We start from the raw sequence: 72,089 nt of genomic DNA on the forward strand, positions 1-72,089 counted from the left end.
CCGTTTTACGCAACGGGAAACTTCTATAGAAGCGTTGGTGGCGACCGCACCATTGACCGCCACCAGTCGACCGTCAACCAGTGTGTGCGCAATACGATCAGTGGTGACGTGTTTCCAAGACCTCGCCTTTCTTTTCGATAATTTGGCGGACATGGCTTCCGCAGGTTACAACCGCGCGTCTATCCGTCTGCAGCCGGAGCGTGCGCTTCCGTTATCGTCTGCTCGCAAAACAGCTTCGAACGAAGCGTTGCATGAGTGTGCGTTTTGTTTATCATCAGCGCGGCAGACAGACTCCCTCGAGGGGTTGCGTGGCGCGCATTTCTTGTGAGAAGGTTACTGCAGGACAGCTTATACGTATTAAATATAGCCGGTATTCAATGGCGCGGAATGCATGCAGGCAACGAAGTGTGCGCCGCCATATCTGTGGCCAAGCGTCTGTTGCTAGGCGATGTTGTGCACACGGCCCGCAGATCAGGCACCCCTCTTCTCCTCCATGCAACCGTGTGAGTGCGCCCACGGCCGGGCTAGAGCAGCGGCGTGCGCGCGTTGGTGGTGGAACTTTACGCCGAGACTGGGCTGCATTGTTCTCGCCGCCGCCGCCGCTGCGAAGGCCGTATAAACACAGCGCGCACCGCCGCTCTAGCCCAGCCGGGGTGTGCCGTCACTCGTTACGTCGGTCTCCGCGGGATTGCGGTACTTGTCCATGCTAAGCACGACTGTGAAACACATGACTGTTTCACGTTACAAACTCTACCTCACCGAACGCAAAGTATTCCCTCGAGTTAAATGTGAGTGCGATTAATAACATCTCTGTTGACGCCACCATTTAGAATCGGATTGGAACGGAGCAGATGACGCACGCCGGGGTTTTTTTTTCTTCGGAGTGCGGGCGCAGTGGTCCAAGCCGCGCCGTGCCCTTTGTTATAGTGCCTAGAGTATGTTCTAGGCACTATACCTTGGCGCATCGGCCATGTCTGTGACCGTTTCCAATGTTGCCAGGCGAAGAAATTGACCGCCAAACTTTTCAACGAGTAGCACCTATACTGTCAAGGCGACAGTCGACGCACTGATAGCCGGTGGAGGTGGTTTATTCGCAGTGGTGAAGCCGATGGGAACGCAATTCCGAGCGTTGAGATAACCCAGCTCGTTTCTCGCGCATTCACCTTATGGGGTTCATCTTCCCCTGACACGTCTTCGGCGCATATCCTCGCGTCTGGATAGGACATAATCCTACCTTCCTCTTCCACATGATTGATGCTGGTACGGCGCATACCCCCATAGCTTGATGGCCTGGTCATTATCCTCGCTACAATACAATAAACGATGCGTGCCAACTGTAAAAGGTGACCTTTACACAATTCAACGGGTTTTGTTCAGCGTCACCATCGTATGGCAGAAAGCAGAGCGTGGAAAGCGAGTAAAGGGGAGAACTAAGAATTATAGTAACGGCCTGACGCCAGAGGGAGGGTAAGCGGGAGTGGCAAGGGCTAGAAAGAAAAGAGGGTTATGAGGGGATTGAACTCTATTTACAAGAACGACTGTGGAGAGCTTCTTCGAACAAAAGCGGTGAAGAGCACAATAATACAACGCAAACAAGTCTGAAAAGTTCTTGTCCTTGTTGCTATTCCTTCCTTCGTAACACATGGCCAATTGGGGTATTGGCCCGCAATCGGGACCTTTGAGGAACTAACGTGTCCGGTTCTAAAAATTCGTAACACTGTGGATTTGTAAAGTAACAGTTGTAGAATAGTGCGTGCAGAGTGAAGGCTGAACGTGATGTAACAGGAGTAGGACAGATGCACACCACCCCCCCAGAACCCCGTATCTTGGGAGGCTGTGGCGTGTTCGAGTCTGCTTGCACACTAAGACGAACAAATTAAATAGAAGAACTGACGCAAACATGTAATAGCAGAAAATAATTCGTTTAAATTAATCCGTGCCCGAAGAAAAAGAAACTAAAGCGAGGAAAAAGGCGCAAGTACAATAAATAAAAAAAAAGTGCTAATACGTCCCACCAGGGTTTCACCTTAAAATCACGTAAGCAGACTGGACCGCGCCGATGAAATTTTGTGTCGAAAAGCGGAGGGTTTCGATAACCTAATACGAGCAGCAACTGTTTTGAATGTGGCGCGCTTCTGTCACCCACTTTCTTTTTTCCCAATCGGCCATAGTCACGTCATTGCAGTGCCTGCCACCGACGGCAGAAACTACTTCGTAAGACGAAAAATTTCAAACAAAAAGCTCATATGAACGCCTGGAATAAAAAATGAAAGCAACTGTGTAGTGAAATACATATTAATAAAGTAAGAGTACAATAAAATAAAGTAGTTGGATTTGCTTGCCCCAGTAGCCACCAGTGCAGCAGTGGAACAAGAGAACGCACTGAAAGATGCGCCACGCCTTAGTCGCGCATCATTGGAGCGCGCTGCCCTGGACCGATTACGCCACCTCAATAATCAGCAAATAGCACGAATCGTATTTTTAAATCGTTTTAACCCGACCCCGAATTATTATCATGACCTTATTATTATCACCACAGCTCCGCCTTGCCCGAGTTTCGCTCAAACTCGGGCTTTCTGGAATAGCACCCCCGCTTACCTTGTAGCGTGCCCCACTCTCCCAAAAAAAGGTCGCACAGTCCATTTTTCAGCTAGTCAGTGGCTGCCACATCTCGTTCCCGTTGAACAACGGTGGCGGGTGGAGGCACCCTACACGCCCTCAATTTGTGTTACAGGGACAGTCACAAGCCCTAAAAGGCATTAAATTTTACGAGCATGCCCGTTTAATCATACCCTACGAACCATACCACACAGCGTGCCCCGAGTTTGTAGCGGTTTTAAACGTAAAACTGCGCACAAGGAGTGTACATTGAAAAAGATGCGACAGGATGAATGCAGTCCTGTTCTTGTGCGCAGTTTTACATTTCAGTACGCATACCAACTAGCCAAACAATTGCGGACATACTTAGTAACGATTCTTTTTCATTCACAACCCTCCACATACCCCGCAAAACACTCGCGACGCAATACAAGACAATGCATTGACCTGTAAAAGAATTTTCTGAGGCTGGCGGGACAGTGTAAAGCAACTCAACGGCTCCATTGGTAAACGCAACAGGCAACTAAACAAGCAACCCAGCGCCCACACAAGGCAATGCAAGACCCAACGCAGCCTGTTTGACTTTGTGTTCTCAGAAGTCTGACCTGCTAAGCTTCACTGTCGAGGTTACGAATCACAAGTGCATGTATAGGCAAACGCGCTTTTATTTTCCACGGCTAGTCCTGGTGGCCTAGTTCAGACTTGCTAGCATCATACAGCGTAAAAAAAAACTGATCAAATCTGAGGCAAGACATGTGCACATAAACGAGGCTAACGCTGTTCTATGATAAAGGCTACCTTGAAGTAGTTGTTCCAGACACACACCAACGTACCACGCGGTTAGTTTCAAAACGGCATGGAGAAGAGCCGAGGTAACTGCAGAAAAGAGAGAAGGAGTGGCGTGATGCGAGCGCTAGGCAGGAGCGTCGCTAATTCACTCCTTCAGCTTTGGCTCTCGTGGTCCCCGTGACAAAAACACAAAAAGATAAAGGTATAGATACCTAACTTCACAACGTGTTTTGTCGAGCGAGGTAATAATGCGTAATAAGAATTTAAAGCGCCAAATATTTAGCCAGGCGACGTAAAGGACATGTCACTGTCCCGCCTTTACGTCCCTTGTTTGAATATTTGGCGCTTGAAAATCTTATAGCGATCTTTCCGAGGGTCACTAAACGAATGCAAAGCTTATAAATACTCAGTGGCATAAAAACTCCTACCGACAGGTATCGTCAGTCGCGTTTGACAAAACAAGTTTTTGTCATGTGTCTAGTAATAGTTATTTCCACAAACCGCAACTCACGTCAAGGCACACTTAGCCGAAGCGAATGAGAACGTCATTTCTAAATGTAGGATCTAAGTGGTCCACTTTCTATTTTACACTACTACCCCCCCTACTAACCCGAAGTCTAGATAGCTTGGCAGAATTGGGCTCTGTGGCAGTACAGCAAAGCCTAACAGGCTAAGCACGCTTTACAGGAGTCGCCGTAATAGATTTCAGGCGTAAAGGCATGCGGGCCACTTCTAGGTTCGCGTTGCGCTTGTACGAATCACGTGATTAAAGGCCGCGTGACTTCAATAAATGTATACCCCGGTGTTTCACACTTGCATACGTCTGTGGTTGCTGTCGGCGACAGCCGAGAAAGGTCGTTCGTAGGAAAAGCTCCCGTAGGCAAAGCTCCCGTAGGCAAAGCTCCCCTCTCAATCAATGGAGTACAAAGAACGAATGCCCGGGCCCAATAAAAAAAAATACCCTCGGAACCAAAGCTCTGGATTGTCGAGGTGTGTAGCTGCGGCTGGAAGCATCTGAAGCACGACATCTGCTACCACGCACGACCAAGCGGCGCACCCCCTGCACGAGCGCTGCCACTAAAATTCATTGAGCCGAGTTCCACTTTTCCGCGTAAGCGTATATGCGCTAACCCTGAATATCTGCGTCGCGAGAGAATGAAGCTCGGATGAAAAACTGGTACGGCACTCTTAATGAGGTCAGCGACGCAGCCATCAAGTCGGAATAACTTCTCACATTGTGCCATCTTCAAGTGGGCTAATAATATCACCAATAGTTAGACGAGCAATAAGGTTGACAATTAGATAAACAATAGGAACGTAATTCTAGGTACGCAGTAAGATACAAATCGATCAATTTTACGCTCCCTAAATATTTTGGTTCACTTCACAAAGCGATTTATTCTTTGTGATGTATTTCTATAACGATGTAAATAGAATTTTATAGAATAGCTACAGTTTCACTGGCACTTGCGTGCGTATTTTTCCAAACCAATTTTCAAAAATTCAGCGTCATTTTTATAGCAACAAAAAGTCTCACTGGTGGTAGATTATGAACTTATAGTAACGATTTATGCTAAATTATTTTATGGAATATTTTTTCATGTATGTTGGCGATACTGGTGTTTTCTGCTAGCGTGTCGGGGTGTTTAAATCATTGCAACTTTTTTTTCAGTATATTGTAATGCATCACGCTTGAATTATCCGATTGAAAATATTTTTCAGTCATACAAATGATAAAACTATAAGCTGGCCGCGAGATTAATAAAACTATACTGACTTCGTGCGCTGGGCCTACTGCTGAGATAAATCACAGAAAAAAAAACTGTTTATTTCAGTAATCGGCTCCATGTTTTCGGTTGTCATAGGAAGCATATGTAGGCGTGCTTTGTTGATTAGAGCTTACAGAAACACATTCCCCGAGTATCCTTCCTTAAATAGGCAGCACACTTCGTCAAAACTAGCACATAAACCTAGTAGCCATATATTTGGCAAGTTGAAGTTAAAAGCTATCCTTAATACCTTCGCGAAATTCAAAGCATGGCATCCACGTGGTCTGCCAAAATCCACTTGCCAAGCTCCCCGTAAAAAAATGGGCTTGCTCCGGCTGAATTAGGCGCCCTTTAATAAACGTGTCTCTCGTACCAGCGAACACATATAGTAGCTGCAGTTATTTCCAAGTAACACCGCAACCTATGCAACCTGGAAACGTTTGCAGCAGCCTGGTAGCCACGCTATCTCATGTGCTACTAGCCCATGTTTCATCTTGCCCGACAGGCATAAGATCAGTAGCCAGCCAGCCTAAATTTGAAGTGCGAGTGCCATTAGGCTTCCTGGATGAAGCATACGTATGCAGGCGAAACCATTCCTACTGAAAAATGAGAACGCTACGTTAATCTCCACTCAAGCTCATTGGAAGCAGTCGGCCGTATGTTATACAAGGAAAAACTTCGTTTCTTTACGTGTCCACTATAGTTGTGTAATCCAGCTGGAGAAGAACGGAAAGTTGAGCTAGTTGGTAGGTGTTCATCTTGGTGGAAATGGAAGCGCTAAAAAAAATGCTTCGGAAGCGCATCGAAGTTCATTAAAGTCGAAGGATGGCTCTAACCTGGCGAAACATTGTTCTGCGTGTGGTTGTACACCAATTTTTTGCGAGGCTTCAGTTTTATCAAAATATCGAGACAAAACCACCAGATAAGTTATAGAATCATTCCACATGAAAAGGTGTGGCGAACGATGTGTCAGCACCTCCTCCCTCACCTTGACCGAGATGGAATGCTCCTATCTGTGTCCCACATTGCGGAACTACAGCTTTGGTTTGTGTAGGGCTGTGGCGCTTTTTCAAGTTTTTGGGTACTATATGTTTGGCGTGTGTTTTATCTTCATCTGCCGCATGTGCCTCGGCCGCTGTTAAGTCTTGTAATGGTTTGTATAATGGGGGAGGGGAATCCGACCACGTGTACTATGGATGGTATATATGTGTATGTTTTTCAATAAACGAGTAGTTGCGAGTAAGCGCCGTGCTGTCTACGGCTTCCTTTGTCCCTGTTTTTTGAGCTATTCCGTTTTCACCAAGATAGTCCCGTTGAAAACGTCGCAGCTGGCACTTTGCTCCCACGTTTTAGTACAGTCTTTTGGTGGCACGCACACAGGCCGTAATGCGGATTGGTATTTGCGATCGTGAAATACTTCCTTTTTGGCGTCTTGCTTGCAATGAAGTGGAACATACGTCACCAAATTTATGTATTCTTTAAAGCCAAGCTTTAGTGTCCTCACTGATGCCGTTGTGCGTCAATACGCCCTGCAGGAAAGCCAACTTTTTGTGACGATGGGTGGAAGAACAACAAAACGCTTCCCTTGGCCGGAGTCCAGCCTGGATCCTTCGCGTCATGAAATCGGCGTCTATCCCATTGCTCCATTTCGACGTGGTCGGAGCGAAAGCCAAGCAACAGATACGAATTCGCGCCGTGCACACCAAAACCCAAGCGGTAAACCTACGGAGTGCACACCCAGAAGTTGCTGTGGGTATTCTAGAAAAGTGGTGCAAACCCCTGAGTTCCAGATTCTCGTAGTGCGGGATCGGCCAACCAGAAAACCTATCACGGGAAATCTTCGCGTTCAACCATCGTCTTCATTAGACGGAGTGATGCGTGATCTTTATTTATTTATTTATTTATTTATTTATTTATTTATTTATTTATTTATTTATTTATTTATTTATTTATTTATTTATTTATTTATTTATTTATTTATTTATTTATTTATTTATTTATTTTGTTTGTTTGTTTTCCGCTTCAGTAACTGCTTTGAAAAAAAACCACTCCGAAAACAAGCGGCCTTTTTGCCACACAAAAAGCAGCCCATCATCCCAAATGAAGTAAAACGTACTGCGGGAGCTGTTCATTTGGGACCACCAGGTTATGATTGTCCTCCAAGGGCAATAGCTTGTACGGTACGTCATAGAGGTGCCGCATACGAACTAGGCGCAAGAACACTCACCCTGGAGATTGCCCTGGCGTATGTGAACCTCCAGATATACTTAAAAAGTATTCAGGTTGAAATTTTTAGACACTACTGCGAGTGAATTTGTGTCATATGCAAGCAGCCATGCATGCGAAACAGCAACGGCATGCATTTTAGTTGCTTCTATTTCCAAGTGCGGGAAGAAATGTAAGCCTTGATGAATTCTTTCGTCATCTTCTGGCCCTAGAACACGCCGCTAGACTTTTAACGCAAAACCCGCAATTATTACTCACTCTCAGCTCAGAGTCATGAACGAGGGGCCCAGTGCCGTTTCCAGCGCCTGGACATTAGGAAATTAAGTGATTCTTGTTCTGCCATGAACCTATTTGTTAATCGGGTTTCTTAAGGTTCGCAGAATTTACGTCGCTGTAACATTGACGTATATTTGTACAATGACAGTTATTTAAACCGGAAGTGAAAGTTGCTGTTATAAGGCCGCAGTAATGTCGTTTGAAATGAAAGAAAAACCACCCGTCATTTAAACGAGCTGTTCAGACAACTGTACGACGTTGAATACGGCCAACATATAAATGGCATTAGGAGAGAAATTGTGCACCTACAGGCCTTTAATGCTGATAAATAGAGCAACCAACTTGTGTTCGCTCTCTCACAGCACTTGGCTCACTGTGAAGATTGAGTACGTACATACGCTTGAAACTGACCTCATAATAAAGGCGCTCACAGAATACTAAAGAATCCTATACCAAGAACAAAACATCTATGAGTAAGTGACAGATCCTTCGACAAACTAACTACTTATCTGCAGAAATTAGGCCGGAAATATTGTGATTCTTTAGCGCATTCAGGAATATTTCCGGGTGGAGCATTCCCAGTGTCCTGAATCGGTGTGCTTGTTCTCTCGCGAGACTCCTAACATGACCCACCCCCTTCCGCTTACATTTTTACTTTTTAGGAATATTTTAAAATAACATGCAAAGAAAGAGAGGGCCCTGCGAGCCCTCAGCACACCGACCACAATTCGGGGCACTAAATAGTCCGCAAGTCTATCTACGCAAACATCAAGAGCAATCCAGTGACAAGGCACAGCGTATCTCGCACTATGGGAGATCAGATGGCCCTCCCAAAGAAACAAAGTTGAGGGCATAACGCGAAAATTTAAACTAAACTGCAGTTTAACAATTTAATTCGCAAAATCGCACTTTAACTATGGCGCTGTCAAGTTCATTCGCTGATAGCCGCCTCCATTAGATTAATTTCCCTGCTCCCACCCCCCTTCTCCCCACACACAAAGAAACCAATATTTTTTTTGTACCGCGAGCCATTCCAGGGCACAATAATTTCTCTACAATGGTGCTTTGGGTCTCTGTACGATGCGTGACAACCTTGCACCCTCTTGTGGGCATTCTGCACAACAGGCATCCTGCACAACAGGAAGCACCCGTAATCAGCTCCGCTGGCCGCTGATCATGTAGGCCACGCCTGTACGGCCTCGGCACAATCCACTAACGTTCTCGCCGGCCTGGCTTCTTCGTGAAGTAGCAATTGATCCACTCGCCCTCTCGGTTAAACTGTACTGCGCATTCGGCATTTACGCTTTTCCGCGCTTCCGAGGAAAGATGGTAATGCCGAATTTTGTTTCCGCGGCGAATCACAGAAACCTTTTTTTCGGACTTACTTATAGGAGGAGGAGGAGGAGGAGTGAAACTCTATTTTATGAGAAGAGTAAGAGAGAGTTAGGGCCTGTGGCCCTCCGCACAGGTGCAGTCCCTTCTCCGGGACCCCATTGGTCAAGGCCGCCCCCCGCGTACGTTGAGCTAGTGCCCTTTGACACTCCAGCCACGAGCAATTGAGCTGGGTGCCTCCCATTCCTCTGTGGTAGTGGAAAGGTTGGGGGATAACGCAGGGTTGCTCTGGCATGCCCACACCAAGCACCTAAAAAAATACGGCTCCAGAGAACTCAGTTTCTTTTCTACTGACGCCAGTCTAGCGTCACCTCGACTTTCTGGAGGCATTCGCGACTTCGATTCCGATTTCTCACTGGGATTGGTAAACGTTTAGCACCTTTTAAAGTACAGCTTTCAGCCTCACTGGTGTCGTCTGTAGTCCACCCAAAACGGACACCAGGAAGCGTATATGCGTTTCCTAGTCAGTACAGATAGCCGTCACCCGAGCTTGCTTATGGGGGTTATATCACAGCATAAACGCACCTAATGCATGCGACACCACCCGAACTGAAATAAATAACCGCCAAAACACACCTGCAATGGTTGAAAACCACGGTAAACAAAATTATTCAACAGAAATAGCCGAAACCGACCTAAAAGGGGAAAACCCGCAAAAACGTATAAGAAGCAGTAGCTGAAACTGACCAAAAGGCAACGAAAATACCCGAAATCCCATTTATAATGCATACAGATGTCATAAATTGATTATATGCGTGATAAAAAATGTTAGTATTCAAATATGGCAAACCCTTGAAAAAGAGAGAAAAGCGGTAACGGGATTTTGACCCCTGGTGAGGACGTTTGCTTCGTAGGAGTGTAACTACTACACTACGAGAACAAGCGGTTCTGAGCGATTAAACTGAGCGTCACGTGCACGTGGACATAGCTTCAAACATGCCCCTAGATGGCGCCATGCGTCGCTTGGCTGTGCTGACTAGGAAACGCCTATACGCCACCAGAAAGCCAACTTGCTCTGACGATGATGATGAGCAAGGGAGAAGTGAAGAAAAAAACCCTCCTTCCTCGTGGTCGGAATCGAACCTGGGTCCCTCGAGTTATGAATCCGGCGTCTTTCGATTGCGCCATTCCGGCACTGTCGATCCGGAACGGATTTAGAGATGGGTGCATGAACGTGCAACATTAGGACATAAAAAATGCACCCCTTCATCCAACACGACTATGGTCGAACGTCGAGGCTTTCTCCGTGTGCAGTCAAATGATGAAGGATCAAATTCAAAGCCACTGCGAGTCAAACTCAGACGACAACCAAGGAATCGCTCACGGGAAAGCTTCACGTTCTACCATCGTCGTCGCTAAACGGAGGGGTGCATAATTTTGCGTGGCTAAAGCCGTTTACGTAGCTAAAGAAGCACTGCAGCAGGAGGATGCATATAGGGCTGATTGTAAGCACGAGAAAGAAATCCGGCGTGTAATTAGTATAGGCTGGAAGGCATCCGACAAGCACGTCGAACAGTAAACGAACATTGTCAGTAAAAAAAGGGCAGCTTATAACCAGTAAGCGCCCACAGTGATGGCATACAAGCAGAAACGTGGGGACCTACCCAACCAGCCACCAAAAAAAAAAATAATAAGGATAAGAAAACAGTTTCGTGAATTCGAGAGAGAACTTTCGCAGAAGCATCTTAGTTGAAATTAAGCGAAAGTTGCGAAAGGCATGTAATGCGAATGACAGGCAACAGGCAGATCATTCGTTTAAAGGAATAGGGGACGTGAAAAGAAATGTGTGAATTTAGACCCCGAGTTCTGTAAAGGGTAGAAATACGAAAATCCTAGGGCAGAGAATGAACTCAGAAAACTCGGTGTAAGAGCGGTTGGAAGTCAATGGGAAACTCGGTGACAATGGCGCGGTGCTGCTGAGCCAAAGGACACGGGTAGTAGTAGTAGTAGTAGTAAGTATTGTTGAATAAGGCGGACTTAGCCTTGCATAGCTGCCGGCAATTGCTCCGCCTAATCATCCCCAATACCATATCAAATCTCTCAGTCATAACACATCACTTAGTCCTAAAATAACAGACACGCAATGTCACCACACCTCACTTAGTCCTGTGGACTGCAAGAATCCGAGTAGGAGATGAGACACATCTCTTCGCACAATCCAGTAAGAACAGACTCAGCCCGTACACCAGCTTGGCTACATAAAATCAACATTGTTTCTTCCCCTTTGTGCCCCTCGTGCAGTGTGACTGGTGACATTGATCACTTCATTATGAATTGCTCCAAAACCAACCCTGAGCGGACGAACTTTTTTCGTGATCTCGAGAAGTTAGGAGTGCCCCATGCTACACCGGAGGACATTATTTTTCCTAGGGACACGGGTAGGATACCGGCCACGGTGGCTCGTTTTCGCATTAAGACGAAAAGCAAAATTACCCGTGTATCGAGACTTCTGAGCACATCACAGGTCCCCAGTGGTCAAAATTATTCCGGAGCCCTCTAGTACGGTGCGCCTCATAGCCAAGGGACATCTTTAGTGCTTTAAACCTCCCCCCCCCCCCCTTATTAGAAAAAAAATGCATGGGAGAGGCCTTCATTCCGAAATGAACACAAATAGGCCTATGATAAGGATAATTATATAATAAGAATAATAATAACATTGCCCAGGATCGTACCGTACAAAGGGCTGACCATGAAGAGCACGGTAAACTTCGCCGCAAACGTACAGAAACTCGACTTTAGCCTCGTACCCGCGTATCTTTCTAACTGCTCCAAATATTAAATACACTAACTTCGGTATTCTGAATTCCTCCTCCACTCAAGACTCCGGTCGATCACATTCCTGAAAGCGATTTTCGCATTTAAACTCAGTGCGGTATCCTCCACTCAGCCGAGCCGAGGAAACACATCAAGGGGAGGACAGTCTAAGAATACGGCCATAAATGTCATTTAACGTGAACTCGTTCTCACGAACGTTATCCATTTGACGATTACCGCATTGCTTCCCGTGTCACATAAAGCAGTGCTCAGCGGACATCTCATATACACACTCGCCATTGAGGAACGGGAATTCTCCGCCAAGTACACGACAGTTTTTTTTTTCTTTTCTTTCCTGCCCAGCTCTTCCTTGGGCCTTTTCTTCCCCTATCCTGAACCCACAGCAGAGAAGCATGTAGGCGTCTGTAAATGCCGGCAAACCTCTCTGTTTTTTCAATAAAGAGCCTTCTCTCTCTCTCTCTCTCTCTCTCTCTCTTGCGTATTAGTTTCGGCTCATCAGTCAAGACGGCCTTCTATACATCTTGTTCTAATTGTTCAGCAAAACATAACGTTTCACTACGTCTTCAAGCACATCTGGGCTGGGGCCGTCTCAACGCACGACACCTGAGTCGTTTGTCTTTCCACTACCCCGTATGCAATTACTTTGTCTCCCATTTTTCCGGACTTCAGACGAGTAAGACAACTACCATACGTGAAATTTGTGCGACAGCACGCGGGCCGATGCCCTACATTTTTGCAATAAAACCTCTTAAGTGCGGATAAATTACCTCGCTGCTTCCAATCAGGTTCACGGCCGCTGAATTCAGCTCGATCTTGTCTTCTAACATTCGAGAGGTTAGTTTCATCTTGAGCTTCAAGTAACTGGTCTCCTAGCATCCATCGAGCGTTTTCGCTTTCCGCTCTTTCAAATAATCAAGTGTACAAGTTCGGGCAGACGCTACTTAAGAACTGCTCCTAAATTAGTAGCTCACTTAACGCGACATATACCGCGGCTGTATTCCCGAGAGTTCAGTCCAGCATTCGAAGTATGGTCCTAATGAAGCCGCGCAATGCGCCGCGGATTCGCCACCAGCTCGATTGCCTGTTCTAAACTTTTCCCAAAAACCATCGATGGTAAATCGGAACCTCTCAGCAACCGAGCCTTGAACTGACGGAAATTTCCTGCGTCACCAAGAAGCAGCTTTCTTGATACAATCACAACCTTCACGATTAAAAAAGTGCTCGAGGAGGTATCCCTTTGATCTTCCGGCCAACTTTGACTGCGCAATTGCCCAACCTGCCGAATGTACGCCTGGAGGACGTCCTTCTTCTCGTCAAACGGCACGAGAAACTTGCTGGGTTTCAGGCGCAGCTACCTGGCCTCGGTTCCTGCGTGGCCGGTGAGCGGTGTCGCAGCCTCACTCTCCACGCACTGGGATTCAAGGAGGAAAACTTTTATTGCGATGAGATAAGAGTGCTGCGAGTAGAGGCCTCAGTCCAGGACCCCAGAAGAGCTTGCTTCCGTCTTCGTACTGTCGAAGACCCGAAATTGCCGATAAGGGTCACAGCTGATCGAGTCTCGCTCCCACTGCTCTAAAGTTTGGTCTAGTATGGTTCCAATGTTGTTATTCTGTTGGCAAGCCCAGACCATACCATGAGATCGAGTTCTACTGGCCGCGATCTTTCTGTCTCTCTTGTGGCCCATCCGAGTTCTTCGCGAGCCTTCTCCACAGACGACTGATGATCTCTTTCCTTCTCTCTCTCTCGAATTCTCTTTACGCTCTGACCCGTTCTTTTTGTCTCCCTCCCAGCTCTCTCCAGTTCAAACTGAGGAGTCTGCTTTTCTGCCGCTTTACGCGTTCCTTTCTCCTTCTGACTAGCCCAGTTTCTAAACGCATCTCGCGTCAAGTCCACCCGTGGGTGAATGGAAGTTAACTTTTCCAAATTAGTTTTGTAAAACAAAACCTAATGAAGAGGCGCACAAGATACACTTGCCAGGTGCGAATACCTGAAGGATTTAGCTGTGCGGGCTGCCGCTGTGATACGAGTTTACAACGCAGTGGAGATAAACAATGTCTTGCTTGTTCTCACTTCTCAGCCATTGATTTGCTTTCTCAAACGCTGCCGCGGACGCCAGAGTAATGGTCAGGTGATCTGGGTGTCCTCGCAGGAAAGCGAAGCTGCACCGACAACATATGCCAAGAAAGCCTGGTCTTTTATGGCCATCTGTCGCCGGTATCAGCGAAGGAAGGACTAGGAAACCCGAAGAGGTAACTACCATTCCGGCTCAAAATTTTGTACCTGCGTTGAAGTATTGTTTTTCTATTGAAATACCCGAGTTATTGCATCTCGCTTTTAAGTGTGAGAAAAAAAAAACGGCTCCTGTGGAGGTGCCGGGATTTGAACCCGGGGCCTTTCGCATGCTAAGCGAACGCTCTACCGCTGAGCTACACCCCCAGGCCACCGGCGTTACGCCAGAGGTATAACATATTTATTAAGACAATATTATGATTACGGTGTTGCATGATTACTTAAAACAGACTTGAAGCGATCATAATCTCCTGGTGTTTAGGGCCGATTCACATGAGTACCTATGATTTCGATCGCCTTGTTGGTGATAATTGGGAGCTTTGCGAATCCAGTGATATAAAAACACTTGGAAAAGTGTTGACCGAAATACAACTCGGTGGGCATGTGCTGCTCTGTGGGTTTGTAAACAACGCTAGGGGTGCTGTAAAGATGATGTGATAAAGCGGATTCTCACGCTTGATGGGGTACAACTTGAGAGTTTTTATGATAATTTTTTGGGGAATCTCCCTAAACCGTAAATTCTGGGCGTGAGCTCTTTACCGCTGACTCTGTAGATATAGTAACGACAAAGCAACGTGCCTACATTTTGGGGAGGGGAGGGGAGGGAGAGGAGCCAAGGATAACGTATAACTTTCATGCAGAGGTTACGAAGGGCTCCACCACGTTCCTTTTGTTTAGAGTTAACACATAACGCATTTAGTTGTATTTTTAATATTGGCTACAACGCTCCTTACTTTGCACCTTGACGTCACAAAACTTCGGTGGCGCTAGCCCCAGTAGCAATGGAGCGTCACCGCAGCTCCACGTGACCAAACCAACATTATTGCCGGCGTCCCCACTGAAGAGCGCAAAATACGACTGTTGAGCTTTACCCTAAAACAACCCTGTAGTGCCTTAATCATTCGAGCCTCCTATTTACTTGACGGTTGCCGATGTGCATCTCCAAGCCATATCCCATGCCTCCCGCCTTCATGACAGCCAGTCATCACAGCACTCCTGCCTATATCTACGTCTGCTGCGCACAGGATTCCAAATGTTCGTGTACACGAAATAAATCTGAATCTAAATCCCCCACCTTCTGTGCCCTCGTTTTTTCCGGCTGGGAAAAAGCCTGCCATTAAATTTTGGCAGCTCCAAGACAAGACGATGGGGATGTTTTCAATTCGCGCAGCCGTCTCGAATTTCATATTTGGACCGCGGAGCGTAGCAGGATGTGTGTATATTGAGCAGCTAAACAAGCTCGCTCATGCGATACGCCGCATTCCCTTCCTCTAACCACCGACAGATAGACAAACGTAGGCTTAATCGCCGAAAAAAGAGCGTAGGCTTAATCACCGAAAAACTCCTCCTCTCCACAAGTCTGTCTGCGGGTAACCAGCACTTGTGCTTCTTGAGGACTAGACGAATTCTCTCTTAAGACTTGGAACCACACCTCAGATCCTCTCACTTGCTTTCTTGGCGCTGCCCATTGTAATAGGGCTTATTTTCTATGTAAACGTCTCATCATCAGGACCCATGTCACACTAATTCCCCCACCAATCTATGTGTCATACTTTAGCGGCTACTTTACCCATCAACTTCCCCCCGCACACAGCACGATATTGATCTTAGCCGCAGCAGCGAAATTGCCAGTGGTGTAAACCCTTGCACTGGCAAGGGTTTAAAGAGCACTCGGTTCAAGCATTGATGACGCAACAAAAATAATTGTTCAACTCAACTTTAACTTAACCACAGATGCTGAAAGTTCCCCACAATTCTTGGTAACATGATGTTAGTAAAACATTTTTAGTATCTATATATATATAGAGTGGATGTACCTCAAATTAAAACAGGCTCACGCACGTATTGCCGTTCATGGTAGAAAACTTCTATTTATTATAATACCCACCGGAAGCAAAAAGTTTCGAAAATAGTTCTTGGCTCAGAATAACACTATTTGTGATAAAACATCAAGAGAATCAGAATAAGGGCGGTCTCATGAAACATCGCTACATCGACAGTTTGCCTAAATATAAACTTGACATCTCATATTTTTCTGCCTTTCTGCACTTCAAGTCCAAATAAAAACGAGATAAAACCACAGTCCGGTACCTTTTTCGTTTTTAACCGTTATTGCACGTAAATTATCAGCCGCTGGCAGCCGCCTGCATATCATTAGACTGATACATTCGCTGCGATCCGGTAACGTTCGGACAGATTTGGAGAAAAACAAAGAAATATTGACACACCGTATGGTAACGCCAACCAAGAAATATCGTGCTAACGCAGCATCATTCTTGCCTGTAAAATGTTGTCCAATGCCTTATTGAGGGTACGTGGTGTTTTGGTGCTCTTACTTAACAGCCGACCTAGCCTTGCAAGCTGTGCCTACAAGTGCTCGCCCGGTAAGCACTTTTAAAGACGATATTTTTTCTTGAGCTACTTAAACGCAGAAATTTTGGCCTGTCTCTTCAAGAAAATTTATTAATAGCCGATACAAAGACCCGCTGTGCTCAATACTACACGAGTCGCCTAAACCATACACACAACTTGTATCACTCCACTCACTACACCACTCACTACACATACAGTTCAATCCACAGTTCTCCACAGTTCACTAGTACTCACACTATTAGAAGCACAATTACTCTGAAAGACCACTGTAGATCACATCCTCGAAAGTTCACGACAATACGTCAAGATCAATACAACAGTCAATAGGGTAGAATAGACACTTCTATTTGTTTGTTTAGCACACGGATAAACCGTGTGGACCACCGCTGAAGGAACTGCTTTTCCCCCCGCGCGGCGAGCTCAGCCTTCAGGTGATCGAATAGACGCGAGCGCATTTTCCGAAGCATTGGAAACGTGTACTTTAGCGGCCGCGCTATGAGAGCCGCAAAGCCGCGCCTTTTCCAGATGATCTGGGCACCAACGCACAGTAAAAACAGAACAAATGCGTCGCGCGACTTTGTGCGTGCGTCGAGTTTGTGTCCAAGCATCCGAGCTAACAATTTCCAGTAGGTCTTTGCAACCTGGCAATCGAACATCGCATGCTGCAGCGTTTCACGCAGCCCTCACTGAGGCCACCTGTTGGAGGGTGCCACACCCCATGTTGCAATGCGGTCTGCCGTGGGCAGAACCCCCCAGCCGCGTTGCCAGCTGAAATCTCTGACGTCGGCCAGTAAAAATGAGGCTGTCAGCTGCTTCCACCTTACCGCCCTGCTCTTTCGGAGCTGGTCCTGAGTTAGCTGCGTCACTGCGAGGGTTTCGCAAATTTTACTCGACGGTGTGTTGAAGACGTCAATGTCAGGGAGTTGCGTGCTCAAATTTCTGAACGACTTTATGACGTGCTTATAAAACGGGGGTGGCTGCTCGGCTGAGGGTCCTACCCGCACACCATCGAAAAACAATGCTCGGTCAGTGCCAAGGAAGAACTCACAGAGCTTTCGCCCCGGGTATTCCTCATCACTAGCTAGGTTGAGCAAGTTCCTTATTGCGAGGAGACTACTCATTGTTTCTAAACAGGGGATACTGAAACCGCCCATGCTGCTTGGAAGTCGCAAGCAAGTGCGGGCCACTTTTTCAGTCTTCCCACCCCAGAAAAAGGAGCCGAGCATAGTTCCCAGTTTCCTGAGTACATGCCGTGGTGGCCGCGCCACCCTCGCTACGTAGTAGTAGGCTGCTTCAGGAACCCCGACATTGAATCTGGGCAGTTTTTGAACAAGTGACCGTGCAACACACTTGCGGACGATCTCGTGAAATTTTTCGTTCCCGCAAATATCTTCTCACATGACACAGAAGTGGTTCATGCTTCGTAGCACCTTCACCCACTACTGACTGCGACGAGGGAGTGGCTGGCGCGAAGCCTGCGGAGTCTCTCTCATGGCCGCTTTGTAAACAGTGTAAATATATTGTTCGCATTTCTGGTGGTTCATTGTTGTCGTTGCGAGCTTTAATAGTGCATGTCCTGCGTCCTGCTGCCCGTAAATATATTTGGTCAGGCGGTGCATAAGGCTACGTAGGTTTAAAACACGAAGGAAGGAAGCGTGGAGGCGATCATGACGAGACACGCCCAAACCTTCTTGAGTCGCCAAAATCGTCCCTGTGGTTTGGTTGGGTAGTTTTTAGGGCTATCCAGCCCGACTCATCGGGTCTGACTATGTGGGAAGATGTTTCTCTGTTAAGTCCATCATTTGTTGCCATCTCTTGCCTGCTTGTGCCTGTCACCCCATATGCCGCTTGCGATATTCCTTTTTAGGATGGGTACAAGCCAATCACTTCCGTTGGGATGCACAGCGTTAAGAAGCGAGTTAAAACACCACGACCCTCCTCTAAACCAACCTTAAAGATAACAAATCAGCCATACATAAGAAATTATGCGCAGAATTGAACTAAGGGAGCATTTAACTATAAAAGAAAATCATGGGTCTCGGGGGAAAATTCGACACCCGTTGGTGTTCTCCCTCCAGAACCTACTTTCGCTTCAAAACCCACGAGTCTACCCATAATCTTCTATAAGGCCGCACAGCGGAGTTCTGTTAGCAGTTTCATAAATGCGCACGGGTGTTTTCAGCGAACCACACCAATAAGTGGCACGAGGTGCACACAGACAGTGCCTGGCTTGTACGTATACAGGCGAACGGAATCTCTCATGCCGCTTCATGATGCGTTGCAACACCGATGTTTACCGCCTCTCGCACAAAATTAAATCACTCGTATTCATAATACGTAGGCCCCATTTTATGGTTAGACAAATTCCTAGGTTCGTTGAAACAACGTTCGACACTCAGCAGCAATTAATATCATCATTATGCTATTCGATGGCGGAGACTATAAATGTTTCGTTTGCTTTGAATGACTTCGGGCAGTACTCGCTGGCATAAGGAATTGGAGCTTTCAAAACACTTTACTTGGCACTAATGCGACAAACCCAAATCAGCTCGGTCATGCTGCTCCTCGCAACTTTAAAAGCGACGTTTCATGGCGTGGCCGTGGTGCGCATGTATATTACGCGCCTGCTTCTTACGAGTCATCGTGGCGCTGGCCAGGCAGGGGGACCGCGGTGACCCGGTGACGGGGAGCGGGGGGACCCTAGCCGGGCTGGCTACACCTGCGGTGACGACTCCAGCAGAGTCATGAAGACCTAGCAATAAGACTTTATTCGCAGGCCCCAAAGAAGTTTTCCCAATCCAATCCAATACAGCTCGACGCGGAACATTCCCGCCGGTTGTCGAGCAACTGAAGTGCGTTAAGTTTCTCGCCGGTAAATAATGACTGCCTCGAGCTAAGTGCCGACTTCTGGGGTTACGTGGGTTTCCTTTTCGTCACCTGACACTCTCCCCTTGCCATTTTTCCTTTCTTCTTACGAACGCATGGAGCGATACCGGCAGGTCGGCAAACAATGTTGACTTCGGTTTAAAGTTGGCCTTGCCTCAAAGCATTGTTCGCGCGCCGTTGGTCAGCGTTTTCGCGATTTTGTGCGATCTCGTACACTGGGTCATTATGCAGTGCAACTAAATGTCCCCACATAGTCGAAAATGTGACGAAAATTATTTGTATTGTTAGGACATTGGCCAATAACTAGCGTTAGCGAAAATAATTCCTTTCGGTCACGATTGACAAGATACGCAGGAAGCGCCACACTATACTCCGTTTCATACATCAAGTGCAACGCTGTGAAGGCTATACAAGTATCCGCAAAGAAAGAAGGTGTATCGCTCCCCGCTGAAAGTCACGGCAATTGAAGAGGCTACAGTGATGGCGTTTGAAAAGAAAAACAACATAAATCACCTAAATAAATTGTTGAGAGAACTTTATGAACTTGAAGGCCGATGTCCAGGCCAATATATGGATGACATTCGGAATGTCAAGGCGCAGCTACAGGCGTTTGATGTTGAGAAATACCGGGGAGCACTAGTGCGAGCGAGATCACAGCGCTTTGTTGAAGTGCAACCATGTCGCCGGTCACTAGGTGATGAGCGCCGTCATGCTCTGTCTAAACAAATACTGGAAATTGAGTATAAAGAGAAAATTACTGATGACACTACTGTGATAATGATGGCCTTCGTCGATTACTATAGAACTGTATTCCAAACTCCCAAAAGAGCAATGAGCGAGGACTCCATTGACAAATTCATTAGTTTGCTGCCCAAATTAAACCAGGACGAGTGTGAATCCATTGACCAGGAGATTGGCATTCAAGAATTGGTGTCTAGCATTGAATCATTGTCGAAAGGCAAAACCCCGGGACCTGATGGTCTCACTGCAGAATTTTACCACACATTCTGTTCTCTGCTGGCTCCATTTTTACTTCAGGTTTACCGCGAGGCTTACAAGACTGGATTTCTTCCACCTACGCTGTACGAAGGCCACACTGTTCTAATCCCCAAAAGTAATGATCCTGACAAACTGCGTAAAGTAGAAGGATATCGTCCCATTTCCTTATGTAATGTAGATTATAAAGTCTTCGCTAAGATTTTGGCCAACCGTCTTCAAAATGTAATTGAGCTACTAGTTGGTGACCATCAGACATGTGGCATCCGTGGGCGATCTATTCAAACTAACATACACATAGCAAGGTCTATATTGGAGTGTGTTTCGGGTACGTCAGCCCAGGTAGCCTTAGTACAACTAGATTTGGCAAAGGCATTCGATCGCGTCAGTCACCAATTTCTGTTTCGTGCTCTACAGCATGTGAACGCAATCTTGGCTTACCGAAGGTATTCAAATATGTTATGCTAATGGCTCGACAAGAGTGATAGTCAACAATCGGCTAACCCAACCAATCCACCTTCTTTCATCGGTTCGTCAAGGGTGCCCATTATCACCACTCCTGTTTTGCTTATATCTGGAACCATTATGCATGCGCATAATAGAGGACATTAATGTTAGAGGGTTCACGCTATCGTCCTTCGAAGTGAAAATTTTAGCATATGCCGATGATGTCGCTTTATTTTGTACTGACAAGGCCAGCGTGGAGAACGCTCTTGCCATTACACAAGAATTTTGCGAGGTTTCAGGTGCGGCCCTGAATTTCGAGAAAAGCTGCGGATTTTGGTTAGGAGAATGGGGAACCACTCCCGATTGTTTCGCCGGAATCAATTGGAATAGAGACCTAACTTATTTAGGAGTACCCCTCTCGCAGTTTCGCAATACTGACTCGCATTGGTCGGAGCAGGCGGTGAAGCTACAGCGCCAAGTGAATGACTGGCGGGGACGGCAGCTGTCCATCTTTTCTCGTGCTCGGGCGTGTAACACGTTCCTTGTGACCCGACTTCTTTATGTCCTACAGGTGTTACATTGCTCACGACTGAGGATACAGGCTTTTCACCGGATTTTTGCAACCTTCATTTGGTGTTCGCGTAGTGAGCCAATGCGTCGAGATAACCTTTTTCTTCCGGTTGTGCGAGGGGGACTTGGGCTTGTTCATCTGTTTCTTTGGCAGCTTCTTTCTCGTTTATTCTACTTTCGAGATGTTCAACATCCTTTTTTGAAAGCTGTACTGCAAATACGTCTTGCACATTTTCTCCCTGATATTGTGGTGTCTTCGCTGTCTGTGGACGCAGCCCGAAGCCCGCGAGGTTTCCTCAAAGAAGTGGTTGACACAATTCGCTTCTTACAGGCTCGGTTTAGCCTTGAGTACATATTTACTGCTACGCGCGATTCTATTTCTGATGCCCTGGTTTCTGGGCTTTTTCCCACACCTTTATATCGTGTTCTGTACCTACAGTGTCCGTACCAGGATGTCCTCAATAGAGTGTGTAAAATGTGTGTTCCGCCAGGTGTTAAAACATTTTTCTTTAAATTACACACTGGCACGCTCCCTGTTAAAGCTTGGATGAAAGATCGGGGTCTGTTTATAGCTTGGTCGACAGACTGTCGGCTCTGTACTCGACCAGAGACAATTGATCACTGCTTTGTAGACTGCAGAGATGCTGTCTTTTTCTGGGACATTCTACAGCGAACGCTCAAAAAAGACATGGATATTACGCCTTACTCTATCCGATTTTTGCCATTCGACTATCCTGGATAGCCACCTTATGACATGTTCGTGTTGATTGGTTTGTACAGTCTGTGGCGATGCCGCTTATGTGATAGACATGCTGAGCCACCAAGATCAACGAAGTCTTATTTCAGAGAAACTGTGGCATTTGTACATAGTGTGTATAGTTCGCTTGACCAACCACCTGACTGGTTCCCTCTTTTGAACGCTTGTGTGTGTTTGCCTGAATTTTGATGTATATTTGCTTGTCATAACTTCAGGGTATTCTTTTGTTTGCTTGTATTCCTCGTACTGCAACGTCTGAGCGTATTTTCCCATGTAATAAAGAAAAAAAAAAGTTTTGTAGCCGTGTGGTCTAACGCGTCGCTCTGGAGAAAAGACGCTGAATTTTTAAGTACATGGGTTCGAAACCGCGTTCCAACGTTTCTTTTTATTTTTTATCACGTCTTCAGCGAGTTCAATTCTAAATCTTATTTCATTCCCAGTAACTTAAACACTACGCTCATGCGGAAATGAACTGCACGTATGGGTTCATTGGATGCATACCGTGCTCATCTGTGCGGGCCGAAACAAGCTCGCACCGATGTTTGACCAGCAATGGCGAATTTGTCGCGATTCTGCAGCATTTTCAGTTTACCTCGTTTATTCCAGCTAGAATTTTGTGTAAGAAAAACACGTTAATTCATTGATTAGTTAGCACAGCTGGTCCAACCAGGGTGAATTACCAACAGGTGCTTGCTTTCAATTTTCGTTTTCGCCGTTGCCCTGATGATCCACTTGTTTTTGTGCCTCTCTTAAAGGAGCCATGAATAGAAAACACAAGTTTGGTTCATTCAAAAGATTGTCTCGTTAGAATCATACTGACACCACTTTTAACGTAAACTTCGCTCAAATAAGCTACATAATTAGGAAAAACGGGAATGGTCATGCGACCCACAAGCTCATTTCCCGCAACAGAACCTATGATGTCACATGAGCTAAGCTCTGCGATTGGCGGAGGCTGGCAGAAGCAGACGCAAATTAGGTAGAGCTTACAAACTAGACGAACGAGCGATTTGCGCTTAAATTTAGGGCCCATTCTTTACAAAGCAATAAGAATGATGGGACAAACAGGGGAAGTTACGAAAGCACATGTAAACATAGAAGTACTGATGCGTTCTGCTGTTCGTACTGCGCACAGCATGCTTGGTTTAGCTGCACAGCACTACGGGGCTTGGGGTTGTCTCAGACGACACTGGCCGATTGACGCAAGCAACGGTGTCTTGCGTGACCCCATTTGTCGAGCGAGCACTGTTTCAGGGAACGAATGTTTTCTCCCAGAACAAAAACAAGCCAATTTTAAATGCGGGCAAAAACAAACCAAACGCTTGCCACGGTATGGTGGCGCCATCTAGGTTCGGGTAACGTAAAGAAACGCGGGAACAAACCAACACCGCTGTACAGGGTGGAGACAACCTTTGAACGGTCCCGTGCCGCCGCAATTGGGCCAACGGGCTCAACGCGTTATTCTTTTCGTTTCCCACGAGACCTAGCAACGCGAAACAGACAACATGATTCAAGCGTATTCAGTAAACCGCGTTGCGGCGATAATTTTAGCGCGTTTTTGACACAATTACTTGCTTCGGCGGCGAGCGAGCAACCCAAAATGGCGGCGCCAGCGTATACGTGTCCCTACCCTGTACGGCGGATGCGTGAATGAAGGGATTCTAGGCTGCAGAGCGGTCGTTTCCTGTGATGTCATTGCAGACCCAGAAGACAAACGATTTAGCGGGAAAATCAAAATTTTAACTTAAATTGCTTAATTTCTCAGTGAATAAAGCATCGTTTGTATCCGGACAAGCGCTGGGGGCACTATAAAACACGAAATCTTTCGAATAAAACCAACTTGCATTTTCTCTTCATGGCTCCTTTAAAACATTCAGCATGTTATTGATTATACCGGGACGCCAGCAGAGCAACGAGTCCAGTTTTTGCCGAAACAATTTGGAACTGACTTTGGCCCTGCACTGTGGAGTAGCCCGAAGCACTTGGTGCGAATAACGTATCATTAGGTATTCATGGGAAAGGCCAGAAAACAGATTTCTGTACCTTAGAATACTGATTTCTGGAACAGAAACGCATAATACATATTTTAAATTTGTTATTGTCCCCTTTCCAGTCAGAATACATATATGCAACAATTTTGAGTATTCTTGTACGTGATTTATTTATTTCTTAACTACAATGTTTCACCCCGAAACGAGAGTTATATTTTCTTTTGTGATTGAAAAGAGAACTCTTTAATTAAGCTAGGCTCTTATTCGCAAGAGAATCATGGATAGGTCAATTGTTTTTATATACGGAACCTCGATATGGCCTGTTTTTCTGTGTGAAGGACATGTCTATGGCATAGGTTAATGCTGTGACAAAAGCAGTACTAGCTCATGAGTTGGAGATTTCTTGCCATACATAAATGCATATAGGGGCAATACGGATTGTGTGTCATACACAAATATTGCAAGAGGAGGCTGACTTTCGTGGTTTAAAAAAGAAACTTTATTTATAGGAAAGCACCTCTGGTCGATTTCCTGGTAGGTTCCGACTTCTTCCTTTCGTTCCTTTCTTCCTTCGTTCGTTCTTTCCTTCCTTTCGTTCCACCCAGTTTTTGCAGAAGTTATATGACTGTTCCGGCTGTATACACTTCACGACCGAACAAGACAGCACTACAACGTAGTGTCTTTCATAGCACGGGTCACTTGATGACGTTAAACCCCACAAACAAAACCACACGACGAGGAAACAGTTTGCTTTGTCGCCTTAACAAAGCCTTCTCGGGAAATCGGCTCAGCATGAAGCAGCGCGAGCAGGCTGGATAGAAAGGTGTCCTCGCTCCAGCTCTGCCAGTTGACTCTCGTGAAGAAAGCCGCCACTGACAGGTCACACATTCCTGAGAAGTTCATCAACGATTCGCCCCTGTCCTGTCTTCGGAATTCCTTGATCGCCCGCAGGTACCTGCGGCGCCAGACAATGATGCCAAGACTTCGTATTCTCTTATTATACGTGAGGCCCATGTCCTTCATTAACCTCCACAAGGTGGTTTTCGTGAAGTTCGGCAAGTCGTCATCTTCGTTGAGAGCCTTTCGCACACTGTCCGGTGTCGGGATCTCCCTCTTGGCGTACATGCTCTGCACTTTCACACGGGTGGCATGGACTGTGAAGCTGTCATGCTTGACGGTTCGCGTGCTTGATATCGTCACGTCACGAGGTCTTCTCTTTGGAGACACCGAATTCCCACGCAGACACTCCGCCTTCAATTTCGCCACGGTACGGGGAGATACTCCGGGGTTCTCGCTCACAACACTCAGTACTTCCTGCACACATTTCGCCGGGAAACGCATCCTGGTACGGGCGTACACATTTGCAATTACTCGCTTGGCGTTCTTTGTCAACTTTGATGTGCAAACCCTCGAAAAAATGCGTACAGGAAGCGTGGTCGAAGCCCAAGAGCTGAACGCCATTTTTGCAACGCTGCCTCAAAGAGTAAACAAAAAACGGCGTTCAAGGTCGCGCGGAGAGCGAAAACCTGATAGGAAAGCGACAAACATAAAATACAAACTCGCATATTTCGATCGTTTGTCCGGCAACACGGGCGTTTTTTGTCAAGCTGATGGTAAAATTTATGGTTTGAGGTTGCCGGCGAAGCATTTATTGTTTCTGGCTCACCGCAAGCAACCCACTACTTTTGGTCGCGGAAGCACGGAGCGCAAACAAGAGCGCTAGCTTTGACAGCGTTGCACTTGATGTATGAAACGGAGTATAAGAGCGGGCTAATATTGTCGAGTGAGTGAGTGAGTGAGTGAGTGAGTGAGTGAGTGAGTGAGTGAGTGAGTGAGTGAGTGAGTGAGTGAGTGAGTGAGTGAGTGAGTGAGTGAGTGAGTGAGTGAGTGAGTGAGTGAGTGAGTCATTGAACGAGATAATGTTACCATATTGACTCCTCCTAGAGCACGCTCGTGCCTCTTAGTGCACGAAACTTCCGACTATAGCAAGATGCGCCTTTCCCGCGCCTGCCGCAGGGTTTCCTGTGTCTGGTGCAGCTGCTGGTCAGCTAGGTTGTCGGTTTCCTGCTCACCTACGTGTCCCACTTCGGGCTGATGGCCATTATGCGGATCTATGGTGCGACAATCGTTTACATGTGAGAACATATTCTTAGCGTCTTCTGGTGGCTCTCAAGGGAATTACCGAGGAGATTTTGTGGCACTGCAACGGGCTTAGCATGAAATTACAACGCACACCTTGACGAATACGCATTAATGCATACGATTTCCTATTTTCGCTAGTATGGCGGGGGAACGAGGACATGAAATGCGGCGCAGGGAAGGAATTGGGTAAAGGGAGCCTTGTAGTGTGTCAGAAGGATCGACATTTGGGCGAGTTGGTATCGGTTGAACATCTTCGAATAACAGCGTAAAAACACAGACACTAGCGGTAGAACATGACAGAAACACGCTGCACTCACAACTAATTTTATTGAAACCGCATCACCACATAAATACTACAAACCAAACCCACGTGTCCACACATCATGACGCACAGCAGATCGTACATATCTCAAACTGACCGATCCAAAAACAAAATTTTTCTCATGCAATGCTATGGACTGTTTACTAATGCACAAATCACTTTTTTTTTTTCTAATGTGGAATGTCTCGATGATTTCCCTAGTTAGCTGATTGCCATAAGGAAATGAAAAAGAGGTGTGTCGAAAAACAAAAACTGTAGTGTGTCGATGCGTTCACAGTGCGCAGTCCCAAACGTGTGGAGCACTCTATCAGAGTGTGATGTATGCATCTGTCCAGTGAAGATTTCATCCGTGCGTACGCATGTCGTGAGATATCCGCACCACATATTCATACCGCTCGATATACCATACTGCTAGCGTCTGAAAGCATTAAACGCTGTTTGGAGTTACGTTCATGCGCAAGTTTTTTTATATTTCCTGTCTTACTAACAGTCACGGACAAATGAAATGGGAACAGAAAAATACGAACCAATACACGTAAAAATAACAAATACTGTTCGTGGAGTTCAAATAATGGAGCACTATTGGTATATTCGGAAAGTCACATTTGCCAACTTTGGCACTGTAACTAAGCCACGCGTCAACTTGATCTGCATGAAAATAAGTCGCGCCATTTGTGTGTTCTGGTTCATATTTTCGTGTTCCCATTTCATTTTCCTATGGCTGTACAGTACGTGCCACCAAATCGACTTGAACATGACTGATAGCCCCGTGAAATGCGTTCTTGATAAGTTCAAAACCTTTAAAATAGCTCCGCCGCAGGCGACGCTGCCCCTGTCGACGAATCGCGCACACGGCCATGAAATGGACGTGACATTGCGGCCGGCCGGATGCTTCCTCCACTGGACAACCAGGAGAACCGTGCTCTCGTCCGCCGCCCAAGCGGCCGTAGCCGTGATGCAGGGGCTTTAGGTCGAGCTTCACGTGGCGCGTTTGTCCTAGGGCTGCTGCGAGGGCGAAACGTTGCGAGCAGGTTTGCTCCGCCCTCGCTCATCGGCTGGAACGTCCCTTCAGCCTAGCCGTAATGGCCGCACTCTTATGAGCGTTGCGCGCAGGTTTGCTCCGCCCTCGCCCTTCGGCTGGAACGTCACTTCAACCTAGCCGTAATGGCCGCACTCTTCTGAGGGTTGCGCGCCGGTATGCTCCGCCCTCGCTCGTCGGCTGGAACGTCACTTCAGCCTAGCCGTAATGGCCGCAGTCTTCTGACCATTGCGCGCAGGTTTGCACCGCCCTCGCTCATCGGCTGGAACATCACTTCAGCCTAGCCGTAATGGCCGCAGTCTTCTGACCATTGCGCGCAGGTTTTCTCCGCCCTCGCTCTTCGGCTGGAACGTCACTTCAGCCTAGCCGTCATTGCCGCACTCTTCTGAGTGTTGTGCGCAGGTTTGCTCCACCCTCGCTCGTCGGCTGGAGCGTCACTCCAGCCTAGCCGTAATGGCCGCACTCTTCTGAGCGTTGCGCGCAGGTTTGCTCCGCCCTCGCTCGTCGGCTGGAACGTCACTCCAGCCTAGCCGTAATGGCCGCACTCTTCTGAGCGTTGCGCGCAGGTTTGCTCCGCCCTCGCTCGTCGGCTGAAATGTCACTTCAGCCTAGCCGTAATGGCCGCACTCTTCTGAGCGTTGCGCGCAGGTTTGCTCCGCCCTCGCCCTTCGGCTGGAACGTCACTTCAACCTAGCCGTAATGGCCGCACTCTTCTGAGGGTTGCGCGCAGGTATGCTCCGCCCTCGCTCGTCGGCTGGAACGTCACTTCAGCCTAGCCGTAATGGCCGCAGTCTTCTGACCATTGCGCGCTGGTTTGCACCGCCCTCGCTCATCGGCTGGAACATCACTTCAGCCTAGCCGTAATGGCCGCAGTCTTCTGACCACTGCGCGCAGGTTTTCTCCGCCCTCGCTCTTCGGCTGGAACGTCACTTCAGCCTAGCCGTCATTGCCGCACTCTTCTGAGTGTTGTGCGCAGGTTTGCTCTACCCTCGCTCATCGGCTGGAGCATCACTCCAGCCTAGCTGTAATGGCCGCACTCTTCTGAGCGTTGCGCGCAGGTTTGCTCCGCCCTCGCTCGTCGGCTGAAACGTCACTCCACCCTAACCGTAATGGCCGCACTCTTCTGAGCATTGCGCGCAGGTTTGCTCCGCCCTCGCTCGTCGGCTGAAACGTCACTCCACCCTAACCGTAATGGCCGCACTCTTCTGAGCATTGCGCGCAGGTTTGCTCCGCCCTCGCTCGTCGGCTGAAACGTCACTCCACCCTAGCCGTAATGGCCGCACTCTTCTGAGCATTGCGTGCAGGTTTGCTCCGCCCTCGCTCGTCGGCTGAAACGTCACTCCAGCCTAGCCGTAATGGCCGCACTCTTCTGAGCATTGCGCGCAGGTTTGCTCCGCCCTCGCTCGTCGGCTGAAACGTCACTCCAGCCTAGCCGTAATGGCCGCACTCTTCTGACCGTTGCGCGCAGGTTTGCTCCGCCCTCGCTCTTCGGCTGGAACGCCACTTCAGCCTAGCCGTAATGACCGCACTTTTCTGAGCGTTGCGCGCAGGTTTCCTCCACCCTCGCTCTTCGGCTGGAACTTCACTTCAGCCTAGCCGTAATGGCCGCACTCTTCTGAATTTCGGTCTCAAAATCTCCAATTTTCGATGGTCGCTTGCGCCATGGTTACGCATATTTCAGCTGTTATATTTTGTATCTTGCAGTCTTTTTAGGCAGACTGTACGGAAATAGCGTTTTAAAGAAATAGAACTTTTCAGTGTGGTTGGCCTTTAAATAAACATTCCAAATAGTTGTAGACACTGCGTAACCACTTTGAATTGAAATTTTCAGAATGGGTCGGCACGAGATGAAATTGACGCGCCCACGCGCGTTATATGCGCTGCGTGCGTGACTGCAGATACCGCATGAGTGCCCGTTCGTGTGTGTGCGTGCGTGCGTCCGTGCGTGCGTGCGTGCGCGTGCGCGTGCGCGTGCGTGCGTGCGTGCATCAATCAATTACAACCTGCAGTCAATTACAACCTGCAGTCAATTACATCAATCAATTACAACCTGCAGTCAATATCAATTACAACCTGCAGTTAAAGACCAAGTGCATTTAACATACCATTCATAGTGCGGTCGTGACAGCACCGCCATCTGGCAATCATTCTCCTTATTCAATTCTCTATTCTTTCAACTCCTGCTTTCAGCTATCTCATTCTGATTATTTCTGTCAGCTCAAAATGTTCCGCACACGCTGACGTTTATGGCGGTGGAACGCGTGCCGTCTCTAGCTGGACGTCTCATCGTGACGCGTAAGTCCTGGCAGCTGCTTTGTCGGGAGCTCGACGGTGCGTCTTCCGCTTCGTCCGATTCGGCTGTTTTTGCGTCGAGAATTGGTGCCGACAGCAAAGGCCGATGACACGGTCTCTACCTCTGTGAAAAAAAACAGGACACCACCAGTAAAAATCACGGCCACTCTAAATTCACCATCATATTGTGCGCCAGACAATCGAGAACTTTCCGCTCTTGTCGAACGGTATCCTGCCAGTACATCCCTTGCGCGCAAAAGAGTCGTATTTAAGTCTCCCTTATTCCCCAGCCTTTCAATGCTTCCAGTACTACGGCGTTATCTACAAAATGAAACTTTTTTTCGTAATCTATAACTTCCACGTAAAGGGGCTTCCTCATACTCCGCGTATTTATCCAGTACGCCATCGATGACATGAATTAGATCTAATTTTAAATATCGACTCCTAAATGCAGCTTGTTCTAAAACTTGTTGGAAATTTAGGGCGTAGCTTACGCGGTCATTAATTACCTTGGAAATCAACTTGTACAAAAAAATATGAATAAATTATAAAGCTCTTTGATGTCACCTTTATCGCGAATCAGGTATGGCCGGTATTCAATGGCGTGGAACGCATGCAAGCAACCATGCGAGTGCGCCGCCATATCTGTGGCCAAGCGTCTGTTGCTAGGCGACGTTGTGCGCACGGCCCCCAGGTCAGGCACCCCTCTTCTCCTTCATGTAACCATGTGAGTGCGCCGTCACTCGTTACGTCGGGCTCCGCGGGATGGCGGTACTTGTCCATGTCCGTGGCGCATCGGCCATGTTTGTGGCCGTTTCCAGTGTTGCCAAGCGAAGAAATTGACCGCTAAACTTTTCAACGAATACCATCTATACGTTTGCGTTTTCCCAGTCGAAGATGGCTCAGTGGCTTAGAAAAGAGTGATTCCAGGGCCTGCTGTAAGTTTTAAAGACGATAGTTTTTCTCGGGCTACACGAAAGCGGAAATATTGGTCTATCCGTGTGGCTCTCGATTTAGCCACCCGGCCAAAGTTAAGGGAGTTGTTGAACGCGGCGTTTATGTAGCCAAAGCCGTTTCTAGACATCTAGATCTGGTGGAAGTGTTCACTCTTGTCAACATTGTTGAGCAACAGCCAACAACAAAACATTACGCATATCTGAGACACAACATGAATTCATAGGTGATATTTGCAGTATCCATTTACTAAGAAATATACAAATGTTTCATTTTAAACACGCTAGTGTTTCCTGGCCTGCGATGGCAAATGAAATATTAGCCACTCTAGGAATGCGAAACGCGGAGCGTGGTCAGGTTTTAATCGGATTCCTGCTGCCTGCCCGCCGCGGACACAGAGCCGCCATCTGGCAGAAGCCCTGGGTACACAATTTCGTGTCTTTCTCAGGGCCAGTGCCAGATGGCGCCACCAGTGGCGACAGCCGTATCTTTGGCGGTGCGTTGGAAAGGCCGGCGCCAGATCGCCAGATCACGCGGGTGTTTACCCATGGCAGTGGTCATGAAGTGCCAAGTGCAGACGCAAAGAGACCCAGGAAACAGGAAACACAAGGAAAAGATACGAGGACTTGTGTAGCAGGGGTGGCAGATGGCTATCGTCTTAATTCGATGACATTGGGAGAGAAGCATGCAGATACGAGGCCAATTTTTCCCCTCCATTATGCAATACAACAATGCTTCGACCCAACAAAACGATCCCAAAACAGCGGTACAACCAAATAACGACACTCGCCTTGAACGTGCGGTATCATTTCATGCGATGCGTGCCCTGACTTCTGCGTGACGAGTTTAGCAGTGAGTCTCATTTCTCGGCTTTGTCTGTGCCCGGTCCTGGCGCATGCCAGCTCGCCGAGGAAGGCGCAGCACGCAAAGGCGCACCAGACAGCCCAGATGAGAAAGAAGGGCAGGACGTCGTCGACGCTAAGGCTGTGTACTGAAGTGTCCGTGGACTGGATGCAGCTTCGCCAGTTGCCCGTGCCCTCGTCCAACCACTTGGTCATCAGACCGCTCTCCATGATCCAGCGGAACCTGCACGACAAACACACCTCCATCTTACAGCCAAGCTGCGCTGTCATCTTCAGTGCAACTGAAGTTTTGACGCCTCAAAGCTCTCCTCGGTATAGTCTGGGTGAACGATTGCAACGGCTGCCTCGTAAATAATGTAAATCAGTCATCTTGTCCAGTTAATAGGTCGCTTCATCATCAACCATGGTTCGCGTCATCTGTTCTACCGCCATGTAAAAATATGTTCGACTCTTAAAAGCAAACCTAGTTTGTACATTTACACTCGTAGTTACCTTACAACCTGGTTTGCAAGGTTATAAATTATTTTAGGCATGTCATGTGGTACAACACATACATTTCCAAGTAGACACTGGGTGTTTTTTGTCGCACTCCGTCCCTTCTACACGCTCCGATACTTACACTCTGATACTTTCGATACACTCCGTCGGCTCCGATATACTCCGATACTTACTCTGACAATACTTATGCAATGTTCATGAGATACCCGCGCATCAAGTTCAGGCCTCAAGTTCCTAACGCCAAACTGTCACAATAGAGCGAAACGACAAGATGCGGGTCCAAACTGATGCGAGGAAACAGACTGTGGGTCCAAAGGAACACCAAAGCGATGTTGGTGCAATTTTATTACCAGGTGATTCCAAGCCTATTCGTCTTCATAGCTTTGGATGCCTGCATAGCAAAGCTCCGCCTCCAACCGAATCTGTAGGGGGCCCTAAAATTCTTAAATGTAAACTTCTTTCTTTTCATCAACACAGGGATTCTGGTGGCAAATAAATGCCAATCGAGTAATTCTCTTCGCGCCATCGGCAGTTCACAGCAGTAGTGCCACGCGAGACATAGCGTCGGGAAAGACGTGCGTCTGTGGCATGTGTCGTGATACCAGTGATGTTCGTGCCGCTAGAGAGAGAGAGAGAGAGAGAGGGGGGGGGGGGAGGGAGAGAGAGAGGGGGGGGGAGGAGCTCGTGCACCTTGTGAAGATTCGGCGGAAGTAGGCTTCTGGCAGGCGCTTCGAGAAGGCGTATCCGAGCTGCGTTTCCTCGATGGGCTGCCGTCCCAGAATGAAGGTGCGCACGTTGCGGCGCTCGCAGTAGTTGGCCATGTGGAGAAGCAGGGAGTCTAGGTTGGCCATAAGCACCGCACGGCGCGAAACCACCTGGGTCAGCGTGGCGTCCGAGAACGCCTCGGGCATCGGCAGCACCGAGTTGCGGCGACGCGACAGGGCCCACACTTTCTTCACCGCCTCCGACTTTGAGTTCTGCAAAACATTGCCGTGGTTGAACGTGGTTAAGCCAGGTTTGTCGAGCGATAGCTCGGTTTTGCTTGCTTCTTTGAAAGGACGATACCATTCGTTTGCAACCATAGATACGTCACAACAGTGTCACCAGTGCATCACTAGTAATTTATGGGTCACGGTGGGTCATGGTGCTCACAAGTGACCCATGTGTATGTCCCGGATACGTCACTGGAAGTTCTAGACAGGGTTGCCAGGGCTGGCGATTTGTTGCCAAACTAGCGACACTTTTTGAGACTCGTGACGACGAAAATTTCAGTTTGGTGACTTAAAGGGACACTGAAGTGATATGTAAACATTGCGGGATTACTAGCGCAAATTGTAGTCCGGAGTCCCCAGGCCATGTTTCGACCACTCTAGGCGCGTTTACGCGATTTTATTTAGTAGAAAAACTAATTCGAAAACGCTGTCCTCCTCTCTTTACGCTCGCCCATTTTCTGTGGCGTTTTCGTGTGACGTCAGGACGGGATGAGCTGGCAATTGGCTGCGCCACGGCTGCGCTACTGCACGGCTCCCCGGCCGACAGAGTCAGTCGGCCCAGCGTTTCGTCCGCCGGCCGCCGGCGGGTCGTCGCAATCAAGGAGGTTAAAAAAAATTGCTTGGTCGCAATTCGTTCGCTTAGTTGAAACGAAGCCAGGACACGTTTGTGAACGGAAGAATGTGCCTTTCTTTACTTGGTTTGTTTGTACACTGTATCTAGCTCCAAGTCAAGGTCGCTTCACACAAGTGCTGCACAAGCGCACATGCGATGCTTCGCTGACTGGTACGCCAGTAGGAAAATATAAGGCCTCTTGAAGGCGGGAGAAGAGTCAGCGAAGTCAATATAGGTACTAAGCAAATAAAATCAACTGATATTTTTACCGTACAGCGTAAAACTAGGGCGCGGGAAGCACTTTTTTGCGCTGGGCGAACAAGCACAGCTGTTAGCAGCACGACTACGCATCTGCGAACGTTTTTCCGTCTACGAAATGCAATTGCTAGACGTGAGCTAGTGTGGAAACTCGGGCGACGCTTACTGCACGATCGCAGTACAACAAATAGTCACCTAAGCGGCTTGAAATGCCAAAACTAAATAAAAGTGTAAACCAGTTGTACAATATATACCCTATATTAGTAAGGCATTCGCGTCCCGCTCCGTGCCCTAGCAGTCTTGGGCGCTAGGAATTCACCGCAAATGTTTTGCGAGTCACGAGTTCGAATCCCCGCGGGTACGTGCTTTTTTTTTTGTAAGTTAACTTTTTTGTTTTCCGCCGATGTTTTCTATATTGAGTTCACCTTTTTTGGGGCCGCAACGTTCATGGCTACACGAACTAGTTCACAAAACGCGCGCAGGCTGGCACTGGCGCGCTAGCGAGTTCTCGTTGGCGTGCTGTTGCCATAAGCACCGACTGCTTGCAGGCAGTGGGCACAGGCCAGAATGAACAGACCCTTGGCCTGGTGCGAACACGCTTTTTACGATACAGGCATGAGGGAGGCAAGCTCCAAATATGGGGGAAAAGCGCATGACATTTGGGCGTCTGCGGGTACGCGGAGGGCGTTCATGCACTGCGTAGGTCTCGGCTAGTGAATGCTACGACTACAAGCCGTCCTGGGAGGCTTATCTTGTGCATTTTACAGCCGACAACATGGCAGAAGCGCGGTACGATGATTACTGAGATATTGAGAATGCCCATCCAACAAAGCCATTGGTTATGTTTTACAGAACCGAAACCGAAACTTGTGTGATTGCTAACCTTGGGCATCGTCCAATCACGGCGCCCCTCCTCTCAACGTCACAGCCTTAGTTGGTGCGGCCGCCGCAAACCGCGCATGGTAGTTTTTCTTCTTTCGCGCTTTGTAAAATAATTACCGATTTGTCAACCGGATAAACGATGAAAAGTGTGCTAATTTGAGCCAGTCTACGCAGTGCAAGCAAAAACGGGAGCTTGACAAATTCACTTCAGTGTCCCTTTAACTACTTTCTGGCTCATTTGAGCATTGGTGATTTAATATATTTCCGGGCCCTTCCGATGCCTCACTTTCCACAAAAAGAGTCTTATATGATCTTTCATTGCATTTCAGCCGTTGAGACAAACCGAACAAACTGAACAGAATAAACTTTTAGGCAGACGACGGTTATCTGGCAAAGTCTAGAATAGGTCCCAACAAATAGGTCACTCAAACACACCACCGTACAGCGTTACTTACTGTCAGAAATCAAAATTTGCCATGCTCTTTTTCATATCCTGCACCTGATTTCGCATGAATAGCGTCAAAGCCATCAAGCAATGCCATCGCTTTAAAGTGTAATGCTTCAGTTTATGGGTGCTTGAGATCTCATGCAGAGTTTTGGGAAGTGTGTATGTATATAGTATGTATGACGATGTATATAGTAGGCACGGGAATGTAAGGAGGCGGCGAAAGTGGTAAAACATGGTGTTCATCGAACGCCCGTTTTAACTCATTCATATTTTGACTGATTTATCTAAACCTGCATATTTTAGTTTTTTTTGTATACAGTATAGTCAACCGCTGTCGCTCTCCCAGATCACAGCAAACGAATAAAAAATTTTACGGTTTTATACTTCTCAGAATTTCTGCATTTTTTTCCGCGAAGGTAATAAAAAAAGCAGGCCCCCCCTCCTTCTAACGATGAGGATGGTTTAACGCGAAGCTTTCTCGTGACGGATCCATCGTCATCTTTACACGGTCGGGAGCAGGATTCTTTTGTCTAATTTTGCACGCCCATGCACCCTCTCAAAAACAAACCGCTTCGACACTGTCGAATCGGGTGTCTCACCGTTTTTATTCGCACTTTTGGAAGCGGCTAATGTATTTGATGTGCTGTATAAAGGCATTCAGCTTTGCTACAAACATTACACTACACAACTTGTCAATTTCGTTCTCTCGAAGCCAGTTCGGATCAGGTCGTCTGTTAGACAGGGCTGCCTTTTAGACTGCATGCCTTTTGAGGGCTGCCTTTTAGCCACTGTCTGTTAGACAGTGGCTCCTTTTTAAAAATTCAGGGGGTGACTTTTTTGGCTGCTTCCGGCAATTTCCCGGGGACTTTTCTTTCTGAGGACCTGGCAACCCTGGTTCTGACTTTTTTGCAATTTCTGGGTCAAGGTGAATCATGTGACCCACAAAAGGAGAGAAAAAAATGTTCAGTTTTCGGAGAGCAGTGAAAAGGGGTTTTACAAAGCAGCGCGAAGTTCTTCGCCGTTGCTCTGCGCGCGCGAGCTAAGCCGCCTACACCAAACTTTGTACATTGCGAGAAAGTTTCATGAGTAACGGTGAGGCCAGCTCATCCATCGGGAGCTTTAATGTTGGTAAAATCCGGTGCCTGGCAGCTGCGCTGCCGGTCGCTCGAGGCCTGCGAGTCACGGCTGCAGCCGCTGCGAGAACCCGTACAAACTGTGTCCAGCGTGTTCTAGCATGCCGTCTGCAAACGACGCCGCCTTAATGTCTCAGCTACGTTGGCACGCCCGGTGGATTAACCTGTTACCTATAACCCTCCGGCACAGTGTGCACCGGCTTCTGGGGAAACCGTCACAACAGCAACGGAAGTTGTTTTGTGTTTGTACTTTTTTGGGGTCGTGCGCAGCACGCTTAACTCCTGTTTACCGCTGGGAATCCTAGGTATCTATGCTCTCCCTTCCGCGAGCCGTGGCGGAGCGTTGTTCGGGTTCCGCCGGAGAACGTTACTCCGCCCAATTAACTTGTCCTGTTACAGCCCGCCGGTGCACTGCTGTACCACCGTTGTTCCCTAACTACCATGTTCAAGGGGCCATAAAGACAAAATGCAACATTGTTAAATCTGATACAACTAGGATTTAGTAACTCATTTAGCTCTATTGTAGACAGGAAAGGCGTATTTTAACCAAAAAAAAAAACGCCAGAGATATATAAAATGTGGCGCTGTGGCAGCGTAATATGAACAGGAGTGACGTAAAATGGGCCAGGACTAAAAACATAGTTATCTGTACGTTAACTGCGCGTTGGCATTCAAATTTGACGATCAAACGAAACTAGAAGCTCCACTACAATAGCCCAGCCAGGTTTCTTACGGGTGGCTCTGTTCGGTTGCCGCCAATCGCACAAACAAGAATCTCTGACGTCATGAGAGGTCGCTAGGCAATGGCTGGGGAGTCGCCACTGCTTCATATTGGGCATCCTCCATTTACCAGTCCTGGACGGTCCGCGGGCAGTCTGAGGACTGCATTCGTACCGGAAGTCCCATAGTAATACATGGGAAAATCGAGCGCCAGATCGCGTCTCGCGCAGTCCGCGGACGATCCGGGACTGATAATCGAGGAGGCCCATTGTCACGCTGGAAACTGTGCAGCTTCGCTGTTCAAATGTCAGGCATACAATCCGCATGCAGGTTATGTATTAATGGAATGAGCTGATGAAAAAGCAGCAGACGGGTCGCGCTCTTACGGACCGTAGGACCAGTTGCCGCCTCTTTCAACGCTCTAGGTACCGTCCATTAGTGCCAATAACCACATCTGCACCGTAACAATGTTTTGTTTTTTAATATCGCGAATATTTGTTTGATATTTGCCATGTAAGGTTATCGTTGTCAGCGGGACAAAGCAGCCTTTTGAATGAACGAAACTTGTGTTTTGTCGCCATGGCCCCTTCAACAGTTTAAGCTGGGCCTTTAACTCTACATCATCGAAGCGGTGGCAACTTTCCTGCAAGCCGCTTCCCAGCCACGTTTCTTTCCACGCTACTCCCCGCCACGGAACGGGTCGTACACGCACGCATCGGTACCGTAAAAGGGGAGAGCCGTCTGCCGTTGGCACTTACGATCACTCCAGAGATTCCTTCGAAAAAATGCTTTGTAACTAACTGGTCGTCATGCGGAAACTTGTTCGCTCGCTCGGTGACTGAAAGTAAAATTAAAAGCTATGCGACTGGATGACCTCATTTTGAGTGTAATGCGAAACACTTCTATGATTTTCCGGGTATCGCTTGACAACTTACGCAGGACATGATAGCTTGAGGGTCGTGTCCTCGCTTCTTCCCAGCAATAGGTGTGACGTTGGCAATTACAAGAGCGGCGGAAGCTAGAATCACGAGGACATGTTGTAGTACCTTTAAAACACTAACTTGTGTGGAAATAAAAGGGGAGACAGAACGGTGCTTGTGGAAGAAGTTGGGGGAGGAAGGAACGGGATGAGACGAGTAGTGCAGCAAGGATGACGACTTATACTAAATCTGAGATATAGACGACTGATTGATTGATTGATTGATTGATTGATTGATTGATTGATTGATTGATTGATTGATTGATTGATTGATTGATTGATTGATTGATTGATTGATTGATTGATTGATTGATTGATTGATTGATTGATTGATTGATTGATTGATACCGAACCAGTCCCCGAACCAGGTCGCTGGATTTGCGATACCTTGTCAAAAGTTTCGTAGTACGTTCCGCTGGTGGTAATGGGGGTGAGATGCGGCCTTTCGGCAATGTCCTCAATGCTGTCCACTTCCGGGCGGAAGTTGTTGACTGCTCGGTTTGACTTCAGCAGGCTGGCGAACGAGTTGGTCAGCACGACGACGGCCACCAGCCACACGGCCAGCAACATCCGTTGCGACATGTGCACGTGCCTTCTTGGACAGCCTGAAACGATGTGCACGTGGTGGCCCCGTTTTCATTTGCCACACCAGAACAGTTCCGTGCAGACATTATATGGCGCTGGACTCGCGCTGGACGCAAGGGCCCGTTACTCAGTTGGGTTCTTTAATTTATCTGTCCAGAACAGTTTAAAGCACTTTCTCTGCCGTTCAAAACTGTTCTCTCAATAGAAATACTACAGCTGAACCTCGTTATAACGAACACTGATATAGCGAATTATCGGCTATATCGAACTAAATACACACTTTGGTTGGTCACTTTTTATTTCAATGACACTGATTCTTTCATAACGAAACTAAAACCGCGAGAGTCGCGCGATATCGTATGTAACGAAAAAACATTTGACCGGGAGGCTGAGAAGCTAATTGGGAAAAAAACCCGTAGTCCTAAACTGCAGATGTATAAAGGCCCCTTCGTTCGTAGACACTGTGGAAAACTTCATGCTGCTCAGTGCTGTGAGTATCCACCAGACGAAGATCACGTCCTTCATCAAATAAACAAGGACGCAGTCCTGTTTTGTCAAGTGAGCTCCGTTCTGTTGTAATTTCACGTACTCGTGTTCCGGTTCACTGAGCTCGAAATGCAACAAGGAGAAAAGTAGGTGTGTATAGTGGGTTCGGAGCCTCAAAAAATGTCTTTTTGTATCAAGCATTTTTGCGCGAGCCAGATTGTCGATTTGTTATAGCCTATTTTCCCCTCTTCTGTTGAACATCGGTTACAACGAACTAATTTGCTGTTCCGATACTACATCGTTATCACGAGGTTCGACTGTATAGGAATACAAAATACGGTGCTGCTTTGGAGCAGTTCTGAGCAGTGTATTAAATGACAAATTAGGCCTACTTTCGCTGAGGAGCAGGCCGAGTAGGTCCCAGGAACTAGCATATGCTCTACGTAGAAGCTGTCCACAGCCGTCCTCACGCCGACTCGGTGTTCTCAACCCCTCCCTGACGGCCATCAGCAACGAGAGCACGGCGAGGAACATGAACAGCAACAACCAGACCTACGGGACAAGGAGCAGCACAAACGGTTTTTACCATCGCAACATCTATTCGGCGCTGCACGATGTGTGAGAAACACTCGTAATTCCGACACCGGAGCAGTGGGAGGTCCTGCTGACAAGTGATTTCCTGGAAAACCAGCGTGGCCTGATGACCAGGACCATTCTAACTGCAGGGACGCCACCCACCACTGATGACCGACAACCATCCCGGGCTCCTTTTTTTATTATTATTCATTAGGAGCAATAAACGTTTATTCCTCTTCCTCCCAGAGATGCCATGTTAGGCGTAGAAAATGTCCTGAACGAACGAAAGCGGCGATTCCTGTGATTTTCTCACTACCATATGTGAGCAAAGAAATGATAAAGAAAACATGGTGCAGTACATAAATGCATCCAGTCAGGAGTTAACCTTACCTCGCGGTCGAAGGCAAGGATGTAGCTGAAGGCATCGAAGTGTGCGGGAGATGCGCTCGATAGTATGGTGAAACCCGTGTTAACGACGGCGGGCCCAAAGCGCGCCACGGTTGAGCGGTCGATGGTTATGGTCATCGCCGAAATGCCTGCGTCAGCTTCCTGCACGGGCCGTTGCACAGTCCAGCCATGAGCTCTCTCACTCACTCACTCACTCACTCACTCACTCACTCACTCACTCACTCACTCACTCACTCACTCACTCACTCACTCACTCACTCACTCACTCATTCACTCACTCACTTACTCACTCACTCACTCACTCTGTTAGTAATCCACTCACTCACTTACTCATTCACTCACTCAGCTACTCCCCCACTCACTCACACAAGGCAGGTAGCTAGTTAACAGACAACGGAAATAACTCTTGCAAGACTCGGACACGGGAGGATTGAAGGACGCGTTTAATGACGACGCACCCTCGCCGTGAAGCCGTTGCAAAAAGCGATGATGGTGAAGGCGCGACGATGATAGATGAAGAAGATGGTGTGGTGCTCGCATGTGACACACTGATGATGAGTTGCTAGGTGGGATTTACCATTCCAGTAACAGTTATGAAACAACGATGACGCCTGTGCACCTCACACTATTTGGACACAGCCCAGCGATTAGGCCGCAGGGCCTTTTTTGGGTGAGGGTCTGGTAGCGTCGGCCAAGCGGGCCAAGCCTTCTATTTTGGGGTTCTGGTCATGCAGGGCGGTCTCACAGCGCTCCCCGGTGGTGATGGTAAGAGAGTGGAACGGGATCGGAGCCTGCATAGAGGGGCGCTATCGCAGGCCGACACAAGTGGAAGAGCGATGCGTGAAGGGCAAAACAACGGAAACAAGTATCTGTGTGGATGTCATGATGTCAGGGGTTGGGGAGTAATAGGTCTGAAGCTGACGATAGGTGACCGCTGAGTGTCGGGTTAGTGATGGGTGAGGAGCTGGAAAAGTGGTGCGCTGCAAACGGTAATACGTGGACCGGGATGTTCCCGCATGTGTGTAACCTGTTACGTAGGATGAGCATCTGTCATTTGGCGAAGCCATGGAGCCCTCGAGAGATCACCGCTCGAGCAACTTCGTGAGCCGTAGTTTTTTTTTTTTTTTTTTTTCGCAGCCAAGAGTCATAAAACAGGCAGGCAGTTACGACTCATAGTTTCGGAGGGGGAAACGTGATAAAAATATGTGTCCTTCACCCATCCAAGTATCACAATTCGACGAGAAGTTCTCTGACAAACAATATTACCTGCCTACATAAAAAAGAAGAAAAGCGTGCGTAATGTCAAAAAATTAGTTCCCTTCTATTCTGTGAAGAAGGATGACGCATAAACCGGCAACCGGTTATGTGAGCGTGCTTAGAAGTGACAGACGCCGTCGAAAATATTCCCTGAAAGCCCTTTGAAGAGGTGATATTGGCTCACGCCGGCGTTCTAAGCGGGCAATTTGCTGTTTATCCGGCAGGGACTCGCCGCTACTCCACGAGCTGAACTTGAGGGGGTAACGGCGGTGCCAGCAGTTTTCCGTTGTTTTTGCACTTATTCGCGCTTGTGTTCGGGCCAACGCTTCGATTCTTGTTTTTCTTTTCGAAACGAACGGCATGCATCCGTCCCATAATGATTTAAAACCTGGAAGCCCTTGAGCTCTTTTCTCGCCTACAAACATGTGGCTGTCCGGTTTCCTTCCCAGTCGTATGCATCTTACTGTGCGTGTAAGATGTCTGTGTAACACATCAGCCCACACCCGAACCACTCGAATGAGGAGGACAGCCGCCTAACCGCATTGACCAGTATAATTTCAACATCTAAATACCAGCACAACCGGCATTTCATCGGTAGCGGCATGAAGCGGAGCTGTGCGTGCACGCCCCCCTTTTTCAACCCTCAAACCGTGCACGCATAAACTGGCAACCGGGGATGGCGCGTACTTAGGCGTAAAAGACACCGGCAAAAATGTCGCTCGGAAGATATTCCAAGCTGAAAAAGAAATATGGGCTCAAGCCGGTGTTCCAACTGGGGAAGTTTCTCTTCTACCGGGAGGGATTCGCAGCTACTTGGCGAAGTGAATCTGAGTGTAAACGGCGACGGCGGGTTTCGGTCGTATTAGGGGGCACTGCAGCCCTTTGGCAGCCGTTACATGGGCTTCGCGGGAGCGGCGTCTGTTTATGTCCGCGTAACCGTGTGAGCGAACGCAGCAGCGAGGAAAGAAAGAAAACGTAGAGGTGTGTCTATCGAAGGGTGAAGTGGAGTACGACACTTGCGGCTATTGCGTCATCTCTCTCACTGCCTTTCCCTCTCCCATTTCATGTGTCGCCACCAAGGAGCACCCTCCCCCTGGCACTTCCCCAGTGCTTTTCCATGCTCCGCTAATCCGAACCACGTGACGTTTGCGCGGGAGGTTCAAACACGATATGCAACAACATGCTCGCTGCTCCCTTGTGCGGGGATAGTCTGAACCGCTTGACAGTTGCGCGGGAAGTTCAAACACAATTTGCAACATGCTGGCCGGCGGCGGCGGCGCACTGCGAGGTAGCAGCAGAGTAGCGCACGCCACCGTACGTTCGCTGATCACGCGAACACTTCCAGAGACGCAGCAGAAATGCGCTGTGACCGAGAATACTGCAGCTCGCGCTGCGCAGAAATTTCATATTAGGGAGTGTAGTAATCGTCAGTGCATTTTTTTTTTCGAACATCCGTGTTGCGGTTTATTTCTCGCGAACATCTGATAACCCCACTACCGCCGTTAGCTGCCGACTGCGCAACTTGCCAAAGGGTTATCAAGTGGGGGGGGGGGGGGGGGGGAGGGGAAAAATAGTTGTGAGAGGTGTCAGCGGTGGTGAGGAGGAGCCCCGGAGCGGCGCCGCGTAAATCGATGACACCGGAATGAAAACTGGGGGGTTAGACTTATACTGTTTTGCCGTAAAAATAATACGCAATTCATGACATGCGTAAACGTTTGTTTAGCAACACAGCAGTTTTGCATACCTCCCTTTGGAGAAAGCCGAATATTCCCGTCCATGAACCATTCGGCAGGAGCACGCCGGCGTCCTGAGTAGGGATGAGCGTATACCTGGAAGAAATAGATCCACTCTAAATTTGGGCGTCTTTGAAGCATAATATCGAAACGCAATAACTGTTCAATGCGGGCTCCTCCGAGTACTGAAGAAATGAAGTTCCTGTTCGCAGAAGTAACGATCGCCGTGCCATATCGAAGGCAACCGGGGCCGATAGAATTGCGCTTGTGTAGTTAAACCTATAGACGCTGCTCTCCCTTTGTAAGACACAGGGGCATAGCCAGTGAAGTTTCTCTTAGATAAGGAACAGGAGGAATGTGGCTTAGGCCTCCCAGAGCCACACCTCTGTACCCAACAATAGGCCGAAAAAAAAACCTTTACGCCTAAAAAACCGAGGTTTTGTGAATTTCAGACGAAGCGCAAAGTGTTTCAGACTAATGGGTAGTTAACAGCATCAAGCAACATGAGAGCATCTGGCGTATACGATAAGCTTTTCTTTTATGAAAACGCCGTTTATTTTTTTCTTACTTGCAGCTCGTAAAGTCGAGGAAAGACCCCACAGTAGCGTTCGAACCATTTTCCTAGAATGCGACAAGCGTTGCCTCCATAGGCGACCAACAAGTGGCCTCGCTAACTTTCACCTCGCCTGAAATTTAAATCAAGTTATTCGACCCCATGTGCACCTCAACTTTACTGTTCAGGCTGAGGTTCACTTAGACGACCTCATCTTAACGTAGCCTCAAGGTTATCGCCCTTCCCGCATCCTCACCTCATCGCCAACTGCACCTCAGTCTTATGCAGATAAGGCAGTTGCTTTTGCTTTCCCCCAAAATTCGGAATTGTCTTCGCAAACACAATGTGCTTCACGTATCATTCGTAAACACCTGGCGCAGTCCGCATTACATAGTTTTTCTCACACAATTCAAGGTAAATTGCCGGATAGGTTACCTCAAAAACAGGTTCCGTGCCACTCTTCAGCAAGGCAAACCTCCGGTAAAATAAAAACGAAAGTAGAATGCATCCAGTGCGAGGGAGAGACAGACAGACAGACAGACAGACAGACAGACAGACAGACAAACAGGCAGACAGAGAGAGAGAGAGAGACATGTGGTTTAGCGGTGCGTGGTGGCCGCCGGTTTGAGTCTGGCGGCGACGGTGCACCCCTTCTGACCAGAAGTGTTTGCACGTCCAGGTCCGAGTTGCCCAGCGCACCCTGCCACTGATCATCACTATTTATATATGGAACGGGATCTTGAGGCATGCCCACATAGAGTGGAAATGTGTGGCGGGGGCACCACAAATGAGGCAATTCGGTGAGAGCGAAGAATGTGGAAATAAGTGCACGACGCTTGCGGCCCCAACTCACCACTCGCACTGTTTAAACTGGACAGGTAGCTGAAAAACGACACATGTTTCACTAAGGTGAACGCGAGCGGTAGCACTCGAGTAGGGAAATTCGCGCTGCTGTTTATTCCTGGTTATAGCTTTTGTTTTGTTTTTTCTTTTAAATAGTGCAGTCAGTACTTCAGGGTCAACGTACGCGCGTTCAGCTTGGAATCGTTTACGCTGTTGGTTCGTCGAGAGTGGCACAGAGCATCGATTTCGGACGAAGTACTTGACCCCGTCCATTTTCTGAAGCTATATTGTGAGCTTAGGCTTGTTGTTACGCAATGGTCTATTGCAACAAAATTGACTGTTTCAACAACCATAACAAAGCTGTTATCCGATTTATACAGGCAACTGATAGTTTCACACGGGGAATGAAAATGGGAAGGAAGAAGGGAGTACAGGAGGAGCGGACGGTTTTGATATATACAATTCGCTATTGAGATTGGATACCAACGTGAGATTCATGCTGCTGGCAACGGCGCTAAGCGCGTTTCCTCCGGGGCCTTCGAAGTTCAACACGCCATTGCGATACACTGCTGCTTGGTACGGTGGCCACTGAAAATAAGAGGAAAGTCAGCACAGCTTTTACCCACTACCACGGCGCCTGCATTACACTCCTAGCAGTGCTTTTTTTTTTTTTTTTTTGTCCGTGTGCATTCACACGTTTGTATTTGTGTCGGCGTGCGAAAGAGCGACGATGTGTGTACTGGTACCTCATTTAAAACGCTAAAAACCGTCACTTTCTGGAGGTGCTATGAGGTCAGGACTCACAGCTGCAGCGAAAAAACTACAAAAAGAAATCGTTTGCAGGAAAAGTTGTAGTTCTATGAGCCAAAATACCCACTGGCACGCCATGAAGAAAACGCCACTGTTCATTCGCTTAGCAAACTGCGTGCATGTGCAAAGTGCACTTAACAAACAGGATTCCTGGCGCAATGTCTTGACCGGGAAAACAATTTAGGACGACCACACAAAGGGCTGCAAATTTCTGTGGCAGCTAGGTTATTAAAAGTTGATTGGTTGATTAAAATTGATTGATTGATTGATTGATTGATTGATTGATTGATTGATTGATTGATTGATTGATTGATTGATTGATTGATTGATTGATTGATTGATTGATTGATTGATTGATTGATTGATTGATTGATTGATTGATTGATTGATTGATTGATTGATTGATTGATTGAAGTGTTCATTGCAGAGAAGGGAAGGCACGCCCGGAAACTGTGCATGGTTAATGGACGTGAAATGATTGGAAGGCAGTCGAGGTAAACTTGTGTGTCAAGAATTGGGTGCCTCCATGAGCCCTCCTTTGTCGTATTCCCGAGATTGTTCGGACTTCTGCCCTTAATAATCACCTCTACTCACGTGATGAATCGAAATCCTCAAATTCTCCGGGCCATCGTTAGCCACCCTAGAAGTGTTAGAGAGAAAACAATTTATAATCGTTTATACCCTCAGGCACGGAAAACTTGCTCCGCGCCCTCGGGTATTGAGCGTGTAAACTGCGCAGCAGCAAATTTTTGTTAAGTACGCATTGCTTAACAAACCAGCAAGTTTTACATTGTTTTTAATCATAGATTCAGTTCAGACAAAAAAATCGCTGGCGAGGAAACGATAATATTGATTGATTGTAGGGTTTAACGCGCCGACGCAACGCAGGCGATGAGGCGCGCCGTAGTGGAGGGCTCCACGGATTACTTTTGACCACCTGTGGATCTTTAACGTAAGTCAAAATCTCGTACACACGGGCGTTTCTGCTTTTCGGCTCCATCAGAAAAGCGGCCCCCGTGGCCGGGAACCGCACCTGCGACCTCGCGCTCAACAGTGCAACGCCTTTGCCACTGAGCCACCGCGGCGGGTGCGAGCAAATGATAAGAAAGCTAGGAACTATATTTGTCTTACAAGACTAATAGGAAGGCTACTAATCTAATAATAGACAATATACCAAAAAAAAACATTACTGTGGCTGGCATAGAGCTATATCCGACGATATTTTCAGAGGCGGCAAACATTCGTGAAAGAATTGCAAAGCTGGGGTTGCTCGTTCTTTTTCTGTAAACTTTTTGCGTACATTTTTTCCTGCAGTTGCAAACACACAAATAAGACTGGCACACTGGTCCTGCTAGTTTTCCTTTGTGGGTACGAACAGTAGTCGCAATTACTAAAATCTATGCTCAATTGAAGACGTCGAGTTACGTATTTCTAAGCGAATACTCACATCCTATAGCTCCTTCAGGCCTGTTTTTTTTTTCCTCTCTCACAAGTGGAAGCAAGAAGAGCGACGGCTGTCACGGACAGTTCAAATGTGACTGGGAGCCCTTGATTCCTTCTACGAGCCTCGTCGACGTTTTCCGTCTCCATGGAAACATTTCATAGACGGGTAAAAAGGGGGCAGCGTCACATGAACACGCATATTTCCGACCGCGAGACCTGCGCTCATCGTCTGATCGTGAAACGTCACTATACTTGGTGCCTTCAATTTGCAATTCCGGACTGCTCAGAGCAGCTTTTTATTATTATTATTATTATTATTTGCATGTAGAATTTCCATTGAGGGAGTAGTCCTCGACTGCCCACGTTCTGCGCAAGCAAATGAAATAGGCCAATTACTCGCGCGTCTTTGGTTGGTTCGTTCGTCGCTTGTGCGGAGAGGGCAGCGCTCTCCCCCTAAGCGCTCATAGGTCACTTCACCTACTTCCTTGCGCGCACCAAGCGAGCTACCTTTAAACACTCAACGCTGATTAGTCAGCGATCTCAACACCAGTACACCGAAAGTCTGAAGGGCGGGAAGTTGGGTTCTATGGAATTGTATCGAAATAAACAAGTTGGAACTGTATCGAATTATTTTGGAAGGAATTGGATTGGTGGAGCTCATGGAGTTCAGACAAGCCCGACCAATCGTGACGAATTTTTCAACGCGAAGAAAAGCCCTCTAAAGCGTTTGCGAATAGCGTCGTTGCGAATTGCGAACGTTCCACGCATGCAACCCAATAGCTTAGAAATTTACCGTACTTTTCGACGAGTTTTTAATGCAACTGTGTTGCACCTGTTGTCACTCTGTTCGGGTGTAACCTTGAGAAGTGGTTTAAGAGCTTTCAACATGGAATACCTTGAAAGGCCCATTGCCTCCATGCTCCGGAGACACACGGTCAAGGGTTAACCTCTTACGTCCCTCCAAGCGTTCCTTGGCAGAAAAAAAAAAGACAATTCTTTGCTTTCTCATTTCCAGCGATCTGAATTAGATCGTTTAGAAATTTTCCTTGTTGTTTTCAAAAGGCTCTCGTGTGGCCATATCTATCTCGGCACCCGCATTCACGTACCGATTGTACAGCGAAAACGTGCCCCTCTTGGCTGCAGGACGTGACGGTTCGTAATGTGAGTGTTCTTCCTGGATAGCGTGCGGCTGTCACCATGTCAACTCATAAGAACGTTGAGTGCTGGATGCAAAGACAGCATTTTCATTCAAACAAAAATGCGGACTGTCCGCTGCTCAGGAAGGGGGGAGGGGGGTGAAAAGTACAGTGCCCTTGATGTCGTTAAATCAAAATCAGAGCACAGAAAACATGGGGACAAATAAGACACATAGACTGGACAAGCTCTTGATGTTTATAGTTTGTTAAGCCCAGAAAGGGAAGGCACAGAAAATTATTTGATGAACCGATATGCAATGCGCAGTTCGAAGATGATTTGGTGCTTTGATGGCTGGGACTTCATTGTCATCACAAAATCGACCACGACCGAGCTGGAACGTCATTATGCAAACGAGAGCAAGTATATTGTGCCTTCAGTTGCACGAATGAGTTTCCAGGTGCACATGTTTGGGTCGGGCGTTGAGACGGCGCTGCTCCGTACAAACGAGCGAAGCGTGTACATTTGCCATAGGCCGCGACACGCAAACGTGCCTGAGAATATGCAGTTACTGGCGTCATACAACCGCTTGAATTCTCGCAGAAATAGTATATACGGGCGACCGCTCGCATTTATGAGGCATATTGGTTCCTTACTGTAGCGTGCAGGTACGATCCAGCAGGAGCCTGATGGTTTGCCTCGTGTGCCGTCCGCCTCGGCAGTTAGAGCGCGCTGAATCGGGTACCGACAGCGAAGGCTGATACTTAAGACCTTCGACCTTCAAAAGAAAAAAATGCACGTACACACTCAGAGTTATAGCCGTCACATGTGCACGATGGTAATACACTCCACGCGAACTTGGCATACACGTACGAGCAATATTCAGCTCCTGTATACATAACAAGGTAAAATTAATTCATAGCCCATCCCTCTTAATAAGTTTCTCCTTCGAAGAAATTGGTACGAGCCTAAAATGTGATGACAGGTGTTTTCATAAGCACGCATGCGCGCTCGCACGCGCGACAATCGTTATCAAGGGTGACTCGGCACCTTGAAGAGAGAAATCTGGGGCGGTATTCCCGTGTTTGTCCATTTTGAAAACGTCCGTTTTGCGTCCGTTTCATTGTGACGTACTTCCTTTTGTAGGTGGGCTTTGGGTTGACTTTTCCGCAACTGTACTTGTAAACACGTTTTAAACGACTAAACCTATTTTAAGCTACCTTTTATGCGTTTACTGTTTCGCCAGCGAACCAACAACAAGGCGACTAAAAATCGTCTGCTCCGAGAAGCCGGGGCTCATAGCTCCGCCATGCTTGCATGGCGTCACATCCGGGTGTTCGCTTTTAGCCAATCAGGGCTTGCTCAAAACGGACACTTTTGAAACGGACACAAAACGGACAAAACACGAGAATACCGCCCTTGGATTCGACGCCTCATTACGCTTGACAAAGCGCAACTTCCCGTCTAGGGGAGAGTGATAGCACATTTTCGTTACTGAAAAAAAACAATGGTATGTTACCTACTCGTTAGTCACTGTCTTTGTGTGGAGCGAGACCACTTCACATCGATTATTTCACCTGGATGACCACGATCTTGATCCCACTGGTCATTCCGCACTGGATCGGGTCATTATTCTCCGGCTAGTAAGGGTAATGTCATGGCTATGACAATGCGTTGAGACGTACAGTCTTCGTCAAAAGTTTCTGGGCCACGCCAGAACTTAATATACCACAGAGAATTTACAATACACGCTTACCTCTCGATTGAGACTGAAATGTTTAGTGTCAGAAAGCTGACGAATCACCTTTCATTCTTGCTGTGTGATAAGGATAAAATAATTCAGTCAGGATAGTTTTTCACTGAAAGCTTGTAATCGGATCTATATAGGTGGTATTCATTGAAAAAATTAGCTGTCAATTTCTTCGCTTGGCAACAGTGAAATGGCCGCGGACGTGGTCGAAGCGCCGCGGACATGGCGCGGCTTGTGCCACTGCGGCCGCACGCCGAAGAAAAAATAACACCGGCGGGCGTCGACTGCTCCGTTTCAAGCCGATTCTCAATGGTGGTGTCAACAGAGCTGTTATTAATCACAGTCATATTGCAGTAGAGGCATTACTTTGCGTTCGGCGGGCTAGAGCTTGGAATGTCCAACCCATATCATGCACTTCGAACGGACAAGTACCGCCATCCCGCGGAGCCCGATGTAACCAGTGACGGCGCATTCACAAGTTGCCTGCATGCGTGCCTCGCTATTGAATACAAGCGATATAGACTGGAGTAAATTCAGCAACTTTACGTCTTACTGTTAGCTCATTTATCGGCTTCTTTCGTACTAGCTTGTTGCGGTCCCTCCTCAAATCTAGCCTAATTTGAGATCTTACCATACGGTGGTCACTACACCTTACCCTTCCGAGCACTTCCACATCCTGCACGACGCCAGAGTTATCGCAAAGTTGAAGAATTCAGGATCGCGCTGCAAAACCGATATTCCGCCCTTAACGAGGAAGCCGAGCTTACGACACAGGAAGCCAGCGACAACCTTACACGCATTATCACGGAGTGTGCAGTAGAAGTAGGGGGCACTATGGCCAGACAGGATACTAGTAAACTTTCACAGGAGACGAAAGATCTAATCAGGAAACGGCAAGCCATGAGAATCTCTACCGCAGCTGACAGAATAGAACTAGCCGAGCTCTCGAAGTTAATCAATAAGCGTAAGACAGCTGACATACGGAAGTATAATATGGAGAGGATCGAATACGCTGTAAAGAACTGAGGTAGCCTGAAAGCAGTGAAGAGACGTCTTGGCGTGAGGAAAAATCAGATGTATGCACTTAAGGATAAGCAAGGCAATGTCATCGCAAATAGGGATAAAATAGTCACAGTGGCCGAGGAGTTCTATAGGGATCTGTACAGTACCCGGGGCATGCAGGATAATGCCGAATGAGACAGTAGTTCAGAGGAGATAGACATCCCATCAGTAACGATCGAAGAAGTAAGGAAGGCTTTCAAAGAAATGAAAGGGGGCAAAGCACCTGGTGAGGATCAGATAACAGCAGACCTCTTGAAGGATGGCGGAGAAATTGTACTTGGAAAACTGGCAAGCCTGTATACGCAATGCCTAATGACCGCAATGGTACCGGAATCTTGGAAGAACGCGATCATCATCCTAATCCATAAGAAAGGTGACATGAAGGACTTGAAAAATTACAGGCCGATCAGCTTACTGTCAGTCGTCTACAAGGTATTTACCAAGGTAATCGCTAACCGAATCTCTGCAACCTTAGATTTCAGTAAGCCTAAAGAACAAGCAGGGTTCCGTAAAGGTTATTCAACAATGGACCATATTCACACGATCAATCAGGTGATAGAGAAGTGCGCTGAGTATACTTAACCCCTATATATAGCCTTCATAGATTATGAGAAAGCATTTGACTCGGTCGAAACCCTAGCAGTCATTCAGGCATTACGGAACCAGGGAGTAGATGAGCATTATGTAAGAATACTAGAGGATATCTACAATGGGTCTACAGCTACCATCATCCTCCATCGGGAGAGCAGTAAAATACCTATAAGGAAGGGTGTCAGACAAGGAGACACAATCTCACCAATGTTATTCACAGCATGCTTACAAGAAGTATTCAGAACGTTGGATTGGGAACAGGTGGGAGTAAGGGTTAATGGAGAATACCTCAGTAACCTCAGATTTGCTGATGACGTTGCCATGATAAGTAACTCGGGGGACGAATTTCAAAGCACGCTTTCCGAACTGGGCGAACAGAGTAGAACCGTGGGCCTGAAAATTAATATGCAGAGAACTAAAGTAATGATCAATAACCTCGGGACAGCACAGCAGTTTGAGATAGGTGGCGAGGCAGTGGAAGTGGTAAGCGAATATATATACTTAGGCCAAGTTGTGACCCCAGATCCCAACCATGAGGCAGAGATAATTAAAAGGATCAGAATGGGGTGGAGTGCATATGGCAGACATTCTCAGATAATGAATAGCAGCCTACCATTGTCGCTGAAGAAGAAAGTGTATGACAGCTGCATCTTACCGGTACTCACCTACGGGGCAGAAACGTGGAGGCTCACTAAGAGGGTTCAACTTAAATTGAGAACGACTCAGCGGGCAATGGAGCGGCAAATGATAGGTGTAACATTAAGGGACAAGAAGAGAGCGGAGTGGGTCAGGGAGCAAACTGGTGTTAAAGACATATTCGTAGAAATTAAGAAGAAATGGACTTGGGCAGGACATGTAATGCGAAGGCAAGATAACCGCTGGTCATAAAGGGTAACAGAGTGGATCCCCAGAGAAGGCAAGCGTTGCAGGGCGCGGCAGAAAGTTAGATGGGCAGATGAGATCAAGAAGTTTGCGGGGATAAATTGGTCACAGTTGGCACAGGACCGAGGTAATTGGAGAATAATGAGAGAGGTCTTTGCCCTGCAGTGGGCGTAGACAGGCTGGTGATGATGATGATGAAATTCAGCAATCCTCCAATAATCTCAAAACGCCCACCCCTTCATAGCCGTTTGCACTGTAAACGTACTACAACACCTCTTGGCATAACTGTAAAAGAATGTATTCTGTATTTCGTAGGGACCTGTCGACTTATCGCACTTAAGGCTTGGGTAATTGGATTGGAAAAACTTTTATTGGGCCGGCGGTTAAAGCCTTACACTAAGACTTCAGACTTGGCCGGAGTCGCCCTTGCCGTCGCCGCCAGGCCCGAGTCTCGCTTCCCGTCATCGGGTCGCTCGGGCTCCTGTCTGGTCAGCGCTACGAGGACCCGCTGGACGGCCTAGATTTGGAGGTCTTGGTCTTCGGATCGCTTCGCCTCCTCAAAGGCAGGTGGCAGTCTTCCTGTCGTGGATTCTTCCGGGAAGTTGAGAAAGTCCCAGAGGATGTGCTCGAGGGTCGCGGTGGCTTTACGACACACCCTGCACGTGTCGTCTGGGTGCGTCTTCGGGTACATCTTGTGCACTAGGGACGGGCTAATGACCGTTCTTGTCTGGAGCTGCCTGTGCACGACTGTCTGCTCTCTGCTCAGCCCCTTGCAGGGCGGCAGGAGCGTACGTCTCGCGAGTCGATATGCCTGGGTGATTTCTTTGTAGCCCGTCATTCTGTCTCTCGTGCTGTGCCACGGGCGTCCCCCGCTTTTCCCGGCGCGGCCTGTTAGTTCGCGCGCCCGGGAGTGTGCGGTTTCGTTGTGGTTCGCACTGACGCCCGACACCTCTCCAGCGTGTGTCTGGAACCACTTGATTTTCTTCTTTTCCAAGATTGTAGGCGCTCCTCCTAGGATTTTCTCCGCAGCACGGGAGACCCTTCCTCGTGCGAAGTTCCTGGCCGCTTGACTTGAGTCGCTGAGCACGGTGGTGCACCCTATAGGTCTTTAAGGGCCAGTGCTACGGCCACTTCCTCAGCTTCTTCTGGCTTGTCGCTTTTCGTGCTGGCCGCCGCCCTGTCGTTGCCTTCGGCGTCGTCCACGGTTATGGCGAAACCGCTTCCGTTCTCGTACTCGGCTGCGTCTACGTAGCGGGCTACCGCGTCTCCGGCGTGTAGTTCCGCCAGTGCCTTGGCCCTCGCTTTTCGTCTGCCCTCATTCACTTCCTATATTCACTTAGCTGACTCTTCTACGGCCTTCAAGTGGCCTTAGATTTTCCTACTATCGTGCCAGTCAGCGAAGCGTGGCATGTGCGCTTGTGCAGCGCTTGTGCAGCGCTTGTGCAGCGCTTGTGTGTAGCGACCTGGACATGGAGCTTGATACAGTGTACAAACTAACAAAGTAAAGAAAGACACATTCTTCCATTCACAAACGTGCGGTGGCTTAGTTTCAATTGAGCTAACGAATTGCGACGACCGGCTGCCGGCGGACTAAACGCTGTGCCGACTGACTCTGTCGGAAGGTCGGCGAACCATGCAGTCAAGCCAAGTCCTTTCCTCCTGACGTCACACGAAAACGCCACAGAAATGGGCGAGGATGCAGAGTGGAGGACAGCATTTTCGAATTGCTTTTTCTACTAAAAAAAATCGCGTAAACGCACTCAGAGAGGTCGAAACATGCTTATGGTCTCCGGACTACAATTTGCGCTAGTAATCCCGCAATGTTTACAAATCACTTCAGTGTCCCTTTAAGAATGTTGCACGCCCCGATTTAAAGCAAACCAAAGTTGTCCGAACCAAGAACCGACCAGTGTCTCTCGATTCTTCTACGTGTTCGTCGTTTGCAGTGTATTTGGAGCTTCACATAACAATTTCTGCAGCTGTCCAATTCAATAAACGGCAGCCGCTCATGACTTTTTTGAAACCTTAACTAACATGAAGAGAATTAGCCTCCTGAAACTACGATGTTTTCCTTACACGACGAAATGGCAAGATCAAGAGGATTGGTGGAGAGCATTCGGTTAGTGAAATACGCATTAACTATCGAGAATGGTAGACACTCAGGGAGAACGATATCAATGGCAATGAGTTCGCAATCTGACGAGAGATACTGGAAGGACAATTTTGCGGCAAAAGTTAGGGGATATGAGAATCAATAATCCACCATCTCTTGTTGCCCTAGCTAGACGAAACACACTAATGCCCTTAGAAAGCCAGGATTCTTGTAGAAGAATAACATCTGGGGGATGATTGTTGACAAGACATTTAAGATCTGTGTGAGCCGCAATTACTGAGCGACCATTCCAGTGGAGAATATGTAGGGGCAGTGATGGGAGTCGATGGCAGCCACAGCTGCCTCCAAAATGTTCTTTAACTTCATATTGGCTTTTTTGTTTTTTTAGAACCCACTTCTGAAGGGGAAGCCGCTGGTTTTGAACTGGAAAGTGACCTGTTACTTTCAGGGCCTCTTGCCGACATTGCGGTACCTTCAACTTCCATATTAAACTCTTTATCTGGGTCAAGATTGGAGGAAAAGGGCTGACCTTGAGGAGCCACAGGGACAGGAATAGAAACTTGAACAGTTGATATCTTAACAGAATTAACAGAATTCACTTAACAGACAACATTGTTGTTGCTGTTCTTTTTGTTTTGAACACATACCCACTTGGGGAATTGGGCGGGATCGGGAGCTTTGAGGGGCTGATGTGCCCGCTTTACAGAGCTATAATTTTGAAACAAAAAAGGAATGACCAAAGATCGCACATCCAATAATGAGAATCGCTAGAAGAAAAGGTCGCACTATACGAGATACTGGGAGATAAAAATAGCATTTTTTAACAAATTAACCCGCGAAGAGCAGCAGATGATAATGATAATTGTGTCAGCTTCGGGAATCGCATGATATAAAAGAATACTCGTGAACACGATGGCCGAAATACCCCTCGGCGGGTATGTGCGGCTCTGCGGGCATGTGAACAAGACTGGGGGTGCTGTAAAGGCATTGTGACGAAACAGACTCAACGCGTTCAAAAGACTCCAGCATTAAGGGCCACTCTCCCTAGGAAGGGTATGCATCATTCAGTTCCTTCATGATGATATTTCAGGGACTCTTCCGAAACCGAAAATTAAGGGGCGTCAGCTGTATGCCGCTAACTCTTTAATATAGTAACGACAAAGCATACGGTCTAGATGTTTTTTGACAACGATAACGTCTAACTTTCATGCTGACATTGCGAAGGGCCCTACCACGTTCTTTTTGTTTAGAGTGAGCGAGTGATGCGTTTATTTGGTTTTTATTAGCGGCTACAACACTGCTTACGTCGCACCATGACGTCACAAAACTTCGGTGGCATGGCATCGGTAGCAATGGAGCGTCGCCTCAGTTCCACATAGCCATAACATTATTGCGGGCGTCCGCAATGAAGTGTGCGACAACAGCGCTGTTGAGCTTGACCCTAATAGAACACCTCCCTAGTTGACAGTCGCCAATGTCCATCTGCAGGCCACAGCCGACACCATCCGCCGTCATGACTCCGGCGCACAGGACTCCCCATGTACATGTACAGGTGCCGTAAAAAGTAATAGGAACTTGGTCGTGTAAATGTGCAGGAATTTCTTCTTCCGGAAGCTGTCTGGCTGCATTGGTGTGCGTGTAGAGGAGCCCTCGTTAACAGAAAAAGCTTGCTGTAAACCAGTAATGGCTGTAATGAAGCTAGCAAGACAAATATTTTGTGATTTTCATAAATCCTTGTTCCAATTACTTATGACGGAACCTGTACATAAAAAATTCCCCGCATTTCCCCGAGGGGAAGAATGTGAAGGTGCGAATGCACGAGTTGAATTTGCGCGGTTCGGTAATGTTCGCGAAAGAGAGATCACACACACACACAACTACAAAGAAAGAAAGATGCATTTATTCACAGACACCTATTTGTGTTGTCGTTGTACTTGATTGCTAGAGCGGATCTCAGCTTTGAAATTTCGTGTCAGTACTCCTTTAAGCAGGTGCATTAGCCCTTCTCACGCCCAATTCTTGGCCAATCCCCCACGTGGGTATGTGCTATGTCAGCGGCCAGGCAGCGCGCGCCCATCTCCCCCCGTTGCCAAGGAAGACGAGGAGATTCCTGGCCAATCCCCCACGTGGGTATGTGCCATGTCAGCATTCGCACGAGCGCGGACATCGCCGGTGGACGCAGGTTCAGGGTCGCTTAAGAAGTGCATTCGCACTTAAAATCAATCTGAATCTGGACATCCAGCCTTCCCTGTCCTCGTTTCGCTTGCAGCGAAGAAGTACGTCACAAGACCATGACGGCTCCAAGCAGAGACATTGGGGATGTTTTCAATTCGCGCAGCCGTCTCAAACTCCACACTTGAACCGCAGTGCGTGCCGGGATCTGTGGGTATAATGAGCCGCTAAACACACATACCAAGCACAGATACCACACACACATACGCTAAACACACTCGCTCATGCGACACGGCGCTTTCCGTCCCTATAAACGCCTACAGACGAGACAACTCCGGCTTAATCGTCGGAAAATTTGTCTTCCGCAAACGTCTATTAGAGGGCAACAAGCCGTTCTGCTTCGTAAACACTAAACAAATTCTCTCTTAACATCCAAAAACCACCCATGAAATCCTCTTACTTGCTTTCCCTGCGCCGCCCATTCGAATATGGTTTATTTTCTATGTAAATGTCTCGCCGTCAATCTTCGCCTCACACTAATTCCCCCACCAAGATACGTGTCATGCTCAAACCGCTACTTTACCGATCAAATTCCATCAGTTGCTCATACACAGCCCACTTTTGATCTTAGCCTAGGCAGTGAAAGCACCAGTGTAATGAACCCTTGCGAAGACTACGAAGACAATCAAAGCAATTAGATCTAGAAGTGCACCCGATTGAAGCATTGAAGTTACAACTAAACCAATTTGTAACCAGATCTCGAGCTTGACCGGAAGTGCTAAAAGTTCTCCGGTGCTTTTATCCACATGATGTTTGTGAAACGTTTCTAGTATTCATATACTCAGTGGATGCACCAGAAATAAAAAAATAGGCTGCCCGCCACCGTGGCTCAGTGGCTAAGGCGTTGTGCTGCTTAGCACGATCGGTCGCGGGTTCGATTCCCGGCCACTGCGGCCGCTTTTCTGATGGAGGCGAAAAGCAAAAACGCCAGTGTGTATGAGATTTCGGCGCACGTTAAAGATCCCCAGGTGGTCAAAATTAATCGCGAGCCCTCCACTACGGCGCGCCTCGTCGCCTACGTTGTGTCGGTGCGTTAAACCCTACAATAAATCAATCAAAAATAGGCTGACACACGTATTGCCGTGCATGGCAGCAAAGTTGTATTCACCCCGATATGCATTGGATGTGGAAAATTTGAAACATCATTCCTCGTTTAGAATAACAGTATCAGAAATGAGCATTCAACCGCCCGTTCAGAAATAGGACAATTATCCCCGCCGTGATACACAGGACTATAAACAAGGCGCATGCACCACAAGGCCATTTCGCATGCGCCGACATTGAATGCGGATGACGACAGACGCGTCAATCTGCAACGCCAACTTCCTGCACTGCCTCTACAGGGTCGTCCAATGTTGCGGACTGACTGGGCTCGGAGTCGTCCCAGGCGGCCGCGGCATAAATCGTTGTCTCAGTTTCTGAAAACGGCGCCTCCGCGGTTCCTTCCTCGTCTTCTCTCCAACGCGGAATCGGGGAGGACTTGAGCGTCGACCTAAAGCGTTTCCGGCCGGATCGCGATGTCGTCTTCCCGCTAATTCCAAGCGTCTTCAGCTTGCGGAGGCGCGCCGCAAGGGTCTTCTTTGTGCCCGCCCTTCTTCGCGCCGGGACGATCTTGTGCCCGACAGGACCCCGCGTGGTCGTCCCAGGGAGCTTCTTTTCTGAGGTCAACGAGCCCTTGTGACCAGTGCCCGGTACGCCGTGACGGCTCGTCTTCCTTTTCTTCGGTTTGTTTTGTGCTTCATCCAAGACACCGGTGTCCTCCCCGTCCGGTTCAGCAACGTCACGCACAGTGGCTAGAGTTCCTCTAGAGAGCTCCCTACGTTTGCTGCGTAGAGGAGCAGTGGCAGTCGTGAAACGCCGCCGGCGGTGAATGACATCGGATTGCACACGATGGTTGGAGGAGGCGCGTCCGGTTGTGGAGGTCGAATAGCTGGTGTTGCACGGACATAAAAACTGAGGGAACACCACGCGCTCCTCGTCATCCCGTTGCTCGCTGCTATCAGCGATGCCCGTTCCGATCATCATGTATACGCCGCTTATGACGCCAATCGACAGGATTATGGCCGCAGCTGGGTAGAACCAGACCTTCGAGTTGCTATAGCTGCAGAAAAGAGAAAAATGAACAGCTTCAGAATGCGGGCATCACATGAAACATGACCACGCCTACAGTTTGTGCTTTTTCGCCTTCGTAATTTTAAGTTGGGATCTTGTTTTTTTCTTTCACTCGGTACTAGAAGTTCGAATGAAAACGAGATTATTACAGCTCAGTACTTCGTTTTTTGTTTTTGTTTTTTGTTTTTGTTTTTCGTTTTTTTTTTTTGGGGGGGGGGGGGGGCGGTAAGGGGATAACGGAGAAGAGTACTGCACTCTCGGCAAGGTATTCGACCCCATTCATAGAGTTTATCGACATTGCACCTAAATTATGAGCCGCTGGCAGCCGCTGGCATATCATTTAAGTCATACATTTCCTGCAACTGGGTAACGTTCTGGGAGATTTGCAAGAAAAACACCCAAAATTTACACGCGGTTTGCTAGCGCCAGCCCCGCAATATCATGCAAAAGCAACAGACATTCCTACTTCTAAAGTGTTGACCAATACTCTACTGGAGTATGTGTAGTTCGTTGTTATAGCGTTGACAAAAAGTGTAAGGCGTGCCGACAAGTGCTCCGCCCGTTCAGTGCCTTCTTAAAGCTACTGGCAACAAATCACCAAGGGTCACTGACACTTGTTTCTTTCAAAATATGGAGGGCTATAGCTAGGCGCAACGTGTGATTTAGTCAGCGTCCGGGCCCGTTCCTGTGTATGTGACACTTTTGTAGGCTATAGAGTACGCACACAGGATTTAGCGTATAGGAGCAGATTTCTCGAGGTCGACCCTCGTAGTCAGTGCTTGTGCTCTTTTGAATTAGTGTATTTAGTGAATGCCTGGTGAAGGGCCCAAGACGCGACAAGTTTGTAAAGCGTTGTGCATTACATCACTACGAATATGTAACCCGTAACCTACTGCTATGCCTGACAGCAGAAATGGTCGGTGTGCGCAAGCTACATTGGCTGTCTACCGAAGAAATCCTTGCGTTTCAACCATCTTCCGTTCACTCATGATAATCATCATCGTCTTAGAATGTTGGCTTTTCTGTAGTGCGTTTTGGGGCAACGTCGCCATAAGTGATACATACAAAGCCCACTTTAAAACAACTACGCGCACTCAGTGAAATGATGCGCGCACAGAAAACAAGTGATCGCCTGTGCCCCACCTGCGTTCCACCTGTGCCTGCCTGATGTCCACCGACGGTGACCTGATGCGGCGCTGTTTCCCGTGCAGCTTTCTGTGGCAGCGCGCACACAGAAGCAGCTCCTTGCGACGAGCCCCCTCGACGCCGGCCTCGATGGCAGCCGCGCTGTTGGTGCTGGTGCTGGGCGTGTTCATGATGGCCTTCTCGGGCTCTCGCGGGTTGCCCGACGTCAAGATGGTCGCCGAACTGTCCGCGCTCCTCTCGTCGCTTGACTCCGTGTCCTCCCGAGCGGCCGGCACGGGTTCCTTCGGACTCACAAGGGCCGCGTGTTTCGATGCCTTTTCTCGTGGCTGCTTCTTTTTTCCCGCGTCCTTCTTGACTTTCTTCCCAGCTTTCTTCATCTTGTATCGGCAGTTCCCGAGGGGAGTCACTCCTTGCCAGTGGAAGGGGGCAGCAACGACCTTCGTTGGAACCTGCAGCCGCGAAAAGTGACGGTAAGGTCAGGTGGGTAGCAGCACTCACAAGTCACGCGGAATTTGAGACCTGCAAGATTATCCTTCGGATATAGCCGATTGAATTAAACCCCTCTCCCTGCTATACTTTGAAGCATTTAAAACAAAAGGTGATAGGATTTCGCTACTGGCAATATTGACGGTATCCTAAACCATGTTGCAAGGTTATCTTTCATGACGAAAGATTAGTACCACGTTATACCGGAGCTGATAACATAAAATAACGGCAGATTACGACATCAGCTTCGTTGAAATTCTGCAGCGCCCACTGCGGGAACAAAGACATCATCATGCAGCGTTTCTAAAGAAAAGCGCCGAGAAGAGAATTTCTGCAGCCTAACCTTCAGGTCGGTCGGCACTGCCGCGGAACTCCGTGATACCTGAGGGAGGTACGCAAACGTCGTCCGGAACCGGGCCGATGGGCAGATCCGGGAAATAGGCGGAAACGGGCGGCCGAGACTGCGACGTTGTCGCAACAAACCGATGACAGCGCGTTTAACCTGCTTACGGCCTGCGCGTGATGCGCGTGAGAACGAGACTGCGAGCCGCCTAGCATGATGTTGATAGGACAGAAAGGAGAGATAAACGCCTGTAAACAGACCACTCCTCGAGCTGCCGTTGCAGTGCACAGAATAAGCGGTAGCTATGCATAAAAAATGCAAGTTTAGTTCATTCCAAATATCGCCTTGTTGGAATAACACTGACACCACTTCTAACGGAAACTCCACTCAAATAAGCTATATAACTAGGAGAAAAGAGAATGGCCACGCAACCCACGAGCTCATTTCAGCACTAGAACCTACGACGTATTATGGGCAGCGGCCGGCAAAATCCAACGCAAATAAAACAAGGGTTATAATCTTGCAGAACAAGCTACTTGCTCCAAAACTAAGGCATATTCTTTTTATATCAGTAAGAATTGTGTGGTAAATACGTAAGCTATGAACGCACATGTAAACATAGAAGCCCCAGTGCGTACTGCGCCCACTATGCCAGTTATACTTCATGCGTCGCGTGTAGCGCCTGTATAAACATTGCCTACCGTGTCGCCCGGTTTCCAATGGCAACGGTACAGGGACGCTTAGTTAAGCCGCTCATCCGCTATGTGGCGCGTACCGGCGGACGTCCTATAGAGTTCCTCTTTATAGCTCCCGCAGGTAGCTATATCATAGAGTTTTATACCAATATATACTAGAGGGAAATCTGCCGCGGCAATCGTGGGACGTCGTGGGCACCGCCATTGCAGCTAACAACGCTAGCTGCAATGGCGGTTGGATAGCTAAGCCAAGTTGGCTTAGCTAGCCATATGGCTTCTTTTAAAGCGAAGCTTTACTACTTTAGTACAGTGGTTTCGCGGAGGATACGCAAGTTAACCTTTTGACCGGAGACCCACGCCCGACGACACCCTCCTCGAAGCGCATCGCGTGATTCGCCGGGCCCGCTGTCGGCGCTGCGCACTAGGCCCCGTTTTCAGTCGTTGTGCTCACGAAGCGGCGGCGGACGCGACGGGAGTCCCTCTCTTCTGATAGGAAGCCGACCAAACCCGCAGCCTCCCACGCATGCGCCGCTGGGTCGTCTCGAGCTATGTGACTCATCTTGCACCGTGTTCGCCCTGAAAGACGAACGCCGCGTTCCCGGAGAATGAAAGCGAAGCCGGGCCTCCTTCTGTGAGCGTTGCGCGGGACCGAACGGCTTTGAGCCGTGGACTGCAATACAGCTACATCAAAGGATAACGAAGCGAAACCGAGACTCCACCAGAGTAGGCCAAGTTTTTGCTTTGCCGGAACCATTTTTTTTTTTCTTGAAGCCGAACTTAACAAAAAATGGTAATATTTTTTCCTTGTTCATCTTACAGGAAGCTTCTAAATAAACAATGACAAATAAGTGTTTTTGAGCTTAAATTTTATAATACCGAAACCAATTTGAATAATATTTTGCATCAATATTGTTGCTTTTTTGGAGCCAGAGCCAACTCTTCAGCCTGTTCTTGAGCCGTGCCAAGGACAAGTGGAACGTTCCTCCCCGGTACATGCCAGAACACTCGCTGAAGCGCGGCTCCCCTGGACAGTGGCGCCAGATTTCCGTCTAGTATATATTAGTATGGAACTATATGGAGCTATATACAGAACCACCCGCTTTACGTCGCTGGATGCGTCGCTGCTCGCGAGTAGCAGATGCTGCACCCACTTCCAGTGTGCATGTCTGTCAGCTCTCCTATTGAATTTCAAGAGCCGTTTTATTCACATTTTAGCCGCGGCGGGGCGTTTGTTCCGGAGCAACTGGGAGTAGTATTAGCTCTATGCAACTGGGGATCTCGCTCAACCTCTTGCTCGTTGCCTACCGTTTTCAAAGGATGACTGGCGGAGGCAGAACTAAAATAGTCGTAAGAACATAATTATTGTTGCGGATATAACAAGCAAACAGAAAAACGGTCATTTCAGACACTCCAGCAGAAGTTCTAATGCGAATGCCGAACGAACCCCTCAGACGCCCAGCTTATCGAAGGCCTTATCGAAGGTCTTCGTACCCTTGCAATTTGACATGCTTTGCTTCGCGATGAAGCGTTTGCTTCCGCCGTACGGGTAGTAGTAGTAGTAGCACTTTTAATGCGGAGCGAGAGGACCCATGGCCCATGTAGGTTAGCGCGCAGAAGCCAGAATCAGCCTGCGGCAGGACCAGTGGTTTTTGTGTACGCAGTGCACGGGCGGTTTTATCAGCGACAGACAAAGACGGACAAGCATGGATAAAAACAAGGCGTAGGAGCGCCACCTGTGGAATGCTAGACAAAATGTCAACTAGTGTGTCTAGTTTCCGTGAAGGGGCGCTGGCTGGCGGACATGAAAGCACGCAGGAAGGCTAGCGAGCGGGAACGAGTAGTAGAGAGCAACAGGAGAGTGGCTGTTTGGCCACTTTTCGCTAACGCGTTTGACAATGTTAATACGGGCAGCGTTGAGCTTACACTGGCCACCTGGCATCAGTGACATTGTTTTATGTGACTCTGTTTGTCGAGATTACCCAATGTTCCACAAAGCGAGTACTATACACCGTTACAAACATTACCTAGGCACACATCCGGTCAAAAACAAAGCGAAGGTGGACGGCCGTCCCGAGCGCTACGGTGGCGCCATGTAGGAGAACTGAAAGCAATAACAAGGCTTTCCTCCGTTTGCTGCAGCCCTAGTCAGCATACTTACGTTCGCTTCAGTGCTCGCTTGACGTCATCGTCGAAGTCACGAAACACAGGATTCATCGGACGAATAAAAATCATGTCTTAAGTGGTTCAATTTCTCTGTAAATAAAGCATCGCATGGTGCCGGAAAAGCGCTGGGGGCACTATAAAACGCCAAATCTTTCGAATAAAACAACCTTTTGTTTTGACTGCACGGCCCTGTTCTACACACATGTTAAATGGCCGTTAAGGGGTACTTGTGGAATTTTCGTGTGACGCAGTTCTACCTACCAGAACTGCGGTGGATAGTTTTCCGCGTGGTGGTCAGGGGTCTGAACAGAGGGAGAAAGCGGAGATGAAGCGCGACGGAAGGGCGAAGGTGAACGACGTCGAGCGGACGGGAATCGCCAGGGAAATTGGTGGCGTCAAAGGAAGGCGAAGAAGGTTGACGAAGGGCGTAGCCGAAGTAGTAGTCGCGTTCGTACGATCCGTAGCCTCGCAGCTCGTCCGTTGTGGGCGTCAGCAAAAACAAGAAATGTGTCCTCAGTTGCCACAGTAATAGCACGCTTGACGGTCTCCTGTTGGACGAGTTGCTAATAGCCAAAGTTGGAAATGAAGGCGCTGAAGGCGAAGGTGCCGAAATAGCGGTGAAGTGGTTATGATCAGACTGAGGGGCGATTTGCTTCATGTGCAGGGATGGTCTCGCAACCGCTTCAGAGTAGGACTAAAGCGGAGCAGAACAACAAGGCTGTCGAATGTCGGTCATACAAGCCAGCTCCTCCTTGATCAAGTTACGCAGCCCATGTGCGTGGACGTGGGCGTTGTGGGAGTACGTTGCGTCACGCTGCTGATGCTCCTCACAGATCATGCCTGGGATCAGAGTACGGAGCTCTGAATCCGCAAAGGAGCCCGCTCGCTAGAAATCATGTTGCAGATGAAAGCAAGAAGAAGCAAGAAAGTGTGGAAGCAAGAACGAATTGACTGCAAGATTTTTTCACCATTGAAGTGGTACTTATTTTGTACAGGCCACAATTAGGTCTCAACCGTGAATTAGATATGCATACATTTCGCAATTAAAAAAATAAACATTGGGCATAACTAAGTCGTCACAAAATCGCAATTTCAATAATTCGTTTCAGTCGCTAGCGCTGCTATTCAAAGAACATTTACAGGAAAGGTAATTAAATGAAAGAGGACTGATGAACGATCCTTAATAAATAACTACAATTTAAATCGTTTAAAAACAATGCGGATTCATAATTGTGCGTAAATATTACAATAAGAGAACAGACGCCGTTTTTAGAAAAATAAATATTTGAGATACTGCCCAAAGAGAAATCAATACAACGCGATTGAGGAACCCTTTTTATACACAATTTCTGAAGAAATCGTTTCGAAGAAATTGAGTGCACTTATGATTTGGCCGGCATAAAGAAAATATTAATAACATAAAAAAATCTGTAGTTGATTGAAACTTTTCAATATGTTGTTGTTGTTTTTTTCTATCATTAATTCCTGGATCACCGTTCATGCACCGAAAAGGCCTTGTAAAAATACCCCCCAAACGAATGTGTATTCTATTTTTTTTTGTACCCCAAATTTTGGATTCTGAATCCCGATGGACGTTCGCCCTAAGGGTCAGCCACCTGTCCCTCCTCGAATTTCTTTCGGCACATGGGCACGGGGGAAGGGGCGTGCATGGAGCCGGCTTCGGCGGGAGCTCGCCTAGAATCGGGCCACCGCTACCATTCGTGTAGCGGTGCAGCGGCCGCTAGCCACGGCAACCTAGCGTCACTAAATAAGCTAAGCAAAAATGCGCAGTTTTCCAAGAACGCGCCGAAGCGGACGACGTGGGCGACCGAGGGATAAGAGACGCGAGGGTGAAGGTGAAAAATCCTTCCCCGCGAGTGGACGAATATTCCGGTATTTTTATCGGATTCGCTGAACAGAGATTTGTTCCCAGGTCGTCAATACGGATGCTTTCCCCTGTTTTACTATCTTGCACAAATGTAAATATGTGTGCATAAATTTTGTTGTCACACTGCAAACTTCGTCTTCATGGCCCTCATTTTACTTTGGCAACGAAAAGTCCCCCGGAAAGCGCAAAGCCACCCCAACCTCCAGTTGGCGAGCAAGACGGAATGCCAACGAACAATCACTCTGTTATTATTGGTTCCTCCTCAAAAATATAACTGGACGGGAAGCTAGTTAATTCACAAGAAATAGTGATATTTCGCACTGATCAAGCCGTGGACTCGGATATGGAAATCCGTATAGTTTGCGTGTCATTAAATATCAAAAGTTAGTACTCATACACTTCAAAGGGATATTTCGAAGGCCATGAAGCCTTGGAAAACAAAGTTATAAACTTGAAACTGCGCACAAAGCAAGTTTTTTCCCCATCATTGGCTGTGCGAAAAGTCATTGCACTGCGCTCAATAACTTTATAGTAATCACACCTGGAAAAATTGCGGTAAGCCGGAAAGCTGCACCTGGTCTTCCTTTATTCAATTATTTGTTATACACCATTCTTTCGCTAGTAGGTGGCAATGAAGTCATTTTTTTATAATGCAGCTGTAAGTCGCTCGCTCGTGTGCGTGTCTACTTTGCCCTGTTATGTCAGCAGGATCGTTCAGCAGATTACGCTCAATTGCGACAAAGCCCCAACTTATTCGGGAAACTGCTGTAGCTTTAAATCCAGCGAAGACATCTCAGGTAAAGTTATGGTGCCGCCTGACAGATCTTTCATCACGGCGAGTTCATTTACTTGCCGTAATTAGGTGGTCCACAGTGAAATGGTAAGCGTTGAGGAATTCTCTTTTGTTGTAAAAATGTGAACATCTACGGGACGAGAATGGTTACAGAAAATGGCTGTAACTCTTGTTTCGGTAAGGACACCCCGAAACGTATAAATGAAGTCTGACTTCTGAGGCGGCTACATGATCGTGGGGAGTTTTAGCTGAAGCGATATCACGGGCAATTTACCAGTCGCAGTTTTGATAGAACGAACATAAAGCCGCTGCTCCTAAGACATTCCATTAGCGCCTCGAAAACAACGTAAAACAGGCAGCCTCATGTTTGTCTGTTAGAATAAAACTGCAGCCATTTCAAATTAAATTACTCTATTGAACTGAGAAATAGCTTAAATCGCGCATAACAATCGTATTGTGTTCCTTGGACTCGTTCGAACTACGTCCGGTCAGTAAGCTCGCATACAATATAAAATCTACTCTCGAGAGTTAAAAGAAGTCTAATTAGAATTTTCGGTTAACTTGAAGTGACGTTCTAGCTGGTCTCGGCAATTATACGTGCAATTCAATGAAAAAATTGCCCGATAATTTGAAGCCAAAACTAATTATGTCGGTTGATTGGAAAGTATTTTGAATAAAAACATACATTTGGCGTTCATTTCTCAGTTAAATTCAAAATTTTCAGCGCCAAAACACCACCGTGCACCGTGTTACGTCGGCGCCATGGCAACTGGGGCCGCGCGCAGCAAGGTCCGTTGAAACTCGCGCCAACGTACACATCCCTACGTTCTTTGTACGTTTTTTGCGGCACACAACTCCGTGTAAGCAGATTGCGTGCTGGACGCTTCAGGCTTCAACTTTAACGATGAGTCTTAACACTCAGGACAATGTCGTGCGCTTGAACTGGCGAGGGAAGTCAAGGTTGCGACCAAAATCAAGAAGAACGACGTGTAGCGTAGTTATGGCAATGCTTTCATGGTACTTTCTGTTTCATTGATTGATTGATTGATTGATTGATTGATTGATTGATTGATTGATTGATTGATTGATTGATTGATTGATTGATTGATTGATTGATTGATTGATTGATTGATTGATTGATTGATTGATTGATTGATTGGGAGGTTTAACGCGCCAACGCTACGCAGGCGATGAGGCGCGCCGTAGTGGAGGGCTCCGGGATAAGTTGGACCACTTGGAAATCTTTAACGTGCGCCAAAATCTCGAACACACCGGCGTTTTCGCTTTTCGCTTCCATCGGAAAAGCGGCCGCCGCGGCCGGGAATTTGACCGCGTCCTTGGGCTCAGCAGCACAACGCCTTGGCCATTGAGCCACCACGGTGGGATTCTGTTTATTTGAAAGTTGTGTTAGTTCGAAGGTTTTTGCGGTCCTCGTAGAGTTCGTATTAATATGAGTCAACTGCATTGCGAAATGGCAATTCAAAACGCTTTTGTGACTCCTTTCGTAACATCATTTTCATTAGTATCTAACAGCTTCACTGTCTAACAGTTTTTATATGAAGCTTTCGCATTTTGCTACCAACTGTGCGCATCGAAGCTGAAGTTGTCCATTCTGGCTTTCTGCGTTTTTAAAGCGAAGCTTCCGAAAGGTGCAAATATTCCACCAAATATTCAACAAATAAACAGTCGTTTTTGGCAATGCCGCATAACCATCCCCTGGCCTAAAATAACGCAGAATTGTGAACAAGAACATTTCTAATAAATAGGTTCGAATCAAAAGGCCTGAGGGCCGCGTGCGGCCCACGGGCAGAGCGTTTGAAGCCCCTGCTTCAAAGAAATAGATCAGGAGTCCTGCAGACCGGGAACGGCTAGCGGGGCTCCGGCCGCGGTTGAGGTCAAGAAGACGATGTAGGCCACGTCTGAAGTCTGCATGCAGACTTTACTGCAGGATCAATACATGTTTAAAAGTCATCGAGAATAATCGAGAAGAATAAAAAGTCATCGAGGAACGATTCTCAACAAATAATTACACGAAAAATCGTTTCAAGGAAGTCGAGTGCATTTATATGAGGCTGTGGCCGTCCGGCGGTATTATAAGCCCTCCACTAAAGCGACGCCCACAGGCACCGTAGTTTGGCACTAAAGTAACCTAACAAACAGAAAAAAGTTAGGACACCTAAAACTAACCTAAGTTGTGAAAATTATAATTATATCTGAAAATGCAAAAAAAAAAAGAGAGAGAGAAAACCGACAACGACTACTGCGTTATAAGGTTAAATGGACCTTTCCAGCACCGGTCCTCCTAGCGGCTGCCACAGCGAACTAAAATTACCAGTAAGCCCCCCCCCCCCCCCCCCCCCCCAACGGACAGACTGTTAAAACTCTATTATTTTCGGTTTCCCTTGAAAACCTTACAGGCCTCCGAAGCACCACTGCGTTGATGCAAGAAAAAGCTATGCGTTAATAAAACCTTGTAAACGACTACAAACTCAGCTACGCTCGTGTAACGGATAGCGACGATAAACATTCGTCCGTGCCACCCGTGCAGGACGAATACGCCGTGCCGCCGGTGCAGGAGCGCTGCGCGCAACCGCGTTTCTCCCAGAGCCGGGAACGCTGACTGGCTACAGCACTTAACGGGGCCCACCAATAGCGCAGCCGTACTGTTGAGAGCTTCGTGCGTCACACGGGTGCGTCACAACCGCTCTGTCGCACGTCACAGCGCGCAAGTGTGGCGGCAAGGAAGCGGTAGGTGAGCAAGGAAGAAAGAAAGCATCTTTGTTGCGTGTTTGTGCGGCCCCTGCTTTACGCAGAGGTGTAATATTTGGTATAAATTGTCGGGAAGGGGTACTCTAGCGATTGCGCGATTGAAATGGCGACCTTCAGAAACCTATTTAGGGCCCCTTTAAAGTCGCGCATATCATGGACACCCCAGATAAACATCGCTTTCTTCTATTATAAAAAAAATTGAATAGGCTGGTTTGACAAGAGCTGAGACAGTCATCTACATGAGAAAAACAAGTGACACCACCCTCTATATACCAAGGGGGCTTGTAGATGAATAGGAGAAGGTCTGCAAATTACCAATAAATATAGTATTATGAAAGAAACTAGAAATGTGCTTGGAACTGTGATTTCGTAATACAGTCGAACACGGATATATCGAACTCCAAGGGGATCGCGAAATAGTTCGATATATGAAAAATTCGATATAAAAAATATGGGCTCTGAGACCTCACCTATGGCGGACGATCACTTACCGATCGTCGCATTCAAGAATGACAACAAATTCCGCACTCACGACGCAATAGAACGCTTTATTTCCGTGAAAAAAAAGCGCTGATCTTGGCCCGCTTCTTCGTCCTGGAAATGAAATTAAAGACGCTGGTCTCAATCTTCTCGAGGCTGCACAACTATAGTTCATATCACAAGCTAGCTGCAGCACTGTGGAGGCTACATTGTTATCAATAGTGCGCCCACTGAGGGCGCCTAATCCGCCGTGAAGGGGGTCCTGAAAGGACACTCCCTTCTCCCCTCTCGGAAAGTGGCACCGCACGGCCCCGGCGCCTTTTGTCGCTTCCTTCGCGGTGAGTTAGGCGCCCTGAGGGGGACAACAATGTAGCCTCCACAGTGCTGCAGCTAGCTTGTGATATGAACTATAGAAAATTCCAGCAGTACGCTGCGCCTTCGCACACCATGCGCAACACGCGCGCAAAAGAACAGCGCGCACATACCACAAGAACTTTGAAGGTAACAATTACAAAACTCTCTGAACGGACTCCAACAAAGCGCTCGCGATGGTCATCTCCGCGAGAAACAGTGATCTCCGTAAGGTGCGGGATAAATCGCCAAACAGCAGCAACCGCAGCAAAATGCAAAAGAAGGAGGAGGCCGCCAGCGCCTTCGTTCCCTCTTCCCTTTCCCGAGACGGCATCGGGGGAAGACAGACCCAGAGAGAGAGAAAAAAAACTCTTTTTCGGCAAGCCGGGGAACGTACGCAGCCGCAAAAAAAGAAAAAAGAAAAAAAAATGGACGTGCGCAGTCGGGTCATTTCTACCTCGCACTTTCACATTTTCCTAGCGTTCGGGCTTGTGTGCCTAGAGAGATTTAGCATACCGGGCACTGTCCGCTAACGCTACGGCGGCCGGTAGCGGGGCCTGACTGGGCAAGCGCAAATTCGTTCCGGTAGGAGGGATTAGTTCCGCGAGCCAGTCTTCGCCCTGCCCGCGCATTCCTCCACATGCTCCTCAACCTCAATCGGGGGTGCAGCGACCGCCGAAGAACACCTTCCAGCTCGCGCGGCGTTCGATATACCCAATGTCGGGAAAAATACGGTTCGATATAAATGTACGAATTCCTATACTTTTACACAGAATTTTCGAGGGGATAATTTATGAGTTCGATATAGACAATAATTCGATATACCCGTGTTCGATATATCCGTGTTCGACTGTACCTTATTATTCAATGTACTGACGGAGCTCACTCTAAGCGTGTGTGTAAGGAGTAGAACAACCTTTACCACTGTGATGCTAATGAATTGTTTCAGGAGAAGCGGCTTTGTGTTCCTTGTATTAAAACTGCGGCTGGCAATTACTCATAATATCGATTGGGATAATATCGATTGGGATAAAACTTCCTGCGATTATATAGCCGCTTGATCCGTCAAGCGTCATTCGTTCGTTTGAGGGTAATTACGATAAGTAAAGAAACTGGGCGGGGCGTAGTGACATAGCAACCCTATCGCACCGTGATTTCTTCCCGAGATACAGAACTACAGAAGCTTCGTAGGAATGTTGGCTTCGTCGCTAAGCATATTCTGCTGAACGATCCCGCTTACGGGCCGCGACAAGAGGAAATGAAGTCGAGTGAGCTATATACAGCTTCCCGCAAAATAAAGATCACTGCCACCTAATTATCACATAATACATAATAATTGCCTTCGTTGATCGACTCATCAATCAATCATTTAAATTATTTGACCAATTAAAATGATTGATCGATTGACTGATTGATTGATTTATTGATTTATTGTATATTTATTCACTAATCAGAGCGCTGTTATTCGAGTATGGGGAAAATTCCCTTAGATTAATAAAATGCCGTCGGGGTCCAAGCCCCTTGGGGGCTCGGACTGTCGATCGGTGTCTCGTGTCATCGTTGTCGTCGTATCTTGCATCATGTAGTCACGGCACTAAAACACCGGGACACTCGTTTTCCAATTCCTCGTGATAGAACGTAACGCATACTAAACGAAAGTACCGGGACACTCGTTATCCAACGCTTCGCACTAGAACGTTTCATCTCCGTCGTCAAAAACTCGTACTAAAAAAACAGACCGTGACACTCGTTTTCCAACGCCTCGCGCTAGGAGGCTTCGTGCTTCAAAGACACGAGACTTACAGCAAAGCTGTATACGCCTCGAGCGCGGCCTGTAGAGGCGCCACGGAAATCCCCCTAGCGGCCCGTTTCGAAAGCAGCCGCGGGAGTCTCCGGCCCGCTCCCCGCTCTCGCCGTTGCTTTTGGGGCTCGTTCAAGACAGCGATTTACCGTTTTTACGCGTTCTAAATACAGAATAATGTGAAGCAGGCACGCTGTTTGCAAGCGTGGTGTGTTTACGGAAGTATAAACGTTTATGACGCGATCTTAGTGTGGTAAATTCGGTCTGTATGAGCGCCAGGTGTGTGTCACAGGCCGGTGTCCCGAAGCAGGCATATGTATGCAGCTGATTGCAAT

The 72,089-nt window shown here is 47.8% G+C and overlaps 1 protein-coding gene and 1 non-coding gene across 2 annotated transcripts; both read right to left on the reverse strand.

The window, feature by feature from the left end:
* Nucleotides 1-14,189: 14,189 nt before the first annotated feature.
* Trnaa-agc (transfer RNA alanine (anticodon AGC)) lies at nucleotides 14,190-14,261 on the reverse strand. Its single transcript has one exon. It is a non-coding gene; the product is annotated as a tRNA-Ala (tRNA).
* A 17,317-nt stretch (nucleotides 14,262-31,578) lies between these two features.
* On the reverse strand, nucleotides 31,579-43,866 carry LOC144173272 (putative glutamate receptor). The gene is made up of 6 exons (XM_077701759.1): nucleotides 43,326-43,866; nucleotides 40,307-40,465; nucleotides 39,733-39,892; nucleotides 38,657-38,874; nucleotides 32,935-33,221; nucleotides 31,579-31,969 (listed from the first exon to the last, which is right to left on the reverse strand). The coding sequence occupies exons 2-6, from the start codon at nucleotides 40,439-40,441 to the stop codon at nucleotides 31,600-31,602; spliced, it is 1,170 nt and encodes a 389-aa protein (XP_077557885.1). The 5' UTR covers nucleotides 40,442-40,465; nucleotides 43,326-43,866; the 3' UTR covers nucleotides 31,579-31,599.
* Nucleotides 43,867-72,089: the final 28,223 nt, after the last annotated feature.

The sequence above is a fragment of the Haemaphysalis longicornis genome, unplaced genomic scaffold (genome assembly GCF_048455015.1).
Source record: "Haemaphysalis longicornis isolate Haplotype H1 unplaced genomic scaffold, Haemaphysalis longicornis Haplotype H1 scaffold_3, whole genome shotgun sequence".
Taxonomy (NCBI): Eukaryota; Metazoa; Arthropoda; class Arachnida; order Ixodida; family Ixodidae; genus Haemaphysalis; species Haemaphysalis longicornis.

Coding starts and splice junctions, on each gene's coding strand:
- LOC144173272 (XM_077701759.1), bottom strand. CDS start 40,441: ATGACCATAACCATCGACCGCTCAACCGTGGCGCGCTTTGGGCCCGCC. Junction 38,875..39,732: donor CGGCCTGCTCCTCAGCGAAA/GTAGGCCTAATT, acceptor ACATCGTTTCAG/GCTGTCCAAGAAGGCACGTG. Junction 33,222..38,656: donor ACTACGAAACTTTTGACAAG/GTATCGCAAATC, acceptor AATGTTTTGCAG/AACTCAAAGTCGGAGGCGGT.